The 72,089-nt window shown below is 38.4% G+C and overlaps 1 protein-coding gene across 4 annotated transcripts; it reads right to left on the bottom strand.

The window, feature by feature from the left end:
• Positions 1-22,808: 22,808 nt before the first annotated feature.
• SLC35B3 (solute carrier family 35 member B3) lies at positions 22,809-46,260 on the bottom strand. Of its 4 annotated transcripts, XR_015733277.1 has the most exons (11): positions 46,070-46,250; positions 42,402-42,652; positions 39,428-39,549; positions 37,811-37,965; positions 36,027-36,134; positions 35,034-35,131; positions 32,108-32,200; positions 31,519-31,630; positions 30,993-31,358; positions 25,482-25,551; positions 22,809-23,497 (listed from the first exon to the last, which is right to left on the bottom strand). XR_015733277.1 is itself a non-coding variant. In XM_034429118.2 (10 exons), exons 2-10 carry the CDS (start codon positions 42,600-42,602, stop codon positions 23,347-23,349), a joined length of 1,110 nt encoding a protein of 369 aa, XP_034285009.2. In that variant the 5' UTR covers positions 42,603-42,652; positions 46,070-46,260; the 3' UTR covers positions 22,809-23,346. The 4 variants fall into 4 exon arrangements, 2 of the variants coding, with proteins under 2 accessions (XP_034285009.2, XP_060538094.2); XR_015733276.1 differs by lacking the exon at positions 30,993-31,358 and having other exon boundaries at positions 24,843-25,551; positions 46,070-46,260; XM_034429118.2 differs by lacking the exon at positions 30,993-31,358 and having other exon boundaries at positions 46,070-46,260.
• Between the last annotated feature and the right edge of the window lie 25,829 nt (positions 46,261-72,089).

Genomic DNA, 72,089 nt, shown 5'->3' on the forward strand with positions numbered 1-72,089 from the left:
CCCAACCAGTGGCACAGTGGTTAGAATGTAGTACTGCAGGCTACTTCTGCTGACTGCCAATTGCCAGCAGTTCAGCAGTTTGAATCTCACCAGGCTCAAGGTTGACTTAGCCTTCTATCCTTCCGAGGTGGGTAAAATGAGGACCCAGATTGTTGGGGGCAATATGCTGACTCTGTAAACCGCTAAGAGGGCCGTAAAGCACTGTGAAGCGGTATATAAGTCTAAGTTCTATTGCTATTGCCCATTGCTTTCACTCACAAGGGAGTGGGCAGACTCTGAAGCAAACCCAGAGGAAGTTTGCAGATGGGGCAAGGGCAGGTGCAGGTGTTGGGAGAATGCTGACCTTTGCACACAGCCACTGAAAGAAGTGCTGTTTGGCTCCTTCAGTGTGCTCAGAATGTGAGAATCTGCTACACCAAGGGTGTCAAACTCAAGGCCCGCAGGCTAGATCTGGCCTGCGGGGTGCTTAGATCTGGTCCGTGGGGCTGCCCAGGAAACAGCGAAGGACCGGCCAACAGTGCCTCTGCCAGCAAAAATGGAGCTCCTCCTTCGTTTTTGCTGGCTGAGCGCTTGGGCCATCACAGGCGCCCGCAATATGAGTGACGTCGAACTGGCCACGCCCACCCTGGCGACACCCAGATGGCCCCCGAGATCAAACGCAGCCCTGATGTGACCCTCAATGAAATCTGGTTTGACACCCTGTGCTACACAATGATTCTCAACCTCAGTCACTTTGAGATGTGTGGACCTCAACTCAGAATGCTGTTTGTGCTGCCTCAAAAACATTTATGGATCAATTTGCACACAAAGAGACTGTAACATAAGAACTGTGACAATGTAGAAGTGCTACCACACATATATGAATATATATGGGAGAATATTTTTCTATACAAAGTGACAAAGTGAAATCTATGGAAAAACTCTAAAAGTCAATCAAGTTCAAAATCACTCATTAATCCAAGTGAAGCAAATGAAATCATAGGGGAATTTGTAAAATTCAGTTTCCTTAAGCAGCATATTTTCGTCCTATCCAGCCATCATTAAAATGTATCTTAGGCAGGGGTGAAATGCTCCCACTTTGGACCGGATCAGGCGATCCGGTAGTGATTGTGGCAGGTGGTTCGGGGAACCGGTAGCGATGGAGGCGCTAGGCTCCGCCCACCTGCCCAGGTTTCATTACTTCCTGCTTTTAAAAGGTTAAAAAAAAGGTTCTGACGATCGCACATCACAGCTGTGATCGTCAGAGCCTTTTTTTTTACCTTTTAAAAGCATTTTTTACAACCTATTCGCTAGAATAGGTTGTAAAAAAAATGCTTTAAAAAAAAAAAGTTGGCCATGCCCACCCAGTCACATTACCCCCCCTCCCCCAAAGCCATGCCCACAGAACTGGTAGTAACAAATTTTACATTTCACCACTGATCTTAGGCATTCCAATCTTTTATTGAAGTTCATTGTCCCATTGGATCTCCATAATGATTCACCATGTTAAAAGTCTTCAGGACTCTTCAGAGTATTCATAAATATCCATCTTAAAAGATATACAGTACATGTATATATGTTTAGAAGAGAGGGAAGGGGATGGTGGTTGAAAAAAAAACCAGTGTCAGTTTTAAAAAGTTTTGCAAATTTTCCAGCATTTTTTTTTTGTTAGACAAGTTAAAATGTTTAAAAATCTAGAACGTACAACTAGCAGAAAACTACTTGTATATTCTAGACTGCATGTTCTAGATTGACACATTCTATAGTCAGTGCTGGCCCAAGGCATTTTATGCTTGGAGTAGAACACCATCCACTGCTTTTTGGAGGGGATAACATTTGGAAAAATCCTTGTTGTACTGTTCAGAAATTTGCTTTTGCTTTGCCTATCCTCTCTGCTGCATATCAGGGCAAGCACTGGCTGCATTTGTCATTAAAACATATTCTAGTTCTTCTGCATTATGAGAACAGAAAGAGAGGTTATGTTGAATCTTGGAGTTGTGTGGGTGGGAATCAAATTGAAATTTCTTCCCGTAGATGAGAACTGAGAAGTGCAACAGTAGATAGATGATTATTGCATGTAACAGACCTTCAGTTCTAATTTGTCTGTGATTTTAGGTTTCTTAAATCACAGGGGAAAAAAAACCTCTTATGCCATATGTTCCCTGAAGCAAGGACGAATCATAGTGTAAATTAGTCATTTTTATATAAATATTTTGTATATATTTGACAAGATGCAATTCAAGCTATGTCTCCATTGTAGTCCTTGTGCATCGAGAGAATGAATTTAACATTTGATTAACCAGAGCAGTTTATAATAAGAAAAGAGGACTTTAAATTAGAAATTAATTTAGATAATTTGTCATCTCCTACCACTGTCTTCCCCTGCCTTTCCCTACCAGCAATATGCTAATGCATCCTGTAAAGTAATTGTCAGCCACAATTGCATATCATTCTGCCAATGGAAGCCCAAAATCTAATTAATGCTATGGCAGCAGGAACATCTGGTCTATCTTCTGGATACTGATGAGGAACACCTAGGAAAAGGTGATGACAACCTTGAAATGGCCGTGTTCCTTGAGCGTGAAAAAGAAAAAGATAGAAAGCAGGTACACCAACAAGTACAGGAACATATGCGCAAATGTCATTTATCTACGAAATGAATTGACAGCAAAGCTTATTATGTTGCACTTACGCATTAGTAAATTGTCTCATTTTTGTCCTCCAAAAAACAATGGAATGACAAATCAATTAACTGTCAGTGGATTAAAATATTAGAGATAGATGATAGTTGATAGTTGATAATTGATAGATGATAGATGATAGATGATAGATAGATAGATAGATGATAGATATAGACAGATGATAGATAGATAGATAGATAGATAGATAGATAGATAGATAGATAGATAATAGGTAGGTAGGTAGGTAGGTAGGTAGGTAGGTAGGTAGATAGATAGATGGATGGATGGATGACAGATAGATAGATAGATGTAGAGTTCCATTAATAACAGCAAATATTATAACCCATTTGTTCATTTGTGGCTTAGTATAGTACATGAAAAATTGTGATTTGCAAATCATAGTTTAGCAAAGACAACAATAAATCAACCCAAAATGTTCTCACTTGAGATACAAATGACCAGGCTAAAATTATCATACCATGGACACATTATGCAAAGACCTAGTTCTTTGGAAAGGCTCTACTGGGAAAGATATAAGGAAAAGAGAACAAGAGGACGAGCAGCTGTTATAGTAGCAATGAATGTCCCATTGGAAAAACCAAAGGACCAGGTTAGGAACAGATTATTATGGACCAAAACCTAACAATTTGATTGCTAGGACTGGCACATAATACTTAATCAAATCATGGTTTATGATTTAGCAAATAAACCAGCCAATTATATCTTCTTTAATATCTTATTAAAGCAGCCAACTTTATCATGTTTAAATAAATTATGCCTTATTGACCTATCCATGCATTTTCTGGACTCTCAACTATTTATCACACTTCTGAGTGACTAAATATAAAAGCCATGTTTGCCACAGAAGAATCGAACCTCTGCAAATGAGTTATCTAGAATAGGGCAAAATAATGCTAGAATAAACAGAGCTGAAGAAGCTTCTTGGATGAGAAGCGAAACATCTTCAAAGAAAACAAGGAAGTCCAGCTGCCTCTTGAAAAAGCACCTTTGGGACAACCATGACCTGGATGACTGAGACTCTCCATAGACAGCTAGTATAAACAGAATTAATTTCTCCATAGCTCTATGGACTACTTAATCTATAATCTGTAAAATTATGCAGTAGGAGATGAAATAATTCAAAGCATTATAAATTAACCATTGGACTATAAATAATCAGGAAAAAATGCTAGATATCTTAACTATTCCATACTTCTACATGTTAAGGTTACCTTTTTTGTTTAAATTAAATGAACTTTCTCCATGTTGGGAGTATTTTTGGATCTAAACTAAGTAAATGGTTACTTAATCAAATATGCAAATGGTTTAAAAAGTAATTAAGTAACATTGACTAACGTGCAGAGATCTACATGAAAATCAGGAATAGATCTACCATGAGCCGCAAAGATCTAGTGATCACTCAATGACAGCAGAGAAGGACAAACAACTTTGCAAGTAGGTTTCTTAGGTCGAATATATTTGTTTATTTGTTTGTTTAAGGGGCTTTATTGTTTTATGAATCATCTCTGAGTAGGTGCTTCATGAAAGCAAAGCATCCCTTCAAATATATGCATAGCATATATAGAATGAATGCATAGACTACATATTGAGAGCCAGTTGGTGTAGTGGTTAACGCTACACCAGGCTAGAAGCTCAAAGACCATGAATTCTAATCCTGCCTTGGGCACAAAATCAGCTGGCTAACCTTGGGTTATACACCTATACATGGGGAATATTTAGGAAATTGAAGCTTGGCGACCTGTGGGTGAAGGACCAGGGGTAAAATGCTCCCTGTTCGGACTGGATCGCCCAATCTGGTAGCGATAGCAGGTGGTGGTTCGGAGAACCGGTAGCAAAAATCCCTGCCTCCTCCCCCCCATGCCCAGCTGAGCCACACAATCATCAGAGGCTTTTTTAAAATATACTTTTAAAAGTATTTTTTCTACAACTTCTTCGGCTGAAAAAATGCTTTTAAAAGTAAAAAAAAAAAGCCTCTGATGATCGCGCAGCTCAGCTGGGATTGTCAGAGCCTTTTAGAAAAAATACTTTTAAAAGGCTCTGACGATCCCAGCTGAGTTGCTTGATCGTCTTCGGCCGAAGACGATCGGCTGAACCTCTTCGGCTGAAGAGGTTGTAGAAAAAATGCTTTTAAAAGTTAAAAAAAAAAAAAGTTGGCCACGCCCACCCATTACCCCACCACCACCAAGCCACGCCCACAGAACCGGTAGTAACAAATTTTTCATTTCACCACTATGAAGGACGTTTATGTAGTTGATATCAAGAAGCTAACAAAACACTGTAGAGATTTGGATTAAGCTCTTTTTGATGTGCTAGGGAGATGTAATCCATTTTTAAGCATACCAGAAATAAGTTGCACAAACTTCCAAACAAATAAATAAATTCCACCAAATAAAAGTGAGCAAGACTTCAAATGGGATATATACTTTGTTTCACCATTTTATTTTGTTCTAGAGAAAAACCTGAAACCCTCAGCAGATTCCTTTTACGTTAAGCTTTCCATCAATTCAGTGTGAATGACAAACGGGAATGAGAGAACACAACTCAGCACCCCAAATTGTGTTTAATTGCCTGTTTTTTTATCCTGAATCATCATAACCGTTTAAGAGCCTCCAGGCAACCTAATTATTATGTCACAGGGGATTTCTTATATTAATGTTGCTGCATTTCTTCACTGCCCTGGAAACCGAATGGTGATTTTTGTTACTGTTTATGTGAAGGTGGGGGCTAGCAAAACTTGCAGATGTTCAAGAGGTTGGAAGCTCACAATCACTCACTGATTGCCTGATGCTCATGGATCTTCGTTGATTGAATGTTTAATCTGTTCTGACTTTTTTTCCAGCACCATAACATGCGTGAAGTCACACTTACTTGGCATCAACAGTGTGGCAACTAAATGGTTTGGAATTTGGGAGGGTGCTTAAGGGGAAGCTTGCATTTTATCAACAGAGGGCCAGCTTTGTTTGATTATCAACATTGATTATGTTGATATCAGGAATCTAACTCATCAAAGAAACAAAAAAATGCAGTAAAACATTAAAAAAAAATAACCATGATATAAGCCTAATAATGAATATTAGTGAGCACACATATTATAGATTATTAAATTTACAATCCTTTTTTATTATTATTATTTTGGGAAGGATACTTCACCATATAGAGGGCCATGGTGGTACAGTGGTTTGAATGCAGTATCGCAGGCTAATCCTGTCGACTGCCAGGAGTTCAATACTCACCAGCTCAAGGTTGACTCAGCCTTCTGAGATGGGTAAAATGAGGACCCAGATTGGTGGGGGCAAGATGCTGACTCTGTAAAAACGCTTAGAGACGGCCGGAAAGCGCTATGGAGTGGTATATAAGTTGCAGTGCTATTGCCATTGCTTTATATCCATAATAAATCATGAATTTCAATATACCAGAATTCTCCTCATTTCAGTGGCAGACTTTAAAGCAGATTTTATACAGCTGAACAGCCATTATCAAATACTGCCCCAAAATAACCTACTTTCCCCATTTCCCAGCTTCAGAACTCTGTGTCTCTCGATTATGTTCCACATGGTGACAAGAGATTTACCGCTTCCTTGTTTCCCTATTCCTGATTTAAATTATATTGGATGGTTTTCTGTTGCAAATCACACTCAATAAAAATCTAATCCTGAAAGGCAGTGACGGGAAAAATAAAAATTCCACAATATGTATTTATGAAGTTGATTGAGCATGGCAATCTCAGTTTAATAACCATATATGAATTGGTTTTGAGCTGTAGGGGATTATGTCAGCAGTTAAGTGCAAAGTATCTAAGGTATATTCTGGTTAGGCAGATCAGACTGGCCCACGATACTGATCACAATAGGATACTGGGACTAAATATGGTAGAAGAAAAAAGCCATTAAAAAAATTCCCATGATTGGATCTGCTCCTGAGCCCACCCTGTGAATCTTGTCACATTTTGAATAAAATCTCCTTCATCTGATTTCCTATTAAAATTTTATTTGCTGAAGGATCATGGCCTTTACCATGGAAAAATGACTTCTGACCCACTTTCTTAATCTATATTTAAAATAGTTGAAATCATTCCATAGGGCCTGGGGAAAACTTGAAACAGGATGAGGTGACAGCATTCTGAGGGGGGTAGAATGTACTGAATCCCTTCAAGTTAGTTAATAAAATGCACTACAATACATTTAGTAAAGTGGAGGAAAAAAATAGTTCCACGGTGTTAATATTCCTCAATTAATCAGTGAACACTTGTCCGGTAGAGCACAAAATATCTTGTTGCCACATCAATACATTATACATTTTAATAAATTTTGGAAACAATGGATCATATTTTCCTCCACATAGTTCTGCAAAGAATTGATAATATTTTTGCATTCAAAATAGACTGGGAAAGCCCATATAATGTATGTCACTTGCATCAAACTACCTTATTTGAGTAAAAAAATAAATCCATGCAAAATCACATACATTTACAAAAATGAAATTACATGTATGAATTTAATGCATATGTGGATTTAATATACATAGCCTTCCCTGACATTTTCTGCTAAACTGAAAGTTTCCTTTTAATGCTGAATAAAATCTGTTACTGGTTACCATTATGTTGATCTCAACCGTTGCTGGATCTGCTTTCAAGCTAACAGGGAATTGCTTCTCTGCCTACCCTGACTTGGCATTTTCCCTTTATGAGTCTCTTGCAAATCTCCCTCTTTCTTCTTTGAAAGTATTCTTGAAAAAGCATGCTTAATCATGCTAAAAACAACCACTACTTTTAGCTCAATCAAAGGTATGACACAAAATATTGTCCCGTTTTGAACTTATCCCTGAAAGAAAACTTACACTGTACAGCTCAACAGTGTCATAGAAAGGAAGTGTGACTATCCAAACAGAGTGTAGCAGAGCACTCCAACGAAATTTTCCCCAGATCAGAGGTCTCCAACCTTGGCAACTTTAAGCCTGGAGGACTTCAAGTCCCAGAATTCCCCAGCCAGCTTTACTCCCAGATCATTTAGCAATTAATTGTGGATGAAAAAGTTTTCTCTTCATTTTTTTAGAAGGCTAAAGTGCCTTCTTCAAAATACACATGATCATTGTTTACAGTGTTTTTATATTTCTAATATTTTAAGCTGCCTACAGGCCCATGGACATGGGCAGCCTTCTCAACTGAATGAGCAAAGTCTCATCTGAGTTGTACTTTAAGTGACTGCATGAACATGTTTGTATGCTTTTCCCGGCAATAACAAAAGTTGTTGGCCATTTCTCTCTTCTAGGAAGTGTTTTAAAAATCTTCTTTGTCTACATTTCTGCAGTTTCCTAGTGAATGTCCATCTAAGTATTTACTAGGTATAACCCTGCTTTCTTTTTTTGAATTTAGTCAAGATCTTAAGTCAAGATTCTATGGGGGTCTTTCAGGCCCCCATAGAAATCTATAGGAAATGATTCCTTGATTGCACAACCTTCTAACCTGATAGTTTCAAGTAACTGCGGTTGATTATAACTTTTATCTCTCCAACTGTCATTATAGATCTCTTGTTTTGTACAACTGAGAGTCACCAGGTTAAGAAAAGTTACCTTATACAATGCATGTGTTGTGATCCACCAGTAGCCTGTGGAGCTGGCAGTGGAGTCGGACAGTGAGGAGGCTGGGGAGGACAATGGGACAGTCCTGGAGTCAGGGGAAGGCCTGGATGAGGGCTCTGCATCGGAGGCAGAGATGGGGCAGGGCCATCTGGGAGCGATGCGCAGACTCTGGAGCCTCCAGAGGCGGACAACAGAGAGGCAGAGGAACAGGAGGAGCCTGTTCTTAGTGCATGCATGCGAAGAGCAGCTAGAAGGCAAGAGCAGCTAAAGCAAAAAGGATGACTCAGGAGTAAGGCCAGGAGATGATTGGCCCCTCCCATAAGGCTTAAAAGAGCAGCAACGGCTCTTGGACTCTTTGTAGGAAAGCAATGTTGCTACATTTGTTTCTTGTTGGCGTCTCTTGTTTCTGAACTTCGTGGGGCTTTGCCAAGAAAAACCTTTGGCAGGATGCCAAAGAAGACAAAGGTTTATGATAAAGGACCTTTTATCCTTTATTACAAACTTTTTCTGAAGGACTTTTTGTGAAGGACTTGTTTTGGAATTAATTTGGACTAAGCTGAGAATGAAGTAATTCTCAGCTATTCTAATAAAATATGTTTGTTTAGGACTGATTGTGTCTGATAACTACTTGGGCCTAGGTCACAACAGTATGCAGGAACAATTCTCGCTGCTCAAAATATCTGAACATCATTGCACAGTTAAATGCAGCTTCTTAAGATTATTTGCCGTAAGGTTGACACAATTATAGAATGATATAACAGGGGGTACCATTAATCTTTAACTAATGAGAGCGGACTAGTTAAGATGTGAAGATTCACAGGAGTAGCACCACTGGAAAACTCTGGTGATTTATTCAGAGCACTGCAAGGTACTATAATAATCAGAGTGAGAAATTCTGATGAGTATAAAGCAGGATTTGCATCTTAACAGCGTCATGAAAGAACATTACATGACAGGACATTTTGCCAGTAGCCGCTTCAGCATTACTCATGTTGACATCACTCTGTATTATGACAAAGGAACAAACCAAATCACAGTTCTACTTACTGCTGAAAATTGGGCTGGAGGGGGAGGAGAGAATCAAACAGCTGTCATTATTTATTGGCTGCCTACTTGATAATAGCCACTGCAATTTCAGCCAATTGCGGCTAGAATCAGAATATTGGAATCTTAGGCTGCAATATTGCAAACTATCTCTCTATCGTATAAGCATACCATTATGTATATTCTATTGAATACTACATGGCGGCAAAAGCAGAACTGCAAACATACAGAAATTAAGTATATCACAAAATATCATGTTAGTCAGAAACATAGAATGCAATAGATTTCAGCAATGGCAAACAATTTTCTTGGTATGTCTGGCATATAGTAAGTATATTACTTTCATCTTGATTTATTTTATAGGGATAAAGCAGTTTCAAACATCATCCAAAGCCAAATGATGATTTGTTTGCATTTGCATCATTACAGTCCTAGGTGAATCCTCTGCTGTTATGGTTCTCCAGGAAACCATTGTTAAAGCAAAGGATAGTTTAGTGTGGGTGTTAGCCATATAGGATACTCTGATTTTTGACTCCTTTTCAAATGAGCAATAGATAAAAAAATATGAAGCCCAATTCTGTCCTAAAGCATAAGCCACCATTTGTCAACTCTGAAGTGAACCATTCTTATAACACTAGTCCAGTGATAGGTAGCTCCTGGTCCGGTCCGGTTCTATATAACCGGTAGTAAAACTGGTGGGAGGCTCCGCCCACCTGCCACAACGTCATCATGGGTGATCTGTGCATGTGCAGAAGCTTCTGTGCACTCCCGCTGCGAACTGGTAGTAAAGGTAAGTGGAACCCACCCCTGCACTAGTCATACAGTATTCAAAGTTTGTATGGTGGGCATCCCTTTAGTACACCTGGTAACAGAATAACAGAGTTGGAATGGACCTTGGAGGTCTTCTAGTCCAACCTCCCACTGAAGCAGGAGACCCTATAGTATTTCAGACAAGTGGATGTCCAATCTCTTCTTTAAAAACTTCTGTTGAAGAGGTACAAAACACTAATCTGAAAGCAGGCAAGAGAAAGGGGAAGGAAGGAGTGCAAAAGAGAAAAAGAAACGAGTGTGGTTAATGTTTACTTTCCCTCTTTTTCTTTTGGAAACTATCTGACCTGATAATTTGTTATAGAAATTCAAAGCTATACATGCTGGATTGCGTTTTTCATATTTGCACCAGGCATGCAGAAAATAACTTAAATACAAAATCATCAGGTCCATCTTAAAAAAAATTATTAAATGCCAGTTAAAAAGATATATCCAATTGTCTAAAAATATTTCCAAGAGGGCAACCCATTGGATACAATTTGCCTACAGTGTTGTGCCATGTAAGGCCGTGGTTTTCCCTCTCTGCCAGCTTTAAAAGTAATAGTCCCTTGCTGGTTGGGAAAAAAGAATTATGTGGTTGCCTAGCCAGAGAGAGCTCTGAATGCATCAGACACAATAGTTCCTTGATGGAGGCATTGGGTTCTTCAAATGGCGTTGAGGTGGTTATAGTGCTAGAATCAGAGACTATTCCAGAGAGCTAAATTTTTGCATAATGTATCCAGAATAGGGTCCTGGTCATTTGTGTCTAGAATGATAACTTTGGGTTGATAGACAACTATTGCCGATGTAAAAATACCGTGTTTCTCTGAAAACAAGCCCTAGACTGATTTTCATGCCTGCACCTTATATAAGCCCTTCCCAAAAATAAGACCTAGTTAAGCCCAGCCCACCACCTGGTTGTATGAGGTGGGATGAAGTGCATGCGTAAAAATCAAGCTAGGGCATGAGTGGGGGGTGGAGCTACCCGACCTGCCCTGCACCTGCTTACCTTAGAACTGCTGTAGCCAGGCCTCCCATGCCCCGACACCTGTTGAGCTGCTGCCCAATTTCTGCTGCAGCTGCTAGCAGCAGGATGCCATGAGGCACATTGCACCGGTGCTGCTGCTCATGCCAGGATGTTGCAAGCCTTGTTGTGCTGTGCTGCCACTCGCGGCAGGATGTTGCAATGCTCATTGCACCGCTGCTGCTGCTTGTGCATGCAATGGCACAACATACCACACAGCCTCCTGCCGTGAGTGGTGGCATTAGTGCAACGAGCCATGTGGCGAGCAGCTGCACAAGAAGCCAGGCAGTGGTGCGACAGGTGTCAGGGTGTGGGAGGCCTGGATGTGGTAATCCTAAGGTAAGTGGGTAAGACATCCCCCGAAAATAAGACCTGGTGCTTATTTTGGGCCCCCCCAACAAAAAAATAAGACCAGGTGTTATTTTTGGGGAAACATGGGTAATATGGATTAGTGTCAGATTGCAAAATTGATGCTAATGATATGTCTTTATATCAGTGAAGTTTGTGCCCATTATGGTCAGCAGCATCTACAAATGAGGGCATAACACTTCCAAAAAGTCCTACAAGTTCTTATCATTAGTCATTCTTTAGCATGTGCATATATGGTTGTTGAAGTGGTTTTCATTAATTAAATTTCTATGATTTATCTCTTCCGCATTAATGTTAAAGTTTATGAAAGAGGCCTTGTAATTAGAAAGGGACTTCATCAATGTTGCTGGTTCAATTGCAAGCTGTAAATGTAGTACCATCTTTTTGCTTTTAAATCCACCCTCCCAGATTCTTGTTTTCTTTTCTTTGAGTAATAGTCAAATGCTGCTAGTGCGTTAAATTGCTTTTGGGTGACAAGGAGAAGATAACTTTCTCGTGTTGAAAGCCTCTGTTTGTTTAGGCAGTGAGCATGATCCAAAAACATATATGCTTTTAGTGTGTGTTTTCAATTAAAGGAAGACTCGGTCCATAAAGGAAGGATTACAGAATTTTATTTCTGGAAATCAGGGTTGCCTAAGGCTGAAACAAGAGTGATAGATTTTTGTTTTAAATCTGGATTTGTATTCAACACAGTTTGTATGTCTTAGTATGTCCAGGCACAATTTTAAGTATCAAATACATATGTGTATGTGCCCATACAGGCACACATACAGAAGGGGAAAATATTCAAATTCCCTTCTCCTTGTAATGTATCTGTTTTGAACTGATAACATCTCTAAAAAGATTTCAAAATGGTTTCCACATAGTAAAGAGAAATACAGTAGAACCTCTGGTCATGAACGCTTCTGACCACGACCAAATCGGGTTCTGACCAAAAAATTCACAAAATATTTGAATCTGGTCAGAAACACATACTCGGGTGGTGATCAAATACGGCTGTGGCTGATTTCCCCTTCGGTGCCATTTTTTTTCTAAGTGCCAAATTTTTGTAAGCGGGAAATTAGGTGCAGGCAGTGGTGGGATTCAGCCAGTTCGCACCATTTCGGGAGAACCGGTTGTTAACTTTCTGAGCAGTTTGGCAAACTGGTTGTTGGAAGAAATCATTAGGGCAGAGAACCAGTTGTTAAATTATTTGAATCCCACCACTGGGTGCAGGTCACAACCAAATCGTTATGGAACAAATTATGGTCGTAATCATAGGTTCTACTGTACATTGCACTGGAAATACAGTACATTTGAGCATCATTGTTTCCTATCCCAGTAGGGAGTGTAAGATTCATCTCCAGACCTAGGTTCATGTAAAGCAGGGATGTCCAACCTTGGCAACTTTAAGACCTGTGGACTTCAACTCCCAGAAGTTGAACTCCCATGCTGGCTGGGGAATTCTGGGAGTTGAAGTCCACAAGTCTTAAAGTTGCCAAAGTTGGACAGGAAAGAACAGATTTTTTCCTCAGATTCTTGCTGTTCCCTGGAGAAGAATTTAAGAAATTCCTCTTTTCCTACTCTGAGAAGTCAAAATTTGGGAATGGATTTTGGATATCACAATATTATAAAAATAATACTGTCAGACTTAAGGCACAAAATTTCAGGGAACTGCTAGCGGGCAGTTAAAAATTAGCTCTCTTTTCTACTATCTAGTGTGTCTCCAAAGGTTTGCAGCCTGGAACTGGTAGTGATTTCCTATTTGCAATCTTTTGTCACAGAAAGAAGTATTGTACTACAGTATTAAAGTAAAAAGAATAATAACTCAAGAATTTATAATTTTTTCCTCTATGTGCTCAGCTAGATGTACTCTAGAAAAGATGCTGTGGCTAACACTATCAACCCTGGAAGTTTGTGGATCAACTCCAGGATCCAGCATCATTTGTCATTTTCTGATTAGTTGACACTATGGAAGGTCTAGATTACATGTAATTATTACTACCCACTGACAAGCATATTTTAAATTTCATTTGCATTTTGCTCATACTTCATTCTTCATTTTATATATAACAGCTGAAAAAGACCTGACTTAGTAGAGTTGCAGATAAGGGCTGTTTTCAGATAATTCTTTATAGGCTTTTATATTAAAGGTTTTTAGACATATAGTAACACACAAATATCCTCCTGCCTAGGGCTGATGTCATCTCACCCTGTCATATGTACCGTACAAATGTGAACTCATTCTTATTATAACCACGTGCTATTAAAGATCAATGAATTATTGGCAACTTAATTCAAACCTTACAGCATTTCCGTATGCACACTCCTAAATTTTACTTGATGACTTCAGAGGAGGAGAGAATAAAATAAAATAATAGATTCTCTTCTTCCTGTTTGTTCAGTTTAACTGAGATATTCTTGAACAGTCTTCAATGGCAGCATTACTTGCAGCAACATTAAGATAGTGTTCACATTATTATATTAAAAACCCTCTCTTTTGGTTGTGTATTCTGTTGGGAATGCTTCTTTTTCCTTATCAAGCTGTTTGTAAGTATTGCTTGGAAGTGAAGACCAAAATTAAAAAGATAAGGATCACGTTCCAAGAAATACCATGCCACCTTTGAACAAATAACTATCCTTTATAGATTCTTTATAGAATAACAGAGTTGGAAGGATCATCGGAGGACTTCTAGACCAAACCTCTGCTCAAGCAGGAGACTCTAGACCATTCCAGACAAGTGGAGCACCTACAACTTCTGAAGGCAAGCGGTTCCACTGGTTAAAGGAATGGCTTGCCTTCAGAAGTTGTGGGTGCTCCATCACTGGAGGCTTTTAAGAAGAGACTGGATATCCTTCATTAACTGGTACCAATGATAAGATGAATTCATCTACATTTTCTTTTAACTCTATCCCTTGTGCCAGTATTAATCTAATATTTCAATCTATGACTTTTGCATTGGCATTTTCCTTCTCATTAAATGCTATCCAAATTCTATATTACTTCTGAGAACAAAAGGTGTGGATTTTGTTATTAACATGCAAAAGAGTTCTGCTCTAATAAAAACAAGTGTGATCTGCTCCTTTGTATGTTAATACAGCCTCTCCCCCCAAAAATCTTGAATGCTGCCCTAGCCTAGGGCGCAAGAAGTGTGGGTGTGTCTAGGTCTGTAGAATTTCTGAGGATTTACAATAAGAGTTTACTTGGTAATATATTTTCTCTGAAATCTTCTGCTTAACCAATTCTACATTCCATAAAAGAGATGGGAGGATTTTGCTTGTTGAAAATGGCAACTGGAAATCAGGTTCACTGCTCTTTGACTAATATTGCTTTCTTTGTACTAACAGCATCTTAAAGGGGTCAGTGCTTTGGCTATAACAGTGCATCGTGGAATTGCCTTGCCTCCGTAGCCCAATGCTGTTTAGATGGTTTAGGGATCCACTTGAAGTATAATGAACGGGGGAAAATAAACAAATTATCTTCCAAATGTTTAAGTGGGGACAAATGGATTTCAGTGAACTTAGGGCATGAGAAATGTGCTGTACAATTTGTGTTTAGAAACGACATAAAGTTATGCTGTCAATTATTTTGACAGATCTTGCTTGAAATATCCAAATTTTCCCTTTCTCTCTATTGCTATTGACATAGCATCTTAGAATTTCAGCTGACAGTCTCCAAATACCAAAATACTTTGGCATATTCTACTGTATTATAGATGCAGAAAGAGGCAAATGAAAGAAAAAACAAAACCAACAAAAAAACAACCAGGTATTTTCTCCACCAGGGAACTGAAGTCCAGCTTGCTTTGATACTAGAGTCTAAATTAAGTCAGATTCTTAAAACTGTAAGATGAAGGACAAAGAGCGAAGAGTGCCACAACAGCTTAAAGACATACAAAGTTATTATCACATAGGGTTTTTTTTGTAGATCCTGAGCTATTTCATTGAGTACATGGACTATAGTCCTGAGGAAAAGGTTCACACATAGTGAAATAGTGAATGAAACATGCAAATTAGAAAGAAAATATTTAATAAAACAATCACTAAGTGTGACCTACACAGTCTTGCATTGCTGAGTTGCACAAGGGAGACTTCCCATCCTTTCTTCTTCTCATCTACTTTTCCAGAACCATCACACCCCATTGGAGTTGCCTGGGTATAACAAATTTAAATCAATCACTCACTCAGTCATTCACTCACTCACTCCCTCACTCAATCAATCAGTATTGGCATAGCCTGTGGGCAGACCTCTGAATGCTTCTCTCTGCTCCTTCAGGAATAGATCTTAAATCATAAGTACTCCTGAAAACAAATGAGCACAATTTTGTATACTGGTTTTATGGAAGACATACTGGTGGAGTGGAGGAATGAGAAACATACCTGAATATAATAGCTAGCGTTGTGAGAACAATAAGAAACTAAGATTAAGAACAGGAATAAAATCAGCCACGATAGATAACTGTCATAGTGAACCAGGAGTGTCTGAAGTCTATGGTAAGGGAAAGAAAAAATTCACCCACTCTTCCTTTTCTCCAGCTACCAGTGAAAATATAAGAGATTTCCCCCTTCTGTTGAATATATGAGTGTATGTATGATACAAAAAAAAAAAAAAAGCTACCTGAAGCCAAGTTCAAAAAAAGGTAAATCTTGTTTCTGGACTTTCAAATTGTTACTGTACGTATTCATTTTTGCAGAAATACAAATGCCCTTTTACATTATTTAAATGGCATGTAATTAAGTAGCAAGGTTCTCGGTTGCTACAGAGGGAAATCCGGCATGCGCTAGGATTCCAAGCCCAGAGGGCTACAGAGAAGCACACTAAGACGAAGGGAAAGGGGAGGGGAAAAAATGAGGGTGGGTGGGTGGAGGAGTGAGGAGAGAGAGAACGGAGTGTTTAACATTCAGAATTTGTCCACAGCCGATAATTTATTGGAACTCATCTGTAACAAGGCCTGGCACTGATTTATAAGTTGATTTGAAAAATAAATAAAAGTGATAGAAACCTGCATTCGGTTTTAATGATAGACTGTTGCAGCGTGAAAAGTAAGGATATGAGACATTGCAAGGAAATTAGATATTATGCCCTCAAGACAACTGCAGCTACCAGCCCATTAATTGTTAGATATTTATTATTAAAAATTTCTTTTCATGACTGACTGCAGAATATTCGTGCTGTTAAAGTTGTTGAGGACTGACATGAATGGAGTGCATGGAAGTCGTTCTCTCTTTCTCCCCTCCTCCTCCTCCTCCTTTTGTCTGCGTGCTTGACAAGGAGACGGACCTGAAAGAGATGGCGAATCTCTACTGTGCAAGCATGAAAAATAGCCCGGGTCGCTTTCCAGGCCACTTGCTAATCCATGAAATCTAAGGGCACAAGCCACCTAGAAATTATTTTGTGTAGTTTCAATTTATTCTCACTGAGGTGGTTTGATTAATGTCTAAAGCGTGTACATACCACTTGGAAGCATGTTTTAGTAAATACCCACATTTAAAATCTAGTCCCTTTTGTAGTTGACAGGAAAATGTGACACTGGTTTTTCGGTCAAAATGTCTTGATGATTCCAGTTTCAGCTATTCAACTGGACACGCCTTTGTGAACTAAAAAAAACAACAACCCCAACCCTCTCTCCCTTTTTCTGTCCCTGTATTTAATTTGGGGTAGAGTTGGGGTGACTGGATAGAGCTAAGCATTTATGTGCCGGATACCCTTCCTGATGCCTATGCGGAGTTCACAGCAGATATTTTTTTCTTTGTGCCCTTGGAGAGAAACATCTGTTGCTACCTAGCATTGAATTCTCAAACTTCTGAGTGGAAGGCGAGTGTTTTCACGGATAGGCTACCACACTGCTCATGTTCCTGCCTTTTTATGAAAATAGGAGAGATGGAGAATTTTATAACAGCATTTCTAAAAATTGCCTGGGTTTGTGGTTGAAATGTATAAAATTCACATTTTGCTTTATTTGCTTGAAATATCGTAGGAAAGCCATCATAGTCTAGGTTGGCCAAAAATTAGAAGGAATATGGTAGCACCTCTTTTTTTGGGCTAATGAATTTTATTAAACTCATTATTAAAGGCATAAGGCACTCTGCACATCTGGTGAAGTGATCTTCAGCTCACAAAGGTTATGCTGCTATTTAGTTGCCTGAATATTTTTAATTGGGCATTTTTGCATTTCCTTGTTTTAGAATCTGTTTAGTACAACAGTGGCTGTAATGTTGAGGCATCTAGCAGAGCCTTAGGTTGGCAAAAGCCACCTGGAACTCATGTTTCATTGCCACGTATATACATTCAGTCAGTTCTGATTTTTGCTAGAAGGTAAATGATATCAGTATTATGCTATGTTTCTTCATGTCTAATATCTTCCACCCCTCAAAATGGAAGCTATATCTATTTTCTGTTGATTTATTTGTAATGTGATGCAAATTAACAGATTCATTATATAGAACTATATGATACAACACTGCAGGTAAGGATGATGTGTATGTTTTGAATTTGCTTTGAATTAAAAAAAATATATGGTCAGATTTTTTATTTCTGAGCTCTCTTCATGTTGTTCAACTCCCTACACCAGTGGTGGGTTTCTCCCGGTTTGGCCCGGTTCCGCCGAGCTGGTAGTGGTCATGATATGATGTCACCGAACCGGTTCTGCCCCCCTGCCCCCCGCGTTATTCTTACCTTTTATTTGGCCCCATCCCCAATCTATTGCTGCCTCCTGAGTCCCAGCTGATGGCTAGAGGGAAAAAAACTGTTTAAACTCTTGCCACGGGGCTTCAAAGGGCCGCTGTACAGCTGATCAGTGTTAAAAGAAAACAAATGAGTAGACCAGTGCCTGCAAAAATACATGAGTAGATCAGTGGCTGCAAAAATAGATGAGTAGACCGGTGCCTGCAAAAATAAATGGGTAGATCGGTACAGCTCTGCAAGCAGTTAAAAGCCTGGTAGACCAGTACCTCCACTAAATCCTAAATAATTGTCACATGACCATCAAGCCATGCCCACAAAATAAGCCACGCCCATAGAACCGGTAGTAAAAAAAATTTAGAACCCACCCCTGCCCTACACATGCCTGTAGAGATTCTCGGTCATCCAGGTCATGGTTGTCCCAAAGGTGCTTTTTCAGGAGGCAACTGGACTTTCTTGTTTTTTCTTTTGAAGATGTTTCGCTTCTCATCCAAGAAGCTTGAAGATGGTGGAGAATGGAAGGATTTATATTCCTTGCAGATAGCTGGTCATTTGCACCCTTTTAGAGGGTCATTGAAGCATTTGGAGCAGTGGTGAAATCTAAAATTTGTTACTACCGGTTCTGTGGGCGTGGCTTGGTGGGGGGGTAATGTGACTGGGTGTGGCCAATTTTTTTTTTTTACTTTTAAAAGCATTTTTTCTGATGATTGTGCGGCTCAGCTGAGCATGGGGCGGGGCGGCAGGGATTTTTGCTACCGGTTCTCCGAACCACCCGCCTCCATCGCTACCGGATCGGGCAATCATTTCACCCCTCATTTGGGGGTTTATCTGTGTCCTCAGGGTCATCTGAGTAGTCCTCCTGGTTCCTGTAGTCTGCAATTTTTTCTCTGGAAAACCATTCCTACTCCCACACAATTCAAAGGGTATTCCTCCCAAATTGTATAGCTAAAGGTCTATACCTTTAGCTATACAAGATTCTCAGTCAACCAGGTCATGGTTGTCCCAAAGGTGATTTTTCAGGAGGCAACTGGACTTTGAGGTTTTTGTGTTTCGCTTCTCATCCAAGAAGCATCTTCAAAGAAAAAACAAGAAAGCCCAGTTGCCTCCTGAAAAAGCATCTTTGGAATGCCTACACATGCCTTCTTCAGTCTGGCCTTGGTCTACAACTCTCTTGGTTGTGAACAATAATCTAATAACTATCTAGGGAGACTATGCTGAGAAAAAGTGGTCTTGATAAGAACGTTCAGCCTTTTGTTACGACAGAGCAATTGTCTCAAGTAGCAATTCTACACAAATTGGAACTTGGGAAGGATTCTGAAGTTTGGGAAAATTACAGAAGTATTCATAGACTGCTAATAATCCACCAATGAAAATAGTGATATGTGGTATGGTAATACATGCATTGTAACACATGGATTGTGTTTCACATGGCTAAATTATAACAATGTATTATTTATGATTTTAATAATGTTTCAAAATCATTTTAGCTATAATAAAAATTGTAACATTTGCTCTTTGGGCTCAGCAATTACAAGAGTGATGGATGTAAAGTGAAGAAGAATAGAATAGAAGAAGCTTAGACAACTTAGAACTTTGCCGCCTTCGGTCCAACCTAAGCGTAGTACATAAAATTATCTGATACAATGTCCTACCTGTCAATGACTACTTCAGCTTCAATCACAACAATACACGAGCACACAATAGATACAAACTTAAGGTAAACTGCTCCAAACTTGATTGCAGAAAATACGACTTCCGCAACAGAGTGGTCAATGCCTGGAATGCACTGACTCTGTGGTTTCTTCCCCTAACCCCCAAAACTTTAACCTTAGACTGTCTACTGTCAACCTCACCCCATTCCTAAGAGGTTTCTAAGGGGAGTGCATAAGCGCACTAGCATACCTACTGTCCCTGGCCTAATGTACCCTTTTATTTGTATTCATTTCATGTATTCATAATCGTGTTTATACTTATATCTGTTATCTAATACATACCTGATGAAATAAATAAATAAAATAAAATAAACATGCATAAATAGACACGTGGATAGATATGTGTGATAGATATTCATATCTATGCAGATAAAATACCTTGAGATCAATGGGGACAGCGGGATGAAACCTGAAAGATTTACTGTTCACGTGGAGATACTTAAAATTATTTTGTAAGATACCCTAAACGAACAGTTAACAGAAGAACAAATCAAGACAAATATTTAGAGAGGACAAAGAGCAAAGAGGAGGAACAGTTGGAACATATTTCGAAAGGAGAACAGAAACATTGGTCTTGTCCTTTTGTTTTGCTCTGGAGGGAATTCATATATTTGGAAGGTGTAATAGCAAGGAAATCATAGGAAGATCTCTTTGACTCTAACCCTTTTCTTTTTACAGGATTTCTCATTATATAGGACTTAAACTTGTGGTCCTGGCTGCCATTGTCTAATTGGCCTTTTGTGAAAATAGAACAATGCAACACCTGCATTTTTGACTGGTATATTCTAGACTTGGGGAATAGGGATGGGGAAGGCGGACATCTGGGAATGGATGCTGTCCCTGGAACAAGCATATATAGTGGCAAATTATGGGCTATGTGTTACATAGGTACACAAGTCTGTTTTGCTCCTTGGAGGGAAAAAGCCTTATAAAATACAAGCAAGACTAAGGCTTTGTCAAGGATCTCTGCCTTAGCAGCCTGCTTTACAATAGCCAAGGACAAATAGGGAAGGGTTGTGTTGGAGTAATGGATGTAATAGATGAGCTGCCAACTATTCCTGCTGTGGCAATTTTGAGAGGATGATGGTTCCGCACCACCCTATTTGCAGTTGTGATGAGCTTTAGACATCTCCCATTATTTATTGCACAAGGCTCAGGAAATAGCAGAGGCCAGCCAAACCAGATGAACTGGGCAAAGGGAGTGTGAGGCACAAAATACCCTATGCTTAAAGAAGAAGAAGAAAAAAAGATTATAAAGAACAGGAAAAAAATGTTTTTTAATTAATCCTTTTTGACGCAGTGTTCTTTCTAATCTCTTCTTCAGCTTTTGAGAGTAGGACAGCTGGGAAGTTTAAATAAACCAGTGCTGTGCTATAGATTTCATTTGCCCAAAGTGAGCTCTTTTCTCACGATTTCAGCCAAGAAACTGGGAAATTAAGTTTGATGCCAATACTGGTTATCTTTTTTTAATGAGAGTAGAAAATGTAAGTTGCTTTCATTCTGCTTTTGAAATGTAAAATGTATGCTGAGCTCATGCTGCCAACCAAAAATTAACAAATGTTCGTTACTTATGAAATGCATAAGAACTAGGTTAGCCAAAGAAAAAATTTCAACTGATTTTTTTTTTAATCTCTGTGTAAAATAAAACAATCCTTTTACAAATTATGATAAAATGCTACAAACTACCTATCTGTGGTGGCGTAGTCATTAGAATACAATATTGCAGGCTAATTCTACTAACTGCCAGGAGTTCGATCCTGACCGGCTCAAGGTTGACTCAGCCTTCTACTCTACCAAAGTTGGTAAAATGAGGACCCAGATTCTTGGTGGCAATATGCTGATTCTGTAAACCGCTTAGAGAGGGCTGTAAAGCACTGTGAAGCAGTATGTAAGTCTAAGTGCTATTGCTATCTCCTACAAAACCTAAGAACAATTGATAGGGAGTACAATATTATATTCTTCAAAATGTACGCTTCATTCCCTAAATGGAATATTCAGCTGCTTAGGATAGAAGATTTTGCTTGAGATCTTCTGACCATCTCTGCACAAAATGTCTTGGATCTTCATGATTTACAAAAACATAATAATAATGTATGTAAGATATGCAAAGTATCACTCATGTGCATAATTTATTTAGCTATAAAATTAGTGTGGCATAGTATTTTAGCATTTGCTTTAAAAAAATACACACTACAGAAAACTCCACAGAATGATCGAATTTATAACTTAATTACAATATCAAAAAATGTACAAAATAATTCATCTGCTACTCTCTAGCTATTTTCCCAACTTTCTTTTCTTTCATTTCAATATGCAGAAGTAGCAAGAAACAGTATCTTGTGGAATGATGTAAATTGGCTGGCTAATCAAACTTTTCTGAATACTTGTTCATAAGTGGGGATATGAATAAAATGAGGAATGTATTTTTTTTTCCAAGCTCAGAACCAAATGATCCTCCTTAAAAAATTGCATTGTAATGTTCAATCAGAACAAAAGTGAAATATTTAAATTTTGCTTTAAGCTCAGAATACTCTATATTGTCTAATTTGAAGTCAGGACAATTTGTTATAAGGTTGCAATGGTTTGTTCAAGGTTACATTTTATGATCAGAATATTCATCATATGACAATTCAAAGTAGCCAAGTTGTTTTTTTTAAGCCTGGACCAATTTTGCATTGTCTTAATCTTGAAAGAGACATCTCAGCATGCTTCAGTTTTATTTCAAGCTTGGAACACTTAAATGGCCATTCTCAGCTCAGAACATTTGTGCAGCCCTACTTGTTAACATTAGTTGAAAGATAATTTCATAAAAGAACCAGTTATGTGATAGGAAATGCATAGATAGAAAATTGCTCTCTTCTTTAAAAGCCCTTATGAGGAGTTCTAGTTTTTCTCAGAAGAAATCCACAGTGCTAAAACAATGAGAACAAAGGTTTTAAAAACAATCTGGGATAGATTTTATTATTTAAAAAGAAAAAAAAAACTGGCATAATGATCTCAACCTTGGAGGTTTAAATTTTCACTTTTATCGATCAAGTTTTGATTCGTATCGATTAAGACATTACATTTAAATAAACACATTCCAACAATAAAACAAGGTCCACTGATTTCAGCCACTGCCAAAGCACCTTTTATACAATTAAAATGCCCAAATTAATCACATAACTCACTCTCCCAAGTGTTCCGTTCAGAGACACAATTTCAATAGCAGCTTTCCCAAGAATTATTATTTTCCCATGTTCCTTGTCCAATGACATCATTCAACCAATCCCTTCCAAGAAGGGAATCCAAGTGCTCAAACAAAGTTTTGCAGACAAGCTGACTTCAGTCCTCTGGTAGTAGACAAAAGCGCCTTCAATGCCTTTGGTATTTTTTAACATCCTTCCCTTTGGAAAAGGATTCGCCTGCAGACTATTGCAAGGAAAGAACAGAAGCAAACAGTCTAATGCCAACACATGGCACAAGCCAGTTCTATACTGTTTGGGATAACGTCCTTGTCTTTCTATCTTCCAGAGATTTATTCCAGAGACGGCGCAGTGAAGGCAATCTGATTTTATCCATATTCTTGCTGTAAACATTGAGAAATATGCCAAGGATAACTAATAAACCTGACCACACGTACCTAGAAGGGGTGGGTGAAAGAAAAAGAATCACATTAGCAACTGCACGTGTAATAGTCCAATATGTTAAGATTCATATGGAAAGCAAAACAGCCGCTGTAGAAGTGAAATGAGGTATAGAATATATAGACAATTCTCGATTTACAACAATTCATTTAGTAACCGTTCAAAGTTACAGCACTGAAAAACAGTGACTTACGGCCATTTTTCAAAGTTGCATCCCCGAGGTCACGTGATCAAAATTCAGACACTCGGCAAACTGACTCATATTTATGATGGTTGCAGTGTTCCTGGGTCACATGATCCCCTTTTGTGACCTTCTGACGAGCAAAGTCAAGGAGGAAGCCAGATTCACTTAACAACTGTGTCACTAACTTAACAACTTCAATGATTCACTTAACAACTGTGGCAGGAAATGTAAACTGGAGTAAAATTCACTTAATGTCTCACTTAACAACATAAATGTTGGGCTCAATTGTGATCATAAGTCGAGGACTACCTGTATTTATTTTATATATTATAAAATAGCTTATATACTTTCATTTATTTTTCCTTCATTTCTTTATAACAAAAATAATTTCTACTGTTTCAAGTAAGATAATTTTTATAATGAAACCAAGGTTTCTCAAACTTACTTTCCCCCCCAATTTACAAGTGAGAGTACATTTGATTCTGATATTTATTTTTAGGGGAATGGGAAAACTTTGTTATCTCAATAGCTCAATTGCTATCCTTATGCATGAGTTTCACCAGAAGGAGGGCGGTGTAGAGTGGTCTCTGCTCCAACTTGACCCTCACTGATCTTTATATCACCTATCTGTTCGTATGACCCATAATTGGTGTTGTGGTCTAAAATATCTTGATAAATCCAGGTTACCAAAGCTGAGATTCTCATAAAAACAGATAACCTTTTAAGACTAGTTGTTCTACATCTCTACATTCAGACTGTAGACTGATCTTGGAACTTAACCAGATGATGATGTAGGACAGAATTATTTCCTGCTCACTGAGACTGATTAAAGAAGCAGGTCTGATGATAATAATGAAGATGTAGTATTAGATACTTGTTCTTGGCTGTTGTTTGAGAATGATCATCATAAGATCTAACTAAACCTTATCTGTATTGTTCTGTTAAATAATTCTAACATCACCATCATAAAGGCCTCGAGTGTAATAATGTATATTTACCAATGGATGAACTTACAAGTGCATCCGCATGTAAAGAAAAGAGAGACATATGGCATTCACCTCAAGGAAGACAACCCCGCATTGGATGTTGAGTTATTCCAACCACAAGATAAAAACAGACAGGAAAAAAAGCAGAAAAACACAAACCACCTTCCTCACCTGAGCTACTATGGTTTACCAATTCTAGCCTAAATCAATCTTGAAGATTCCTTTCACCTAATAAATGCATGACTCAATGTAGAGTCATGCGTTTCAATGTAGAAAAAGGAAAAAACAAACAAACACAAAAATAAATCAGCATTAACTGAATCAATAAATACTGATTTAAATTAAAAAGTTAATTAATCCTTAATCTGCATCTATCAAATATTCCTTCTCTCACACAAACACAAAACCCATCCTAAAAGGAGAAACAAGCTGGGGATGGAAGTGGGAGAAGATGAATAAGGAAAAAAAAAAAAGAGAAGTCTTATTTAGGTGTTCTAAAAAATGGTTAATGTTCATTAGACAAGGAGCCCCTTCCAGGCTACTCTTTCATTAAACTAATCTTCACGTCTGTGCTTTTCAGCAGAAATGTCTACAGCCATTTGCTCAGTTGCCTGTCTGTTTTTCAGTACTTTCTATTTCTGCTCAATTTCTTAGCAAATGTATGAAAACAGGTAAACATCTGTGGGTGCATATGTTCAGGATGATCTAGTGCAAATCTCTCATTATGTTATTTAACTGTATGGTTTTTATGAATGTGTTTGAATAAAACATTAAATTTTCACAAAAATATGATAGAAGAGAAATACTTACTGGAATGTGAATGGCTTTGCAAAAAACAAAAAAGAAAGGACAATTGTCATTGCTTTTCTTCCAGTTGTAACTGAAGGAAAGAAAAACCACAGAAGGACGTTATACATTCATTCCAATCCAACTAAAATACAACTTCTTAAAGAACAGTATAGAAAATATAAATATGAAGCTTCTTAAATCTTGTATTGCTTGATTTCAATTGCCATATGCACTAACCGGTCTGTCCAACAAACATTCTTACTGATAATTGCTCTAGTGTTCAAGCTTGATACAGTTAGAAGGCACTAGATCAAGTAATGGGAATGTAAAGTAATCAATAATACTGAAACACAGTGTCTTGAAAGTAAATGATTATAACTGGTTATTAAAGTGAAAGCTTTCATCTCAGAATGAAACTTATTTAAGGCGACAAGCAATTATATTAATTGGTAGAAGATAGGTGATTAAGGCTATCTAACACATACTGTGGTATACTAGTTGGTTATTAACTTGTAGCAACCTCTTTAGGCAATAGAATAGTCAAATATCACAGTGGAATTCCCCTGTAGGCACAATATCAGCAAATTGCTAAGAAAGCTTTTCAGTTGTGTGATTCAGTACAAGATTTTGTAGTTGTAGGACTTCTTATCAGTCTTTCACCATTTTGTGATCTTATTCTGCCACAATGCCTTCCTATGAAGGCCTTCCTTCTATACTATGAAACAGAAACAGAACTTTCTGTCCCCCACCCCCCACCTCAAAGGACTTATGGTCATTTTAAGATTGAAAAATGGAGATACAAGGAGAGAAAAGTGATTTGTCCCAGGTCATCCAGCTGCTGGTGCCAGAAAAGAAACTGGAATATAAATATAGCATATGCTCGTTCCATCTTACAACTATTGAAAAATGAGAAAACTAGAAATATATATATATATTTAATATGTTTGAGCTGAAAGCTATATGGCTGAAAGCTGAATGACTATGTCTAAATTAATGCAATGTTACTCAAAATATCATTCTTAATCCTTTATGTGTTCTAAGGAAGACTGATAAAAACCACTGATCCACTTTTCCTGAAAAAAAATATTCATGGGCCAATCAAATATCAAATGTAATTTCAATATGTTGAAAGTAGTTCAGGATCTATCTGACAGATATATCCAAACTCCTTCTAAAGTTTTCTGTTCTTGTCTTTTGAATTTTAATGACTATGTTTGGTTTTTTTTTTACCTGAATTATTTTACAATTGATTGAGAATATTTTTTGTGGTGAATATCACCTGTTTTAATCCCATCAGAAGATTTCTTGATCATTTATCATTGTTAACATTGCAGTTTGGCAGTTTACAGGCTCAAGATTGACTCAACCTTCTATCCTTCTGAGGTCGGTAAAATGAGAACCCAAAATGTTGGGGACAATATGCTGACGCTGTAAACCTCTTAGAGAGGGCTGTAAGGCACTGTGAAGCGATATATAAGTCTAAGTGCTATTGCTATTGCTAATTCTATTAAATATTTTTTTTTAAAAAAAGTCAGATAAAAAGATATTTCTAACCAGGTAAATGTATAATTTTTAAAATATATTGATTATTCTTTTCCATAGCTCATTATGGAATTTCATGAATCTCTTATATGAATGTGAAGTTACATTGGTTTTTCCCCAATAGCATCTATATCAAAATGAAAACATTACATGCTTTTAATCTACAGTCTCACCACTTGAATTAAAAAAAAAATCCAGAATAAAGGAATAGACATCAGGGCAAATGTACAGCACTTTGTATCTGTAGTAGACGACCTTTAACAACCTACTTTAAACATCTAGAAATTACATAGTTTAAAGATTTCATCCAAACATGGAGTCTGATCAGTGGTGGGATTCAATTTTTTAAGCAAATGGTTCTGTGGGTGTGGCTTATTTGGGTGGGCGTGGCTTGGTCATGTGACTGGGTGGGCGTGGCTGTGTGTATAGGGACTACTCAGAGGGCTGAAAAAGTCATTTCTGACAGTTCCTCACACTATGACTGGTCATCATTTATGCCCATTACACCATTCTTAACAACTGTGTCACTCATTTCACAACTGCTTCTCTTCACCACGGTGACAAGATAGGGCGCAAAATATAAAATGTGAGGACAGTTCTAAGTGCGAGGACCGGTCAAAAATAACTTTTTCAGCCCTCTGAGTAGTCCATATGCACAAAAGGACTACCCAGAGGGCTGAAAAAAGTGATTTCTGACAGGTCCTTGCACTTTTGACCGGTCCTTGCACTTATGACTGGTCATCATTTATGCCTGTTGCAGCATTCTTAACAACTGTGTCACTCATTTCACAACTGCGGTGCTTCATGTGACCTGGTGGCCGTGGCCAGGTGGTCATGTGGCATCGCTTCTTTGCCCTAATGACAGTTTGCTGCAATGGTCATAAGTGTGAAAAACAGTCATAAGTAACTTTTTCCAGTGCCATTGTAACTGTTGTAAATCAAGGATTACCTGTACAAAAATACAAAAAGCTTTTTTGCTTGCAAAAAGCTGCCCTAAATACCAATCATTAGATTAGAAATACCTGCAAACTGGAATTGCAAATCAGGGAGGGTGCCAGAGCACCTTGAGGAATTAAAATAGTTAAAATGCAGTGATACTATCAGCAGCCAACTCTTGCTCATAAAGTGAAACCCTTTAGCAGAGAGGTCATTTAAGCTCTCCAGAATGAAGCAAAGCAGCAAACAGAGTATCTGTTGCTTTTTAAACCAATTACCAGAACAAATAGACACAGAACTAGTCAGATTTCCAAAGCTGCTTAAAAATTAACATTTTTCCTTCCAAATAAAGCTGAATAGGGAAAATTATCTCATCTGCCATCTATCGGTGAAACGTCTGAGGTGGCTCGGGAGTTCATGGCTTCCATGACAGCCATGGACCTGACTCAGTTAATTCATGGCCCTACTCACTCAGGTGGGCACACTCTGGACTTAGTTTTTATCTCTGGTCAGTGGTCGAGTGGTCTTGATACAGGGGATATAGTCATCGAACCCTTGTCATGGTCTGACCACTCGCTCCTTCGACTTGACTTTCTAACCGCTGCACCCCGCCGCAGGGAGGCGGGACCGACTAGGTGGTTCCGCCCCAAGCGCCTGATGGATCCTGACAGGTCCCAGATGGAGCTTGGGACAATTCCTGAGACTCTGGCTCATGACTCGGCTGAAGTCCTGGTGGCCGTCTGGGACAGTGCGGCCGCCGGGGCTTTGGACCGCGTCGTGCCTTTGCGGCCTCTGACCCGGCGCCGAACTCACCTAGCTCCTTGGTTCTCCGACGAACTGAGGGAGATGAAGCACCGGAAAAGACGCCTGGAGAGCGGTTGGAGGACCAGCAGTTCCGAATCCGACCGAACGCTGGTGAGGTCTCATATTAAGACCTACCTAGTGGCAATAAAAGCGGCAAAATATAGCTATTTTGCCGCCCTTATTGCATCATCAGATAATCGCCCAGCCACCCTGTTTAGGGTGACCCGCTCCCTCCTCCATCAGGGAGTGCAGGATGATCCCTTGCAGGGTCGAGCTGAGGATTTTGTGCAGTATCTGCATGACAAGATCGCTCTTATTCAGGAAGGCCTGGCCTCTGACTGGGTAAGTCCAGACGGGATGACTGAGGCAGGTCTTGAGAGTGTTATCTGGGAGGAGTTCGATCCTGTGGCTCCTGAGGACGTGGACAGGATTCTGGGATGGCTGAACATGACCACATGTTTATTGGACCCGTGTCCCTCCTGGTTGGTGCTGGCTTCCCGGGAGGTTACATGAGGCTGGCTCTAGAGGATTATTAACGCTTCCTTAAGCGAGGGTGTCTGCCGGCTGCCTTGAAAGAGGCGGTAGTAAGGCCCCTCCTGAAGCCCTCTCTGGATCCGGCTGTTTTGGCTAATTATCGTCCAGTCTCCAACCTTCATTTTATTGCGAAGGTTGTTGAGAGTGTGGTGGCGCGGCAGCTTCCACAGTACCTGGATGAAGCTGTCTATCTAGATCCACTCCAGTCCGGTTTCAGGCCTGGGCACAGCACGGAAACGGCATTGGTCGCGTTGGTGGATGATCTCTGGAGGACTCGGGATAGGGGTTGCTCCTCTATCCTGGTCCTGTTAGATCTCTCAGCGGCTTTTGATACCATCGACCATGGTATCATGTTGCACCCGTTGGAGGGTTTGGGAGTGGGGGGCACCGTTTTGCGGTGGTTCTCCTCCTATCTCTGACCGGTCGCAATCTGTGTTGGCAGGGGGGCAGAGGTCGATCTCGAGGCGTCTTGTCTGCAGGGTGCCGCAAGGGTCGGTCCTCTCGCCCCTTCTATTCAACATTTATGTGAAGCCGCTGGGTGAGATCATCCGTGGCTTTGGGGTGGAGTTCCATCAGTACGCTGATGATACTCAGCTGTACATCTCCACCCCAGGCCACCCCAACAATGCCCTTGAAGTGATGTCCCGGTGCCTGGAGTCCGTGCGGGCCTGGATGGGGAGAAACAGGCTCCGACTCAACCCTTCCAAGACCGAGTGGCTGTGGCTTCCGGCGTCCCGATATAGCCAGCTGGTGCCATCGCTGGTTATTGGGGGCAAATCATTGGCCCCCACGGAAAGGGTTCGCAACTTGGGTGTCCTCCTGGATACACGGCTGTCTTTAGAAGAGCATATGACGGCCGTGGCCAGGGGGGCTTTTTATCAGGTCCGCCTGATACGCCAGTTGCGTCCCTTTCTAGATTGGGACTCCCTACGCACGGTCACTCAAGCACTTGTCACTTCCCGTCTGGACTACTGCAATGCTCTCTACATGGGGCTCCCCTTGGGGTGCACCCGGAGGCTCCAGTTGGTCCAGAATGCAGCTGCGCGGGGGATTATGGGAGCGACGGGGCGCTCCCATGTGACACCTCTCCTGTGCGAGCTGCACTGGCTTCCTGTGGTCTTCAGGGTGCGCTTCAAGGTGTTGGTGACCACCTTTAAAGCGCTCCATGGCTTAGGGCCGGGGTATTTACGAGACCACCTTCTGCCGCCAATAGCCTCCCACCGGCCAGTACGCTCCCATAGAGAGGGACTCCTCAGGGTGCCATCGGCCAGACAATGTCGGCTGGTGACCCCCAGGGGGAGAGCCTTCTCTGTGGCGGCACCTGCCCTCTGGAACGACCTGCCCCCAGAGATACACACGATACCAGACCTCCGGACTTTTCGTCGGGCCCTGAAAACACATCTTTTTCACCTAGCCGGGCTGGCTTGATCCCATCCCTTCGATTTTAATTTGTAATTGGTTTTAACCCAGGTTGTTTTAATTGGATAGCCAAATTATTTAATATTTTTAAATTGCTTTTAAATTTTATATGTTATGTTTTACCATGGCTGTTCACCGCCCTGAGTCCTGTTGGAGAAGGGCGGTATACAAATAAAATAAAATAAATAAATAAATAAATAAATCTCTAAACACAGGATTAAAGATCACCAAGCACAGAACTAAACTTCACCAAAAACCAGTTTTAGACCAAAAGTCAGAAAGGGTATGTAAACTCACGTTTGAATGTCAATCTTTCTAGCTAGGCAATAAGCCTTGCTGAATGTCACTCATCTTGGTTCCTTGTCATTAAAAGCTTCTGCTTCGTTATTCAATTATTTCTTCAAAGTGCTGATCATTGCACCCTGGCTGGAAGAACTCCAACAGGGGAGTATTTCCTCCCAACAGCGGTGTAAAAAGCTTAAAACAACCCTTCCCCTTTAAGAAAGTCAAGCAAAAAAAAAAAAAAAAACCTCAGAGAACCTCCGGAACCGGAAGCAACAGTAAATCTAGGCATACTGCCGGAGAGGCAGTTTCTGTAGGCAGGGCAATAAAGATTAGGCTAGGAAACAAGACCGAATGTTGTAATTCCTTACAGGATTAACTCTGTAAAGTGGAAAAAAACAAAAGGAGATTTCTTTTAACAACCGGTTCTCCGAACTGCTTAACTACTTAACGACCGGTTCTACCAAACCGGTGCGAACCGGTAGAATCCCACCACTGAGTCTGATTCAATTCTCCTGTAAATGTATAAACTCAGTAATACCTGTTACAGCTAAAAGAGCTCCGAAGATTTTAATCAAAGCCAAGACAAAAGAGATTCCAAAATAGCCAGTCAAGGAGAATAAGAATGCATAGCCGTATGTTTGAACTGGGCGCTGCAAAAACAATAATAACATTATTAGTAAAATGCTAAACAAACCCTGAGGTATTGCAAAATGAAACAAATGTCTTTAATATGCTGCCTGAACTAAAGTAAAAGTGCTTAAAGCTTTCAAAGTTTGTATTTAATTTTTGATGAATAATGGATAAAGCAATAATTAAATTATAAACATTCCTTGACATTTCAAAGAATATAAAGTAATTCTGATGAGGGTGATTACAGAGTTTTCAAGCTTTGTTGTATTACTGTACAATGCTAAATGTGTCTACTGAGAAATAATTCCCAGTTCAGTTGAAGGGAATTATCTTTCAGCCTTAATGAATAATACAATTTATTTTTCTTATTTTATATATATAAACAGCACAAATGGAAAAAATATTAAACGGTTCGTCCAATAAGTACTCCAACAACACATAAATGCAAAGTTTACATTTACCAATAATGAAAATTGTAATAGAATCAACACATTTACCTTTGAACAAAATGTTACTGCAGGAGTTAGGCCAGCAGTACATGTCAGTCCCAATAAAATGTACAGGAAACCTATTGAATAGGAATACAAAACCTGGAATAATTACAAAAACAAATTATTTAAACTTCTGTTGTTTTAAATATGCCACAAATTTGCTCTGTGGATCTGCAAACATTCACTTTAGGTAGTACAATTTTTTTTACCCATTTTCAAACTGGATGAAAGCAAATTCTGGCACAATTAGGCTGGATGTTTCTGAATAATTTAAACTTGACTAACAATCAGCACACAATATTTTAAGTGATCTGCATTTCACATAACTAAGATTTTGGCACTCAGCAAATGAGATAAATAAGATCAGCCCTGGGAAAATTATCCAATGGGTGTCATGCATTGCCCTAAAGAGCCAGTTTGGTTTAGGAACCTTAGGCACCAGGCTAGAAACCAGGAGATTGTGAGTTATAGTCCTGTTTTAGGCGTGAAAGCCAGATGGCTGACTTTCAGCTACTCACTTTCTCTCAGCCCACAAAAACAGGCTTTGGTGACAAGCATGTCAGTAAATCCCTGTAGCAACTAATGGATCAATATTTAGTTGATCTGAAAAAAGTGGTCCCTGCACTTGTGGGAAAAATGTTAGGAAGAAAAAAATAGATATGTATTATATTAAGTTTCAAAAATTGAAATGTTTTGGTACTAGAGAAAATTTTCCAGTTTGGTTCTGAAAAATATTGAACCATTATTTTCAAAGGACTTACATTTTATCCCAACATTTTAACTACAGCAGAAGACTTGCTATATCCCAAGATGCTAAATGCAAAAATCCTTTACTGGTATTATATTATATTATATTCAGGTGCATTGGCTGCCATTTTTCTCATTTGTGAACATGTGTTATCTGAATCAGGCAAGAAGTCTAGGAGCAAAAGTTTGAACTATGGACATTCCGTGAATAATACAATTTGGCTTTCACTACAGTATACTGGTGAAGAACTGTGATCTGTAATCCTTGCTATACACAGTAACATTATGGGAAATCAAAGTTAGATATGTTTAAGATCCATTGATTTCAGTGAAACACATTCTTAAATCTCCATCAAAATCAATGGGTGATTGCATCTTTACTATTACCTTAATCAATGCTTACTGTTTTTGGTAGTACAGTAATAAAATGCATTTTTCTCTCCTATTCAAATTTATCTCTTAGAAAATATGCCATTTTACATAATTTTTGTAAAAAAAAAAAAAAAGGAAGTATATCACTATAGCCACAATATTAAAGGGCATGTTGTTTTCACTCCAGAGACAGAAATCAGAAAACTGATAGGTGCCCCTGACTAAACACATTAAAAAAAATCTGACATTACTGAATATCTAATATATATTAAAATATTAAGTACAAACATTTTATGTGGAAGATTAATGTTAATGTGAACTTAGTTGGAAGACATAAATGATTGAGAAACTGAATTAGAATTTTGTACAAAAATTATTTTTAATTAGCCTGACCATATTTTGAACAGATCTAGTTCCATAATTTGGATTTATCAGGGATCAAAATGTCCAATAAAAGGTACTGAAACTGAGCTGTGCTAATGTGACCACTGGACCTTATGCTTCAATACTATTTACAAATGTAACATTTAATACTACAATCTGGCTAATTATAATTATAAGTGACCGTAGTCAATGATCAAACATCTTGAGACATCTTGAATGTTTAAAACAAGTTCTTCCTTTTTTCTGTTCACCAGATTTAAAAATAAAGAAAACAGATTTAAAAACTGCACTCCAATATATCAATCTATGTCAGCTATTGAGAACTATTGCTACATTTAACATAGTAAATGTTAAAACAACTCTGTAGTGGCAGCCTTCTTTCTAACTGAAGGATAATAAAAACAGGCTAATGAATGCATAACATACTATCAATATACATAATCCATCTGGAACAACTGAATGTTTGAAAAGCTCTTTGATCAATTTTAAGAAAAAGATTTTAAAATCTTCTAAGAAAAGATTGTTTTATCATTCTTTTAGATCAGAGCAACAGAATATAAACCAGTGATGGCTAATCTTTTTGCCATCGCATGCCAGGAGAGGGGGGGCAGGGGAGGATCACGCGCGCACGTGCCCACATGCATGCGCGCGCAACCCCTCCCCCCACTCCTGGCACATGATGGCCTGGTAGGCCCGTTTTTCTTTCTTACCTGGTTCCAGATCCTCTCTATTTATCTGGGAAGGGCAAAAACAGCCTTTCTCACTCTCTCGGAGGCCCTCCAAAGGCCTGAAACGGCCCATTTCCCAACTCCCAGAGGGACAGGAAGTGACATTTTTTGCTGTCCCCAGCCTCCAGAGCCTCTCTTGGAGTCTCTAGGAGCCTCTCTTGGAGTCTCTAGGAGCCTCTCTTGGAGTCTCTAGGAGCCTCTTGGGGAGTCTCTGGAGGCTGGGGACAGCAAAAAACGTCACTTCCTGTCCCACCGGGAGTCGGGAAATGGGCCCTTTCAGCCTCCATAGGGCCTCCAAGGGAGTGGGAAAGGCTGTTTTTGCCCTTCCCAGATAAATAGAGAGGATCTGGTGCCAAGTAAGAAAGAAAAACGGGCCTTCCCCCCCCCCCCAGGCCCTCCAGAGGCAGGAAACAGCCTGTTTCCCTACTTCTGGTGGGCCCAGAAGGCCTGAAAATCAGCTGGCTGGCATGCGCATGTGCCCCAGAGCTGAGCTGGCATGCCCACTAATATGGTTCTGTGTGCCACCTGTAGCACATGTATCATAGGATCGCCATCATGGATATAAACCATATAACCAGTAATATCTCGCCTAATATTTTTCACCTGAATTTTTAAGAACATGATTTCAAACAAAAAACCTACAGTTCAACCCTGTATTTCTCAATCAATTAAATGACATTATAAAAAAAATGAAGACTTACCATTTCGGAATTAGAACCGCTGTGCAATTTCATTGCTTTTTCTTGCACGTTTCCTATAACTGCATCTGCGCAGAGGGCAAGAGATATAAGGACCACTCCTTCAAATAATCAGGAAAATAAAAAAGGGTATAATGAGAATATATTTAAAGAATAGACATACATAGCCAACAATTACAATTTTAAAAGATATACATATTTATGAAAATGTATAGAATATAAAAACTTTGTAATAATAAGCAAATCTGACAGTTCAACCACAGAGATTAATATTCACTTGTCAGAAATATATAGCATTTATACTCTTTGTTCTCAGTTGTGTGGGGGGGGAGGGAGAAGAAAATTAAGCTAATACTTAAAGATTTCAAAGTAGTTGGTTATAAATTGGTTGGAGACCTCGCAAAGAATTCAAGGAAAAATAGGAAATTAGTTTTATCTCTTTAGCGTGAAATAATGATATTTCAGTTTTTTTCTTTGTAATAAATTTATAGACATTTCTAAAATTCTGTTTTCACTTTGTCATTATGGGTACTGAGTGTAGATTAATGATAATTTTTCCCCCCACAACTGTAGAATCAGGCTGCAGCAAAATTGACAAAAGTGAAGGGGGTCCAAATAGTTTCTGAATGCACTGTAAATGTTTAAATTCAAATCCCAAGTTAATGAAACAGGATATGATATCCAAAATTTAATATTTAAATTGTGTGCTTTCCAACTATGCCCTCAATTTTAAGGTGACACTGTCCTGTAATGCAGGGTGTGCTTGTGTGTGTGTGCTAGCTACCTAGAATATTTCCTGGGTCAATATCAAGATAATTAGACCTCAATAACTAAGAGTCTCTATTTTATGTTACTTTCCATGTTCCTACAGGAATTCAAACAGAAGGTCCGAATTCAATCAGTCAATAGTTTCACTTTATCTATATGTTCACTTATGTTAAACAACGTGTATTTCCAAATTTAAAAAAGAATAAAATTCCAAAACATGAAAGTTACCTGTCAAGTTGAAATTTGGTGCAATTGTGCTATCAGCTAGAGTAAACCATATTAAGCCCAAGCTCATACATACTGCAGCAGAAACATCTACAATATTGTAACGTTTCCCTGTATTGTTAAAAAAAAAAAAGGGCGGGAGGAGAAGAAGCAATGTTGATACTATCTCAGTCAGACTACTTTTAGCTCATTCATGTCAATATTCTTCTTTTCATGTGGGCTATTTCCACACTGCACAATATTCTCTCTCTCCCCCCTTCTACACACACACACACACACACAAACAAACAGTGCAGTAGTTATCAGTGAGATAGCCATATATTATACGTACAGTAAAAAGAACAGTGAATTTTGTGGCATTTAAAAACTCATTCATTTATTATCATATACATTTTCAAAATCTTTTGCAGTAATGTGTTATATTTATATATAATGACAAGAATAGGTGAAACACTTTTTTTTTTTTTGCAAATTGGTACAGCTCTCTTCTGGCAGCTTACTGTTACTTTTTCTTTCCACACTGTTTTGTTATCACATATATTTACCTATACTGATGTGAGAAGGAACTAAGTTGAAACACTCACTATGCCATTAAATTAACACATGAAGCAGTCCTTTTATGTCAACATCCTGACACAATTTCACAACAGAGAGCTTATGTGCATTCTCTGCCTGGCTTATACTGCCATTTGCACGCCATCTAAACCCTTCTATCATAAGTGGGTTCAAATGGTATACTTCATCTCATTTTGGGCTGTTTTAGGTATCTGAAAAAGACATTAAGTCTGAAATTTGCAATTTAAGTAGGAAAGAGGATTTCAGCCTTGAAATCATTTTAACATTTGACTTCAAATTTAATTGTTATCACTTAATCCACCTATTACTGTTCCATGGTTAATCCAGCTAAATAACTACTGCAAATTTCAGAAGCAGAACCTGCTGCTTAAAAACATTCTAAGAATGAAGTTCAAAGGAAGTTTTTGCAGTTTTCTACAGATAATAATTTTCACAAAAATACACCAGCTTTCTCTCTATAGGTTATTATAGTGAAAGCAAAAAGGGGGGAAAAAAACACTAGACTTGATGGATTTTATCAATAAGGGATATTATTCTTTTGTGCTTGTCTTCCCTGTGCAAGAGTTCTCATATGATTCATAAGCATTCTACTTTGTCCTCCTCATAGTTATAATCAGTCAATTAACTATTTAGTATCACTGAAGTGGCTCATAAGTGGCATGATCAACAAGCACACAAAAGGGCTAGGAACATAGTGATGTGCTCTGAGATTACTGAAGAAGAGAAAGAGCATTCTTTTCTTGTATTTCACAACATACTTTGGATGTTCATATATTATAGGAGTGATGGGATTTTAAATTAATCCAAAGCACTTAACAAATTATTTGTACTTTACGCATATTCTCTCTACATTTTAGGCAGGCTAAATCAAAAGCAGGTAAAATATTCTTATAACAAGGCAGTTTCAAATACTTTACCAATCATATCTTAAATTTATGTCAGCAGCCTAAGATAGCAGAAAATAGTTTGCAATTCTCGCTAGTAACAGTGTGCAAGGTATATAAATGTTCCTTGGAGAGCATAATTGGATTTGAGGCCTTGTTTCTCATTTTGTTTTCATGCACATTTCCTATTGACCTAAATTTAAGTCCTCTAGACTTTTTATGGAGGATGGGGGGGAGGGGGCGGGCGGGCAGGAGAAACCAATACTGGGTCTTTACAAGGTTATTTTTCTGAAATGAATAGCAATCAATAGCAAGAATAAGCCATACCTTGTATAAAGACTCCTCCTATCATAACTGGGATCAGTTTACAGCACTTGAAGATTACTTGTGTAGGATAATTCAGATATCCTAAGGAGGTATTTGATAAACCCATAGTCCCCACTGTTAGAAAAGCTATTATCATGTAGGTTTTGCCTGGGATCCTGGAAAATATAAATGAAGCTCTAATGTTGGGAACAAATGGCAACACTATAGAGAGGTTTAATTATTTTGGTAAGTAAAAATTATTATTATTGAAGTTGGTGGCTTTTTCTGCAAAGCATGGCATATATAAATGCTGAAATCTGAATTTTATTAAACGTAAATCAGAATATGTTTAACTACTCAAGGTAAAGCCTCTGTTTTACTATTACAATTTCCATCATTTTTTCTTTTTGTAAAAGAACTTGTATAGCCTTTATGCTTTGTCCCACACTAACAGTGAAAGAAAAGAATGTGGTCTCAATAGCAATGATTGTCTCATTTCTACATTAATCAATAGGATAATTCTTAAACAGCTGTGCTGACAATTTCACCCTTTGATTTCCCATAAAAATGCCCGATATAAAATCTGTCCCATGAATTTTGCAGCTGCTTTGAGTGCATTTCATTGGTAGAAATATGGAATAAAAGTTCAATGGCTGAACAGACATGTTTTTTCTTGCAGTTCTTTCACATTCACATATAGAATGAATACAGGTAGTCCTTGACTTGTAGCCACAGAATTATAGTCGTAAATTGTAACAGTCATAAACTGAGACATATACATGATCGGAAATAATATTCTGGCCTTTTTTGTGGCAGTCATTAAGTGACCATCACTATTGTTAAGCAAATGATGTAGTTAAGTAAAACCATAAGTAAAAGCAATCAATTGAATGGGCATTTTTTGCTAAAAACCGGCAAAAAACCATCGTGAATTGCAATCACGTGACTGCAGAACATGTGATGGGTTGTAAAGCTTATTACATGGGGGGAGGGGGGCGGCACCATTTATAATAGCCAGGGTGTTGAACAATTGTAAAATGATTGTTTAGCGAGGATTACCTGTACGCTACAATCTAGAAAAGTGGTTGCTTTACTAGTCTACTTTATGCATGGAAGCCACACAGATCACTGGGTTCCAGATTTTAAGAAGCATTTCACTGTATGTTAAGCCAATTAAAAAAAAAATCTTTTGAAAGTTTTAAATAACTCTTATTTCATATGTTTTATGTGTAGAAAAGCTCTCTATAAACTCACAAAATATAGGTTTCCTTTTAATTGTAAATTAAATGTGAAAGTTATGCATGCTGCTGAAAAATATTTTATTAATTGTATTTCTGCACTAATTAACATGGGGATCCAAAATTACATTTATATATAAGTATTTTCCATTTTAAAATGGAGTGGGGGAAAGAGGAAAATGTATATTTAAAAGTCACTCATGTTCTGAAAACTCATTAGTTCCAGACAGTTTCATAAGTTAACATGTAGTTTGCTGAAGAATATTACTTGTCCCTATAGTTTTCTTTATTTTACAAACCGGAGCTAAATTTTTGTATAAATTTTGTCCACTTAGTAAAACTACATATAAGAATCAAGCTTCGAAGAATTGAATTTTAAGACTATAAAAAAAAATCATACCTTCTCCTCTTGTCTTGAATAAGCTGTAGTTCTATAAGTCCAAAAATGGAATAAAACCCAAATTGTACTAATGTAAGATACCAGCCAAAGGATTTAAAGCCTTCTACTGAAAATATCAGCTCCTAGAAAGGAGACAGAAACAAATTGCAAAATAGGTATATAAAAATATTATATGAGTTGTAGTATCAGCTTTCAATTTAATTTTGGATGAGAAATTTTTATATTGTTTGTTGTCTTTATCAGGTATAATCAATGACATTATTATATCAATAGCTACATAGAACTGATTAACTTTCAAATGAATTTGGGATTAATTAATGTACTTAATAGCTGAACATCACCAATATGTATAACACAAGTATCAATATTAGTATAAATAGAAGAAATACATAAAAAAGACAACCCCCCCCATATGTCCCATTTAATTATTATATATCAACCAATTACCTTTTGAAACCATATGCCTTCTCACATTATAATGAAGTGGTTTGTTTATCTCTGATTTAGGATGATGCGCAAATGAATCAGTGAATGAACCATAGTTTATTTTAGAGAAAAAAAACTCATGTTTTGTCAGTTACTGATTGCACATCATGCTCAATCCCAGTTGCAGTTAGTAGTTACTTGACTTGCTTCCCATACAAGCCCTGAGCCAGCTACAAGTGCAAGGCACTAACAATCCGAAAGCAAGGAAAACATGGGAATATTGCTTACATGAAAGGTTGATTGTAGCCGAGTTTGTACACTGTTATTTTTGTTCAGTACGATACACAAACTCCCCCATTATGATTTAGCATAGCATAGAAAGCAAGCCATTGTGGCATATCCAAAACAACAAAAAAAGAACCCTGCTTTAGTATTATTCAGAACAGCTGCATTTTATTGCTATTTTATTTTCAAACTTTTGCATAATATTTGCTAATTTTACTCCAGCTGCACATTCATTTCCTGTTTTCACTGAGCTGCTCACATCCAGTTCAAACTTCATCAATGACTATGTGAAACTGGTATAAAATGCGCCAATGTGTACTATATAACTTTCACAAAAGGCTCAATATGCATTTTGTTGCTGGTTCACCCAAATACAAAGTCATTTCTATTGAAATTTAAATTCCAATTGATGCTATTTTTTTTAGTGCAGAAGATGGAAATTAATCCACAGATTGGAGATTGAAGGCCTTCTCTTGCATCTATGTTGTTGCTGGCAATATGGAATTTAGTCATTGTCACTTTCATCAGGACTGAAACCTTAAAATTATGTGTGTCTTCTTTGAGAAATATGATTCTGAGTAAGAAAAATCAAATGCCTATATACAATATTGGGATACTTGGCTTAGATGCAGTATATGCAGGAAGGATCTGGAGGCCTAACTGGTAACTAACAGATGTTAATTACCAGTGCAAAGGATTACTTTGTATGAGTAGGCATGGTTCTGCAGCAGCTAAACACATCAAAGAAATCTTGGGTTATACCACAAAAACCTTGTATTCAGATAACAGGAAATAAAATTCCATTGTATTCTGCAATAGTTGGAGAGCACTTGGAAAATTGCCTCCAGTTCTAGATAAAGACATGGTGAGTCTGGATTATATTCAAAGGAAAGCTACCAGAACAAAAGTCCAGAAACCAAGCCTTACAAAGAATGGTTAAAGATTTGGGGCATATTTTAGTTTACAAAAGTTAAGGCTGAAATAGACATGACATCTCTAAAATGCACAAGAATGGGCAGAAAACGAAGGCAGGACGAGGACTAATGGTTGAAATGAAAAGCAATTTAGACTGAAGCTGAGAAGGAACTTCCTGACAGGAATATGTGGTAACATAATAATGGAACAGTATTCTCAGAATAGTGGTAGACTCCTTAGTGGTGGTTTTCAAATGGGAATTGTATGTGTGATCAGTCAGGGATCATTTAGTCACTCAGTAGAGTTCTTGAATCATATAGTATTTCATTAGTCTCTTTATAGAGTATTTCACTGATCCTTACGAAATTCCCTGGAAAAAACCACAACTTATATTTGTTGCTTCTCCTATCTGTTCATTATTCAGATATATTTTTCTGGTTTGCCCTATTTTGCACTTATACAAGGACAATCTGTCTTTTCTCTTATGTGAAAAATTGTATGAATGGGACTAGATAACCCAAAAATATCATTCAAAACATACATTATGACTGTTTACCTTATGAAGTGAATATACACGATGATTGTATGTTCACTTCAAATTGACACTTCTGATTCAAGATGACAACTCCCTTGAATACTATTACATAAAAAAAAAAACCCAGCAGCTAGGTACTAGCAAAGTAGGGAGAAAATTTATAAGCTCTTTTTTCTTGACATCTAGTTTTGTTTTTGTAAGAAATCTTTCTCACAGCATGTTTATAAGACCCATAAACTGCATTGCCCAAAGTTTACCTTGGAACAAATAATGCTTAAAACCGCTTTTACTAAATCTAAATGTTTGCTTTATGATAACTATTAGCTATTTTACTTATGGTGTTCTCAACAATTTTCAAGGTGCCAGATGGATTATATAATAAATTACATTTCAGAAAATAATACAACTAATGAAAAGTCATATTTGCAAAACATGTATTTTTCAGGTTTATATTTTAGATATTCAAGTATATTATTAAAGATGTAATAATTCTTTAATCACTACAAAAATTTAAATTCTTGCTAATTCCCAAATTTATAATTTACCTTAATGCTCAGTTGAATAAAACTTTCTAATACTAATGTCTACCTGAACTTTTTCAATGGATTCTGAACATTGCAAAACTTTTAAAAAAGTTTTAATGAGTGGGCATTCCCACTTTTCTTCAAATGTGCAAATGTCCGTTTATCTTGATAAGAATAGAATTTCCTTTTATTTTAAAAAGCTTACAGCTGCATCAAAATTGCTATAAGCCATAAAAATTGTTTTCTGGCAATTTTTTTACAATCACACACAAAGAATGATAGTGCATACCTGCAGATATCCATAAATAAGATAAAACAGGAAGACTCCCAAAACACAAATAAAAAACTGTGTAGGTTTGTTAAATTTGCTGAGATTAATTCCGAGGACAATTATATCATCTACTGATTTGATATGTGGCGACATAGCTTGGGATTTTGATGGTATGCTGATAGAAACGTATTTCCGAGAAGAATTGAATTTCATATCCATAATTCCTAATCTTCTGCATTCGGTAGTTAAAAGTCCTGTTTGGTTGCAAGCTGAAACAAATAAGGTTAAATTTAATCATAGCAACAGTTAAGAGAGCACCTTATGTATTTATTATGACATTTAGTTGTAATTTGTTTCACTCACTCCCTAAGGCGATTTAAAAAATTTCAGTAGTTATGTAAATCATTTTTTGTGTAAATTTTATTAAAAATTTTACAGAGAAAATAAAAACTAAGACAAACTAATACAGAATGAAGAAAAAAATAAAAAAGACAAAAGGAAAACTACAAAAGTGCACAAAGATTAAAAATAAATAGAAAGAAGAAACTTCCAATTAGGTTAGATTTTATGGTTTTTATGGCAGAGTTTGAAATAAAATGATCTTACTAATGATGATCATGGTATTGCTAAAACATGTAAAATTCTGTTAATATACGAGACAGAAGAACAAAAATAAAAGAATGTATGATTAAAATGGGGTGAAATTTTAGCCACTGTTGTGATTCCTCTCTTATACTATGAAGTGTACTTCACATTTATGAAGTGAGCTTTTTCTGAACAATTTTATGTAAAATAGAATTGTTTCTTTGGGCCATAACATTAAAAGACACATGAAAATCCTAGATTAGTCTATTTTACTCTTATTTCCCATCTTTCACCTACAAAAACTTACAGCAACCAAAACTAAAATGCAAACTAAATTGGAAATTTAAATGAAAACAAGTGAATATATATTATATTTAAATTTCTTGGAATATTTATATGTTATCAATTTACAGGTTGTTTTTGAAGAGAATATAGCAATAGCAATAGCACTTAGACTTATATACCGCTTCATAGTACTTTTCCAGCCCTCTCTAAGCAGTTTACAGAGTCAGCATATTGCCCCCAACAACTGGGTCCTCATTTTACCCACCTCAGAAGGATGGAAGGCTGAGTCAACCTTGAGCCTGGTGAGATTTGAACTGCTGAACTGCAGCTAGCAGTCAGCTGAAGTAGCCTGCAATACTGCACTCTAACCACTGTGCCACATCGGCGCTAAACATATGTTGTTTATTACTGTCCTAAAAGTTTACCAATATAGAAAAGGCAAACGTTTGATAGATGAGATTGCCTTTAAAATTTGTTGTGTGTCAAATATGAATGCAACAGGGAGGCTGATGATGAGAATGGAACATTTTTTTGAAGATTAAGCACCTACAAAAAGAACTGCACTAAAATGGAAATACAATTCTGTTACTGTTTATTTTTTCATTTAGTTTATTAACAATATTGCTCTTCTAATTCTAACTTATTTTGTACACTGTCTAGAGTTTATGGAGTAAGGCTGTTTATAATCTTATAAATTTTATAAATAAATAAAGAATATGTTAAGTCTGTTTTAGGATCTTCCTTACAATCTCTGAATGTTTCCCATCTCAAAATGCGAAGAAATCTCTAAGGTTCGTGCTGTTTTGAGAGTTCCTAAAAGGAGAAGGGAGATGTGTCCGTCCTCCTATGAAAAACTAGCTGTGAAAAACTGAAATAGGAAAATATGAATGGAGCACAAACAGTAACGTTTAATCACAGCTTCTGAAAGGTCATGTCTTATGTCAGTACATATAGCACCAAATACTCATGAGCACATCAGGGCTGTTATGCCTGTTCACTGACAGAGGGCGAGGCACTCATTCAGTTCTGTTTACTTGGAGGTAATTTTGGAGGAGTGGCTCATGCCACTTTCCTCTCCAACTAACATCTATCTTGACTTTCCCACTTTACTAGTTACAGGTAGTCCTTGATTTACAACAGTTCATTTAGTGACTGTTGAAAGTTACAATGGCACTGAAAAAAGTGACTGATGACCGTTGCAGCATCCCCATGGTCAGGTGATTTACATTTGGATGCTTGTGAAAATATTTACAGATCCCTTGCATACTGGACAAAAATGGTTTCAACTCCTACCTTCAAAACAATGCTATAGAGAGCTGCAACTAGACACAAAAACAGTTTTTTCCTGAACGCCATCACTCTGCTAAACAAATAATTCCCTCAACACTGTCAAACTATTCACTAAGTCTGCATTACTATTAATCTTCTCATCGTTCCTATCATCCATCTCCTCCCACTTATGACTGTAACTCCTTACGATTTATGTTGTTTCCTAGTATGATTTTTTTTTTTATTTGATTTATATGCCGCCCTTCTCCGAAGACTCAGGGCGGCTTACAATGCGTTAAGCAATAGCCTTCATACTTTTGTATATTTATACAAAGTCAGCTTATTGCCCCCACAATCTGGGTCCTCATTTTACCTACCTTAGAAAGGATGGAAGGCTGAGTCAACCTTGAGCCTGGTGAGATTTGAACTTGCAATAATTGCAGGCAGCTGATGTTAATAACAGTGATTGCTTATTTGTACCCTATGATTATCATTAAGTGTTGTACCTTATGATTCTTGGCGAATGTATCTTTTCTTTTTATGTACACTGAGAGCATATGCACCAAAGACAAATTCCTTGTGTGTCCAATCACACTTGGCCAATAAAGAATTCTATTCTATTCTATTCTATTCTATTCTATTGACAATTGGTTCATATTTATGAAGGATGCAGCGTACCGGGGTCATGTGATTCCCTTTTGCAACCTTCTGACAAACTAAGTCAATGGGGAAGCTGGATTCACTTAACAACCCATGTTACTAACTTAACAACCTCAGTGATTCACTTAACAAATGTGACAAGAAAAGTCGTTAAAATGGGGCAACAATATAAATATTGGGCTCAATTGTGATCGTAAGTCGAGGACAGCTGTATTTTAGGAGTTCAGTTGTAAGAGCTGCCAATAAGCAACCCTTAGCACTGTCTGCCCCACCATCCAACCTGCCACAGCCCTTATTAAAGCAGCCCTTAACCCATAGCAGTCTTCTGCCTTCCCTTGCTTTCCAGATGCAGCAATTTGGGGGGGGGGGCTCTTTGACCTCCCCCACTTGGTAAAAGCAACATCAGTTATGAAAAGCTGGGCACCGGGTTGCATTCTTACTAAATGTGAAGTTGCATTTGATGCCCCCTTCCAACCCTCAGAAAAACCCACTGTCCTTTGAAATGATGGGACCACTTTCACAACGGTGTAGACAGGGGTCTCCCTGTCTAGGGCGGGTGGGTGGGTTGGACTGGATGACCTTACAGCGTCCCTTCCAACTCTTCCGTTATTCTGAAATGGGTTGCTGCAATGGGACTGCTGCGCGGGATTTGGAATGCATCAACCCAGAGAGAGAAAACCAGAAGGAAAATGAAGAGTGAATACGCTTCGCTCAGCTTGAACGAGCAAAGCCGGAAGGAAAGGAGAAGAAAAATGCACCACGGTCAAGGGAAGGACCTGTCATCCCGGACCGGGTTAGGGGGACCAAGTGGCAAGAAGCCCCTCTTGCCGGGCGTCGTCCAGCCTCGCCCTACTCTATCCCTCCCTAGGATCAAGCAGCGTTAATACCTGAGTCCGGAGAGACGGTTTGGCCACAATCAGGAAAGGGGGAGGAGGAAGAGGAGGAGGAGGAGGAGGAAGAAGAGGAGGAGGAAGAGGAGGAAGAGGAGACAGCCGGGCCGAGGTGGAGCGCTCCGGCCGCCGCCACCGCGTCGCTCCCCCCTCAAGCGCCCAAAATGGCGGGGAGCGCAGAGCTCATCGAACTACCCACCTCCGACATCTGTGACTCGGCGCTTGCTCGGCTTGGCCTGGAAGCTCGGAGACGGCGCTGCGCCTTTCGCTGCTTCGCTGCCTTCTTCTGGGCGACCGAAGGGGATCGATCTTGCGGTTGCCGCGAACCGCGATCTTATCTTTCGGGAGGTGGGGAAAGAAATGGTAGCGGCTGCAGCCGGCGCTGCGAGCTTCCACTGATTCTCCCATTCATTCATCATGCTTGTGTAACTTTTCTTCAGTATCTGTATTGATTATAGATAATATCTGTGGAGTTCACCGGATGTACTGCCTTGATCTTCGCTTATAGATGTCAGATAGGAAATTCAAAATAGGTTCGATACGCTTCTGTTTATCTTTATACATATCTTTATGTATCATATGTATCTTTTCTTTTATGTACACTGAGAGCATAGGCATCAAGACAAATTCCTTGTGTGTCCAATCACACTTGGCCAATAAAAAATTCTATTCTATTCTATTCTATTCTATTCTATTCTATTCTATTCTATTCTATTCTATTCTATTCTATTCTATTCTATTCTATTCTATTCTATTCTATTCTATATAACATCTATCATTTGTATAACGAAGAGGAGTCAGCTTTTCAAGTTGTAATGTTTGTAAACCTAGCCATTTGTAGTGGACAAATTGGATTAATCCAGTGTTTTTGCCTCCTTGCATAAGGGGATCTTTCCCCCTTGTTGCATAGTCATGTATTGTCTCTAATCTTTAAATAGAATTAATTTCTTTTTTCTGTATCCATGCCAACAACAACAAAAAAAAAATGGCAGATCTGGCCAAGCTTATTTAAAAGTTTTATATAGCTGCCCAATTTATAGAATTACGACTCCAAAATTATAAATATGGGAAATTAAACAGAAAACTATGATTACATTTAAAAAAAAAACATAAAATCAAATGAAATGAAATCCATAACTTCAGCTAAGTAGTTTTTGACTTGGACAGTATATGGATGAGAGATAATGAGGAAATCCCATAGATTAGAGCAGGTAAATTGGGAAGGGGGGAAAAAAACTCACCAAGAGTGTAAACTGACTCATGGGAAACAATAATTAATGTTGTTTTAATCATTTGATTGACTTAACTGTACATGATCAATTGGCTAAGATTTAATTGGGCATCCCTAGTTATTCATAACATTTCCATGATGTCTTCATGGTACAATAGAGACTTCATCTATCTCATTTATTTTCATTCTTTCATCCATAGATTGTCAGCTTGAATATTTTTAATTTCCTAATTTTTAACAGTTTATGCACTAAGGCTGCCAACTTATTTCTTTGGTTGCCGAATGAGAGGGAAAAAAGGGTTTCATAGGTTAAATATATAGAAGCCATAGCAGGTAGCAAACACTAAAAAATTAACATTGCCCTTTTAGTAAAACTTGTAATATTATAATATCTCTTCTTTCAAAATGGTATATGGTGTAATGAACTAATAAATGAAGGCCAAAGAGACGAATTTTTCTCATTTCAAACTCCAAAACTTTGAGATATACATTTGGGGATATATCAAGTCAAATATTTTTGTTTGCATTTATTCAAACATTTATTCTAGCATTTGTTCTTAGAAATTCCCAGAATGTTGTGAAAAATAAAAACAGAACATCATTATACAGAAAACAATTAATTAAAACTAAAAACAACCATCCCTCTAGAGATAACAGTAACAAAAGGAGCAATGTACAATAATCCAATATGTTAGTTCTAAAGCAAATTATAGAAGCCTGGAATAAAATTATAATTTCATTCATATCTTTTCCTAAAAGTATTATTTATAAGAATTGTATGCCTCCAACTCGAGGCGGTAAGATTCCAGTATTGGTTCTGTGTTCAGAGTGATACAGATTATCACATCATGCCTCAGTGGTGCAGCTAACTAAAGTGCTGTTAAGTGCTAGCACTTAGGTGCCAGCTGCCTGCAATTAGTGCAAGTTCGAATCTCACCAGGCTCAAGGTTGACTCAGCCTTCCATCCTTTCGAGGTAGGTAAATTGAGGACCTGGATTGTGGGGGCAATAAGCCAACTTTGTATAGAACAACACCGCTTAGGGGGGACCGAAAGCCCTAATAAGCAGGTATATACAAAAAAGTATGCAGGCTATTGCTATAATGCATTGTAAGCCGCCCTGAGTCTATGGAGAAGGGTGGCATATAAATTGGATTAATAAATAATAAATAAATAAATTGCGCTATCCCACTGAAAATAAATCCCTCCACACATGCTAGTAAGCACCTGTTGCTCTAGAGCTTTCAAATGGTGGCAGTTTTCCAATAACTATCAAAATATAATACTACTTGCATAAAATAACATAGTAGGGAATACAGGGAGAAGATTATTATGTTTTTTGCTGCAAACTTTTAACATTCCGACTCCAGTTCAAAAAAAAAACAAAACACTACTGTACAGCTACTTTTTTAAAAAGCTGATTCAGAGAGCAAAACTGTTTCTTTCTAATGGAAGGTTTCTTGCATCATCTTTCCAAAAGTTAAATTTGAAAAGCTTAAATTTCCAAATTTTCTCTTTAACAAATTAGGGACAGAGGTGGTCCTTAACCTACGATCATTCATTCAGTGAGGATTCAATGTTATGACACTATTAAATGAAAGTAGTCCTTGGAATTCCACCCGTCCCACCACCCCTGTGGTAACATGATCATGATCTGGGCCTTTCACACTTACGACCGATTATACTTCCTGTGATCACATGATTACTCTTTGCAACCTTCCTTGCTAGCTTCCCCAGAAAATTAGTGGGGAAACCAGCAGGAAAGGTGGCAAGTTGCTGGGATAAGTCTCCCCCATCTGTGCAACCTGACTCTCTGCCTGTACCAGCCACCTGTGCATATTTTCTGATCTGGGTGAGACTTTTTGTGCACCCTTCCTGAACCCATGCCTTTATTGCACCCTCATGCACTCCCTCAATCCTCCTTGACCCATGCCTCTCACAACTCCCTTGAATCCTCACACACCCTTCCCTCTGTCCCCTTGATCTCTGTCCCACCTGGCAACAGTTACTTACCTGCCTGCCAAGCCGAGACGTGCAACTTCCTTCCAGCTTCCCCACTGATTGGGTAGGTTCAAATTGCGGTTGTAATTTGAAGACTTTCTGTAGAAGAAAATAGGAAATTCTTATTTGGAAACAGAAAAGGCAATACCATATAGTACATTGGCAAAGAAGAATAAATAAGCAAGATCCCTATCTTGGTTTGTGAAAAGTTTTTTTTTAGTTTGTGTAAAGATGATGTTACAATTGCATATAAAGGATATGATTTCTAGATTTTTAAAACTCACCTCCCTCCTTTATTTTGTCTTAAAGAAATGATGTTGTTTTTACATTTCAGTGGTTCCTTCTTGCTGAATTAGTCAATATTTTGGGTCAATGCATTCTATTCACCTCTCTTAATGTTGGAAAACAGGTTTTACTGGTGGGAATTAAGTCATTCAAAAGCAGTGCATTATATTTATGACCAAACAAGCAAAAATAATATCTTAATTTGTACAGTATGTGTTTAGTTTAGAAGAAATATAGCATATTAAATAAGCTTTTATAAACTTGCTAATATTTTGTGACAGAAAAACCTGTTTTAAAACTAATAAAATATAGAGAGTATTGACTCTTTGTGATTACATGGCCACATCTATGCAGTTTCCTTGGCAAATATATAATTGAAGTTGCTACTTCCTTCTGGATTTTTTTTTTTTAAAAAAACCTTTCTTTAGCTTACAATCATAGAATTCTCCAATAGATTTCTATCCAAATATTAATCAACTCTGTTTCGGTATAGCGGTTAAGGTCAGCCATATACTACTTAACCATACCATAGTGTCTTCCTCACATGACACATGTTTATTTTTACTAGTATTCACTCCCATCACCTCTCCAACCACCTAAGTCCGCCCCATACCTTCATTTTTCTGTTAATTTGAATACACAAGGACACTTTAAGGCCAGCAATTACTGGTTCTACAAAGCAGGAGTGTCCACGAGGGATCAAAAAAGCCAAGATGGTAGCAATCACTTGTTGTGGGTTCTATTTTTGAACTGTCAATAACCAGATTGACTCAGACTCAATAGACACAAAGCCCTGGAAAGCTGGGCAGTTGTTGTTTTTTTTAAAAAATCTATCTTAGTGACTTGCAGGGAAGAGTGCAGGAGACGTGACTTTACAAAAGGAAAGCCTGCATATAAAAAAGCAATTGTAAATTACAAATGCCTTCAACTAATGCAGAAATTACTTTTAATGAAACTTTTGTACTTAATTGACTTTTTTGTAAGTTCATTATGCTGTATTCTTCAAAGTCCAGTTTCACTGTATTTTCATTTTTTAAAATTCTATAACATACATATTGCTTTCGTATAAATTTTTGCTGGAAATGTAACACCTTTTTCTACAAGTTTGATCTGTCCTTTTATCTTTTTAAAAGTTTTTGCTCATCTTTTTTCGTTGTTTGTTCCTTGTTGAACTTCTTGATTCTTCTCTTCTAAATCTTTGGTTTATTTCAGGAAAGTGGCTTGAAGAACTTTTTTCCTGATACCAGGTCTGAGGGTAGGAAATAAATGCTCTGTTTCTTCTGGTGGCCTGTCTATCTTTTACTTTGCCTCTTTATTTGACTCCTGGGCTTTGGCCTCTTTATTCAGCCTCTCCATTATAAAGCCTATGGGGGCAGAGATCCCAGGCAGCCATCTTGTCTCTCCTCCTCCTCAGCCATCTTGTCTCTTCTCCTCCTCCCTATCTGCCCAATGCTACTCTTTGATTGGCAGAATGAATGGATTGATTGACTTTCTTTACCCCCCCCCCCCAATTGCTTGATTACTACATCAAAATAGGGACTGGCATCCAAAATTGATTTGTATAATTAGAGAAAGCAGTAAACAGCTTCTGCATGTTCGTATACACAAATGTTAGGGTCCAAGAAAAAGTGTAGATAGAAACAAAGGGATGATATGTAGGTACATGAAAATTTAGATTGATTCTTAAGAAAATAGGTATGAAAGGAGCTGAGCAAGAATTTCAGCATATCTAGAATAAAACAACATATTCAGTCTTAGTTCTCCGCTTATCTGTAAATGATTAATTCTTTGTGGAGTCTTGGAAAATTCACATTGCACACTTCTTTTGAATCCACTAACAAGATTTGGGGGTGGTGGTAGGAGAGAATGCTATTTACTCAGGAATTTAGATAAATGTCATTTCCTGGCATTCTTAATAGAAGTAGAAGATTTCAGATTACATAGTAATCTCATTTTGTGCATTTTGATTCAACAGAACTAGATGTGCTCAAAAAAATGGTGAAAGTTTCGACCTCTGTATTGAGACAGGACCCTATACAACAGGAGTATCAAAATCAAGGCCTGCAGGACAGATTCCTTGAGAAGGTTCTGGCAGGTGCAGCCTTGATGCCCATGCCCACATGCACATCAGAGCTTAAGTACTGTACATTTTTAACTTCCACACCTACTGAATGTCATGTGATAACATCAAGGTCCTTTGGGGATTCTGTGACCTGGTCCTGTGTGGGCTGTTCTAGAAATAGTCTTTTCTGATTCAGCAACAGGGCCTGGGGTGAAAATTTTAAAAAGGGAGGGTTATTTCTCTTTTAAAAATTTCTTTAGGATAGCATGAAAAAAGGCCCGAATAGCTGTATGTTTCTGTTTTTCTGTACAGTAGGCTGTTTACAAAGCTTTCTGAGGAGAAAATATGCACAGTTCCACAGAAATCAGTGTAAGGCTTTTGAATTATGCTGTCTTAAATTCATTATATCTGGCTGGGTATATTTTAAAATTTGTACTGAATTTTATCTTTTTTTGGGACAGAATGGGTGATAATTGGTTTGGGAATATGGCATAAAGAAGAGGATAAACGTCTTGGTCTTTCTCCCATTCTCCACTGCAAAATATGAGCCGTGAAAATGATGGATATTTCTTTTTGTCTTGTTTAATTAGACCAGGTTCTATAGTAAAGCTAAATGTTTAAGGCAGGGGAGCTGTGTGACTCAGAAAACATAATAACACAACGGTTGAGATGGCATGACAATGAAGCAAAGCCACGTGGAACAAATGAATTTTTAATAATAATAATAACAAAGGATAACAAAGGTTTGAACAATCCACTGATTGATCCATAGTCGTAAAGTGTGTGTGTGTCTGTATGTAGAGAGAGAAAAAGTGCTTTATTGATTGATAGTACAAAAACATGGAAAACAGCAACAATATGAGGCAATACTACTAAACAAACATACAAAGGATTATTCTGATTTAGACTATATCCCAAAGGAAATTAATGGATTAATTTTTATTATTTATTTATTTATAAATAATATTTATTTATAAATATTTATTTAAAAATAATATTTATTATTTGTTTATGTAATGTACATTATAGTTGTTGTAATGTAATGTAATGACTTCATTACAGTTGTTATACAGAAGCACCCAGATGAAAGCAACTTTATGAGGTTGAGGATGAACATCTATTGCATCGTTCCAACTCTTACATGCAAATTTATCAAAGTAATTGTAACCACGTCCCTTTAGGTGTTATGGGCACTATTGCACATGAATCGGAGATGATAAACAATGAAGACCAGAGCATTAGTTTAAGATTGTGGTGTGAGATCCTAATGAATTCACCATTTGGGGTTGGCGGCAGCACATAATTCTTTCATTCATCATTGAAAATTAATTGCCATGCATAGAATGCCTCCTACAGTCTTTCATGGGCTTTGAAGACAAACCGCTTGTGGAAATTAATCTGTGATTGGTGTACAACAGCAGGATCCCCTAAGCATTTTATAAAGCATGAATGAATGGAAGCCAATTGTCCCCTGATGTAGGTAATGGTTTTATGGTACTTGGAGGACTGGATCTCTTCTCTGACAGCCTGCAGACATTAGAAGCCCCTCATGACCAGCTTGCAGTGTCGATGTTATGGAGTGATTTTTACTTTACTGCCTTTTCCATCAGATCATCCCCCTTTCTTTCCACACACAAGGTTAATTCACTTCTTGATCACATTATTTCTTCGCTGCTCTTTGACAATATAAAAATTCTGAGTGGACAGCTCAATCCCTCTTCCATCTCAGATTTGATTGTTATGGTATTGCTGGGCATCCCTCTGAGGCCTCCAGCAGCCTTTGCTGCACTTTATGACACTTAAATGGCTGGGCTACAATTTCTCCATCTATTCACAAAATGCTGTTAATAACTCATTTCCAAAAAGGCCCTTCTTTATGTCGTGGCATTAAAGGATTTTTTATTAGGTGCCAGGGTAGGTGACACACAGCCCCAGTAACCAAAGAGTTAATTAATCTGTTGGAATTTATAGCCTTTTATACTGCACTCAGTGTGACAGTCCCTAAGAGAAACAGATACTATATTTACAACCCAGCTGAAATATTCAGTAATATAGTCTGCATACTGGCCCACTCCATCAGCGTATGCCTGTTGCTAAAGGAACCATTAATCAACCAAGATGGATTTGTGTAATCTGTCTTCTTTCTTATTCTGGGATTCCAATAAATATTGAAATAATAATTTATTGATTACCCTGCAATATAAATGTGTAGTAAAGGGACTCAAGATATTTGCATGGTAATGCGTTTTTTGAAAGCTCTTGGCATTCTGTAAGTAGGAGAAGGGAGCAATGTGATACTTAAGAGAGCAAAAGAGTATTTCGCAGGATGTTCCGGTCATTGTTCTCAGTTATGGAAGCATTTTGGAGATAGTTTTGGATAGAGTGATGTAAATAAACTTTTTATCAGGAGTCGTGCTACCCTCACTTGAAGTGGAATGTTAGCAATAAAGTTAAATAGTATAGTTGGCCAGTCATTGTTCTACTCTACAAAATCAGAAAAGTAGAATTCAGTTCAGGAGCTGCTACTATGTGCTGCTCCCTTCAAACATTGTAAATGCACTAGGTTTACTGGAATGCTTGGTGATTATGCTATTTTGGAATCCATCTTTTCATAATTTTCATTTTATGTCTTCTGCCTTCACATGCTCTGATGCTCAGTTGGGTGTCTATAAAAATATAGTCTATATTCTAGGCTTCCTATATTCTAGGAAGGGAAGCAATCCATCTTATTGAAAATTTTGCCCAAAACTGTGTTTTCCAGCAAAAGGTAGAGCTGTCCTTGAGCCTGGAATGACTTGAAGAAATGATGACAGTTCTTTGCTGCAACTCATAAGTATGGTGGTGCAATGTGCTTTGACCAATTGGTGGTTTCTCATTCAGATTTTCATAGCATATTTGTGCCTATCACAATCAATAATAATCTTATCTAAAATAATTGCGTATAGCTGTTACCCCCAATGCATAAAAACAATGCACAATTAAAAAACAAAAAACAATAATGCAAGTAAAAGGCAAAATCAAATCATCTTTCAAAACTACCTTGAGCAACATTTAAATTCCTTGAAGATCAGCATTCAATAAAAGCACCAGTGGGAAGGTGGGAACCTAAATAGCAACAAGTCAATTTAAAATGACTCAACTATTAATTTTTTTTTCTGTGAGCTAACCCTACAATATGAAATATTTCTGCAATTTGCACAGTTCATTAATCTCAGCCAATTTTTACATTGTCTTGATATTTTTGTGGTCAGTATTATGCAGATGAAGAAATGATGGGTTTGTAGAGTCCTTAAGATTACAAATTATGCTTAGTGATCCAAACTGAAATAAGTCTTCAGAGCAATGTATGAAGCTACTTGGATAAGCAGCAAAACATTTTGAACCAACAAGAAAAGAAGTCCAGTTGCCATGACTTCCAGGCTATGATTTATGGCTTTCCTATAACCTTACTAGCTTGCTATCTCTTGATTGGCTACATGAAGACCACTGATTGCCTTTCGGATTTCTTGATCTTTAAATTAGATTTGCACTAAACTTTCCTTTAAGTTGAGGACATCAATGAGTATCCTTGGAAAAATAATTTAGATAAGTAAATATTCAATTGACAATGGCCTACTGTGGAATAGGACATACTGTATAGTCACATATATGGCACAAAGATTCTAAGGAATCTTGAATGTTGACTTCTTTACTGTATATAATTTCAGAATACTGCTTCCGTCTGTTTGATTTTCTTTGAATCAATCACTAGCTGTTCATTGACATCTTTTAGCACATCTGGAATTTTGGCTGGAATACCTTCTGAGGACAAAGATCTTTTGGAAGACTTTTCTTGTTTTGTCATGTCTGTTTCCATCTTTGATGTTTTTACAGATATAATGCTGCTCAGGTTTTTTTAACGATTTCTCCAGATGATTCTTTTATGAAGCAAACTGGTGATAAATCATAACAGAAAAAAATGACTAAATCTATAGCACCATTAATGCCAACTAAAGCATAAATCTGATCTGATAGCACATTTTTAAGTATGATGTTTGGGTTATCTTGAGTAATATTTGCACTGGACAAGTATATATAGAAGTGTAACTTTATTGTTACAATGACATGGCATATATTTGTGTGTCATTTTTTCACTTTTTTAGTTATAGCACTTTTATTCTCTTTAACGATGTACATATCACTATCACTTTTTGTGTTTTGCCTTTTTCTTTGTTATTAATTAAAAAGCAATATAAATAAATAAATAGTTTATTGTTTGGTACTGCACCAATAGTATCAAAGTTACAACTACATTGAGGCATATGAGCTTGCTTAGGCTTGAGGTCCTATCTTGTGGTGAAAATAGATTATTCAGTATACTGTAAACCTAGACTTATTTGTGATCAACGCCGTTTGTGCATTCTATTGGCTGGATAAAAAAAGGAATCCATGAATTCTGCAAAAGGGACTTTTCCCCCCTTGATTAATATTGAACATTATTTGCAGAAGAGGGCAGATATATATGCTTCTACACTTTGAACTTACTTATGAAACAGCTTGTAAGATGTATCCTGTTTAGAAGAAATTCCTTTCTACGTTTTCCTTAGTTTCCTACTCTGTTTGACACCCTGAAAGGTGGTGAAAATGGGCAAATAGGATTCTGCAAAAGTTGGATGACTTTTTAAAAAAATACCTGTGCTTTGGCCTCAGTTCCCACTAGCCTCTGCGAATATGTGATTATTTCCATACTGAAAACTAAACCTGCTGGATTTATGCTTGGTTTTTAATTTGTCTTCGCCTTAAGCCTTTCTTAGTTTTGTCCAGAAGAGGGAAGCATCTTCACTTTATCTCTACAGCTTCACAGCTGTAAACACCTGCATGACACTTCAGTTGAATACATAGAAACTAAAACAGTGAAACGGGAATTGTAGTGTGGTTAGATATAACACTGGGTTTAAAAGTATAATTCCCACAAAGATCTGCATTATCTTTAGGTACCATGTGACTTTATGTACCTTACTCTGTATTCATTCCAAAGAACTGCGTGGACCAATTTTTTTTAAAAAAAGTTGTTGAACTATTCAGATTCCAGTTCCTTTGACTGCCCACAATCTGTAATGGCACTGGTAGTCCTTGACTAATGACCATAATGGGGCATGCCCATTACATAGCAAGTGGTGACAGAGCTATGACCGATTTGAGTTTACAGGCTTTTTTGGCAGCAGTCATTAAACAAATCACCATGGTGAATCTGCAATTGTTAAGCAAACACCATGGTTCTGTTAAGCAAACCAATTGTTCACTCTAGTGCATTTTTGATGAAAATCAGTTTCTGGTTTTCAGAAAAAAAAATGTCATAAATGGTGGTCAGGTGACTGCAAGATGCTGCAAATAGCTATAAATGCAGACTGGTTGCCAAGCGCCCAAAATGAAGTCATTGGGATTTAGCTGTCAAAATTTTGAAGTCAGGTTATAAGTACCTTTTAGGGGAGTCCATTGCAGGGGTGAAATGCTCCCTGTTTGGACCGGATTGCCTGATCCGGTAGCGATGGTGCCCCTCTTTTCTTCACCAGCCCACCAGGGTGGCTTTAGCTCCTTTTGGAGCCCTCCAATGGGGAGAACTCGATGCAGGAGCACAGAGACCCATTCCTCGCGTCTGATCTTGTAGCAACGTCAGCCAGAAGTCAAGATAATGCTATCTCTTGAGTTCCTCATGAGCCTGAGGAACTCATGGTCTCTTCCAGCTCTATTCTGATGCAAAATCTCAATGAACATTCAATTTGCCAAACCCTTTTTCAGGATATTTATGATCAGTTTCTGGACAGGTAGGTGAGATGCTATCTGGAATATCTAATTCAACTAAAATCAAAATGTGCCTTGTGAGCCCTGACTTTTGCAGAACACTTTTGATATTTTATTGGACCAAGTCTATGTTCTTATTTAGTTCCTGCCTTGTATTTTGGGAACCTGAAACAATCTAGCCAAACCTACAAAACAATACAAAAACCCTTCAATAAAAATCAAACTCCTGTGACATAAATCCATTAAAAATGGAAATGCAAAATTAAAATTAATTTATTTAAAAAGTAGTCTGATCCTAAAGCATTTTTACCCTGCAAACTCCTGAGGGAAGGAGCATTTTTTTCTATTGCTATCCAAAGCAAGACACTAATTGTATGTGCACAAGGGGAAATTGGACCCTACTTCTAGCTAACACATTGTGAGCCAGAACCATCAGTGGCACTACTAGATGATCTCCTCCAGAAGTGGGATGGTATAAGAAGAGGCAGTCTTTTAAATACTTGGGGAATGGTGGGAATACTGTGGGATCCCCAACTATCATTTTTTAAAAAGGAATATCTGTGGCCAAACGTAAGAGCATCTGTGTCTGAGCAAAATGTAACCTTTGTGAATATACTCAATGATTATCTACTAAATGATTAATGGTCAGCTTAATGACCCATGCCAACTCATGCTACAATGATCCATTCATTTGTAGACAACACTAATGAAAGAAGTTATGCCAGAATGAACAGAAAGGCATTTCATTCCCCACTTACATTATTGTATCAAAGATTGGCATAGAATGACTGAAAGTACCTGAGAAATGAGAAAACAAATTCAGTGACTGATAACCAAATTGATTATTCTGATGGATGAAGTTGTGGCAGACTAGTATCTGAAAATAATGTGCCTGAGAATAGAAAAAAAAAAAACTCTTTTAACATCTCCCTTCCAACCAGGGAACTAAACTGTAATAATGTCCAAATCTTAATTAATTGGAAATTACTTGTCAGACTCTACCATATTGTTTTACCAAAAAACTAAGAGAAAATGAAGGAGAAAGGACTAGCTAGGTCAGCTCTTCATTAGTTTTTCATTCAACTTTCTCTCCAAGAATATACCTAAGATCCTAATATCTTTCCATTAGCTTTCAATTCAGTGAGTGGGGAGGTGGCTTACCATTAATTTTTTTGTACATTCACACCTCACCTAGGAATAAGTTACCTCACAGACTTTGCAAAGATGTTTGCAGAGATGTTGAGACTTTGGAAAAAGTGCAAAGAAGAGCAACTAAGATTATTAAGGGCAAAAACATGAAGAACTATTGCAGGAATTGGATATAGCCAGTCTAGAGAAAAGAAGGACTAGGGGTGACATGATAGCAGTATTCCGGTATTTGAGGGTCTGCCACAAAGAAGAGGCAGGCCAACCTATTTTCCAAAGCACCAGAAGGCAAGGCAAGAAATGGATGGAAACTATTCAAGGAGAGAAGCAACCTGGATGACAGGCCTGGAGTCATCTTTTGCATTGGGCCTTCAGGCCTGCCAAATTTACTGCTGTGGGAAACTGGGAGGGGGGATTGTATGGAGCAGGGGTGATATATATAGTCATAATAACATTCCTTTCTCAGAGAGTCAGGGACATCTTGCCCTGCACTTGGAGGGGTGTGACTGGGAGGCATCCCCAGTTGGGATGGAGCTTTGATTGGATCACGTGATGAACATGTGGGTGCTGGGCAGGGACTTGGACTTTACTTTGGGTGGAGAAAACCTGGAAATTTTCAGATTCGAGTTTTCCCAGATGTGCCAATATGACATCTCTAATTTCATTTCATTTCATTTTTTCATTTCATTTATTGGATTTATATACCGCCCTACTCCCGAAGGACTCAGGGCGGTGAACAGCCACAGAATAAAACACATAAATACAAAATTTAAAAACAGAATAAAACCGAATTAAACAATTTGGCCGAGACAAATTTAAAACACCCAATAATTTTAAAAACAAATTAACATTTACATTTTAAAGGGGAAAGATTTAGGCCAGGCCAGCTTGATGGAATAAAAAAGTCTTGAGAGCGCGCAGATCCGGGATCCTCCGTATCTCTGGGGGGAGCTCATTCCAGATAGTAGGTGCCCCCACAGAGAAGGCTCTCCCCCTGGGGGCCGCCAGTCAACATTGTTTGGCCGCCAGCACCCGGAGGAGCCCCTCTCTATGAGAGCGTACCAGCCGGTGGGAGGCTATTGGTGGTAGCAGGCGGTCTCGTAAATAACCAGATCCTAAGCCATGGAGCGCTCTAAAGGTGATAACCAAAACCTTGAAGCGCACCCAGAAGACCACCGGGAGCCAGTGCAGCCCGCACTAATAAAATGGAACTTTGAGGAACTTCAAGCCTCGGAGTCTTCTTTCGTTGGGGGTGATACTTGGAACCCTGACACTGGAATTAAGGAGGAACTTGCTAACAGTGGGGACAATTAACCTGTGGAACAGCTTGCCTTCAGAGGTTGTAGGTGCTTCATCACTGGAGGTTTTTAAGAAAAGACTCATGGTAGAGGGTCTCCTGCTTGAGCAGGGGGGGTTGGATTAGAAGACTTCCAAGGTCCCTTCCAACTCTATTCTGATTGAACTGATTGACTTTTGATTTTCTGCTAAGGTAACCCTTCTCAAGGAGGAACAATTATGAAAGATATTTCAGTTTGATTTTTTTCCCTTATGGATGTAACTGTGTAAAACTGTAAATGAACAGTCACTAAATAAATAAACTGTTATAAGATGTGTTTTGCTGGTGTGAAGTATGCATATCATACATAAGCGAAAGCTGGAAAAGAATGTGGAAATCTTATAAAGGTGAATTAGCCAGAGATATTTATAATATGTGAACATTAGGATTCCAGCTGAATTGAACAGAATAAACTGGGATGCAGGAGAGACAGACATGCTTCACAAGAGGATATTTTGCAGTTCTGCTCAGATACCAATGGTGGTTTGTCCACCATGACTTTTTACTGCAGGGACCCATAGTAAAAAAGTAGTATTGTGATGCAAACTATGTTCACTCAAGCACTAGAGAAGAAGGGATATTGCAGAAACGAGTGCACAAATAGATAAAAACTGATGAAGGAGATAATTCTGCTCCATTTGTAATTCTAAGTTGACTATTCTTTTCATCTCCTCCCACGATACCCTACATTAACTTGAGAACATAACTTTGGTAAAACAGAAGGTTTATAGGATTCTTTCAACTGAAGCTAGTGGCTTTGAGTAGGATCATATTTATTTCATGAGGAAGCAATGTGCTGCTCATTTTTATTTATTTATTTATTTATTTATTTATTTATTGGTTCGATTTATATGCCGCCCTTTTCCGGAGACTCAGGGCAGCTTACAATGCGTTAAGCAATAGCCTTCATACTTTTTGTATATACCTGCTTAGTATTTATTTATTTATTTATTTATTTATTTATTTATTTATTTATTTATTTATTTATTTATTTAAATTTTTATACCGCCCTTCTCCTGCTGGACTCAGGGCGGTGCACAGCCTAGAATAAAAACACCCCAATACAAAATTTTAAATTTTAAAAGAAACAAATTTTGGCCCAAAATTTAAAACCTCCTGACTAAAATCCATTTACAATTAAAAATATCTAAGGGGGAGGGGGAGGTTACGCCAGCCCAACTTAATGAAATAAAAAAGTTTTGAGGGCATGGCGAAAAGCACGGAGATCTGGTATCCTACGTATCTCCGGGGGCAGGTCGTTCCAGAGGGCAGGTGCTACCACAGAGAAGGCCCTCCCCCTGGGGGTTGCCAGCAGACATTGCCTGAGGAGTCCCTCTCTGTGGGAGCGAACTGGCCGGTGGGAGGCTATCGGCAGCAGAAGGCGGTCCTGTAAGTACCCAGGCCCTATGCCATGGAGCGCTTTAAAGGTGGTAACCAACACCTTGAAACGCACCCGGAGGACCACTGGAAGCCAATGCAGCTCGCGCAGGAGGGGTGTCACATGGGAGCGCTCCATCGCTCCCATAATCCCCCACATGGCCTCATTCTGCACCAGGTGGAGCCTCCGGATGCTCCTCAAGGGGAGCCCCATGTAGAGAGCATTGCAGTAGTCCAGGCTGGAAGTGACGAGTGCCTGAGTGACTGTGTGTAAGGAGTCACGATCCAGAAAGGGACGCAACTAGCGAATCAGGCGAACCTGATGAAAAGCCCCCCTGGCCACGGCCGTCATATGCTCTTCTAAAGACAGCCATGCATCCAGGAGGACGCCCAAGTTGTGAGCCCTCTCTGTGGGGGCCAGTAACTCACCCCCAATGGCCAGCAATGGCACCAGCTGGCTAGATCGGGACACCAGAAGCCACAGCCACTTGGTCTTGGAAGGGTTGAGTCGAAGCCTGTTTCTCCCCATCCAGACCCACACGGCCTCTAGTAGGGCTTTCGCCCCCCCCCAGCGGTGTTCTTTTTTATACAAAGTCAGCTTATTGCCCCCACAAACCGGGTCCTCATTTTACCTACCTCGAAAGGATGGAAGGCTGAGTCAACCTTGAGCCTGGTGAGATTTGAACTTGCAGTAATTGCAGGCAGCTGGTGTTACTTAACAGTGCTTTAGTCTGCTGCGCCACCAAGGCTCATTGATATGTCAGGCAGTTTTTGCTGGACCCGAGAGGCAAATAGCATGGAGATATAAATCAGGGGTGTCAAACTGGTGGTCCACGAGTTGGATGTGTCATGTGCAAGCCATGCTCGCCCCAGCTCTGCAAATGGGAAAAACATCACGAAACGTCACGTGATGCCACGAGTTTGCCATCCATGCTCTAAATACATAAGCCTTCAACAAACTGTTGCTGAAATATATCCTGTTGATTTCTATGGGTTGGCATGCCAACTGGAGGCAAAGGGGCCTCAAGGACTCTCAGAGAGCTAATTACCCACCTTCAAAATGCTAACAACCAGATGATTGCAAGATATATAAATATTTCCATTTTCCAGCATTCAGTCAGAACTGAGGATGCTTCTTGGACAGGAAGCAAAACATTTTAAAGAAAAAACAAAGTCCAGTTGCCTTTTGAAAAAGCACCTTTGGGACAACCATGATCTGGATGACTGAGAATCTTCATAGACAGCCAGAATGAAATGTACATTTTCTGGACATTGCAATCTTGGGAGCTAAAGCTATATCCAGAATTATCTCCAAACAAATAGTGATAAGAGAAACTAATTTCACTACTACTCTACCATGGTCTGTTGTTGATTCAGTCATCTTATCTAGACTTACAAAAAAGGAAAATCCACATATACGGTCAGGGCCGGATTTAGATGAAAAGAGGCCCTAGGCTATTCCACTTATGAGGCCCTTTCACCTATAGTGAAAGTGTAATTTTAATTTTGCTAATAATTTGAATGTAGGCTCCTCTTGATCTTGAGGCCCCCTCTTGATCTTGAGGCCCTAGGCTGAAGCCTAGTTAGCCTATAGGAAAATCCGGCCCTGGATACAGTTATACCAGGTCAAGCAAACAAAATCCTTTTAGGTGACGGCCAAAGATAACAATAGAAAGAACTTCAGGACCTTTCTAAGATTTTCAGTTGGGGGCCTGATGAGTCCCAGCTGACTTTCCATTCTGAAGGTTTGATGCCAAAAGTATCTTTTTCTACTAGTGATTTCCTACATGAGAAAGGAGTAAAGTTCCTTTGCTCATTTCCTTTGCCTTTGTAGATTCCAAAATCTTGTAGAACTAGGGTATATGGACTGAAGCATGAAGGAGGAATATGCAAAAAAGAAAGAAAGAAAGAAAGAAAATCACTTTTTCCACAGTACAAGTGAAATGCGATATTACTTTTTACAAATCTCTCCATACTAAGCGATGAATATTTTCTCAAGTGCATGAGATTGTTAAATGTGAGCAATCTATCAGAGAATACAGTGTGAAATGAATGTGGCACATGAAGTACTGTAATTTTGGCGTGATGCCCTGCAGGTTTATGAGATATACAATAATAGAAATCCTCATTGCACTCCTTGTGTATATATGGGGGTGGGCTTTAATATATTACTTTTCCAAACTTTGGGGTTCCCCATGAACATAGATATTCTTAATTTTAGTGACATCTTGGTTCCCATTCTGTCAGCAATCACAACCCAGGTTTGAGAGAGAAGGTAACAAATAACATGTCAATATGCATGTCTAACTGCTGTACTTCTTTATTATCATTCATCGGAGTTGCTCAGGAGTACATTGTGCATCTGATGGTGCAGCTTCAACAGGGATTGTACAAGGCTTGGAAAAACAAAGCACATGTTGATGTTATGTAGGATGCACCCTTTCATGTGATGCTCATTTCTTCCGTGCCTCTACCAAAAATAAAATAAATAGTTCATGTGTAAAAGTCGATTAGCAAACTAAATAAATAAATAACATGCTTCAGACATAATTCCAGAGGTGGGATTTAGCCAATTCGGATCAGTTCGGGTGAACTGGTTGTTAAATTTTTGTGCAGTTCGGAGAACCGGCTAATCGTACCACTGGCTGTCCCCACCCACCCCACCCCTCCTAGTCACTCCTTATCTCACCTCACCCGCCTGGCTGAGACATAGCAGCTGCTGTCCTCTGGCTCCCTCACTTGCTAGCTTGCTTGCATTGACCATATGACCCCTGCAGCCCAGTCCACTTGCCTGCCTTCACCCAGGTGGCCCAACTACCTGCTTGCCTGGTGAGCCTTCCTTCACCTCTTTGCCAGTGCGAACGACCTGCCACTGCTGCCTCTTTGCCAGCGTGAATGGCCTGTTACAGAGCCTCCCTAGGGCTCCCTCGGCCTGTTACAGGGCCTCCCTAGGGCTCCCTCAGCCTGTTACAGGCCGAAATGGAGGGTCCCTGGACCCGATTCAGTCCTCTGCAACCCATTTCCCATGGCTTTACTGTACTTACTTTTCAAAGAGCTGCAGGAGAGGCTGACCCACATGGCAAAGAAGCCAAAGTGTTTTATTCAGAAGCCGGTGAAGCTGTAAGAACATAAGATGTAAATAAAACAGCTTTCCCCATCTGAATAAGACTTCGGCTTCTTTGCCATGAGGGCCTGCAGGCTTAGTTTGGACCCAGTCTGATCAGCCTTAGTTTGGGCCCAGTCTGCTTGCTGCTGACTGGTTAGTTTGAATGAACAACTTCAGGGATTGGGCAGCCAATCAACATCAATATAAAATGAAGTGGGGAATTATGCAGTGGTGGGATTCAAATAATTTAACAACAATGAACAATGAACTGAATTTTACAGTTCATCCCAATGAGACAAAGGAAGCAAGCTACTCGTTGATTGGCTGCTGTTGCTACCTCAATCCCTGAAGGTGGCCCCAAGTGAAAGTCTTTTACTCAAAAGCTGGTAAAAATGTTTTTCTTAGATTTCACGTTCTTACAGCTTTGCTATCATCTGAATAAAACACTTTGGCTTCTCTGCCAGTGGGTCAGCCTCTTCTGGACCTCTGGAGATCTTCAAAAAGTAAGTAATTCATGGGAAATGGGGTGGGGAAGAGTAAGTGGAATCTGAGATGCTAGCAAAGCAGGCCCACTCTGTGGAGACCCAGTGGGGCAGGGTGGGGTGGGGAAGCAATTGTGGGGACCCCAGGGGAGCTTGAGGTATCTCTGTGGATTGGGGGAGTCCTTGGATGGTCTGCTCCAGCACTAGGCCCCACATGCTGTTCCCCAGCCTGAGATACCTCATGTGCATTTAAAGACCTGCACATCTGATTAACAAATGCATTGGGGAAAGCAGGGAGTGATCATGTTCATTTAACGTGATTCAATCAAACGAATCCCTAGGTTACAAATGTAATTGGCAGGTTCTATTACATTTGTAATTGGAGGATTACTTGTATAATGAGAATGAGGGAGATCCTGCCTTAGCACCACACAAGTCCTGTGTCATGCTCACCCAGTCACATGCCCACCCAGCCAGTCATTAGGGCAGAGAACCGGTTGTTAAATTATTTGAATCCCACCACTGCATAATTCCCCACTTCATTTTATATTGATGTCCAACACACCTTTTATCCGAGGTGCCTTAAAAAAATATTCCAACACTTTTAGAATTGTTCTCAATCCATATTTATCCACACTGTGACAACAGTCTGAATTGCCTTCTTTCTGTATATAACTAGACAGCTAAAGGCCTGTCCACATTTAAGACTCCAATGTTCAGAGAACATTTTTATCTTTTTAATAAGACTTTTGCAGTTGTGGAAAATAAACAGGATGATAACAGGTAGAAAAGACATTATCTGAATTTCCCATAAAACTATCAGTGGGAGGAGTGTAACTAAGTAAAAAAAACATCCTGATATTATTGGCAATTTGCAGTGGTTATAACAACACCAAGAAGGATGCAAAGGAAGAAAGGTTGTAATATACATTTCTTGTGATGTAACTCATATAAGATTTATTGATACTTTCTTTCAAGCAAAGATACATAGAATTAACCCATCAAGAGCATATTTTGTGAGTTATAAAAAGAGAGAGAAATGTATGAAGTATCTAATAGTGCCCTCAATCAAAAGCCAATGAACAGTATGTGTTATTGGATTCCATGGTGAGCACATTCTTCTGCATTAATTGGACACTGAGCTGGGAGAACATTTGCAACTACTGCCTACCCAACACTGAAATTTTTTAGCTGACCCTGGTTTCATCATGAGTGGAACAGCATTAACCAATCAGTTATTCATGCTGCCTTTTGACTCTTGCTCAGTTGAGATTGGATTCTGATCAGTTGAGGTTGGATTCTCAGTTGAGGTTGGATGCTTTTGGATGTTAGAGAACATTGATTCCATTTATTTTGCTTAAAAGCAAAATAAATGATGATGAGAGGGAGAAAATAAAACAGCTTTTGGACTTGCAAGGAATAACTGAGAAACAAAATTAGTTAAATTCAATCAGATTGGTAACGAAGAGTTTCATGTGATCTTGTTGGAAGCTTTGACCATGTTAGACCACAGCAAAAAGTTTGCAATCATAAATAACTTCTTTTCCCTATTTTTCCCTTTTCCTTTCTGTTACTCAGACGCTATTATGTTGAATGTGTGGCTCATTTTATTATTGCAAATGCTGTGGCAGTAATCTTTTACTGCTTCCAGTATAGGCCTACAGCATTAAGTTAGTATAAAATTACATATAGTTTAATATATCTGTACAACACCTTTAAACAAGCTTCTCTAGGCAGGAAGGTTATCCGTCTTATAAATCTATTATTCCATTGTACATCTTGATAGCCTAGCATTGCTCCTAGCCATGTTTAAGCATTAAATAGTGCATTATTATTTCACATAAATCAACCAGAGATGTGTGAATTCATAAATTTTGCATTTGCACAGACAGTATTTTAAACGTTTTACAGCTTCGTGGGAACTTGGAGTGGGAGCCTATATACAAATCAGTGCTGTAGAAATTTAAATAAAATTTAATGTCACTATTATTTCTTTTCGAAGTCATTGCTTACATCATTTCAAACTGTTTTAACTGTGACTAAAATGATAATTAAAAACCAAAACATCAGCGAGGGTTTGTGCATTGGCATGGGAAATCAAATTTTTGTGAGGAGGAGTCATAAGATCTAATTTCTTTTGAGTTGATAGCTGCAGCTGATAGCTGATAGCCTGGCTATTTAAAATATCAATGTTGTGTTGTTGTTAATCCCATAATAGATTTTTATAAGCACAACAGCTGTAGCTACCTGTCAATAGGGGAGAAAACAGGCTGAGCTCAGTATGAACAGGCCACCTATTTATTCATGGAAGAGAAAATGGATTTGCAGTTAGAGAACTATAGTTAAAAAAATGTGCCCTATATATGCTTCAAGGCACTCTGATTTACTGTTACTTTTTGTATTTCTGGGCTCAGCTTTGGATATGCAACTAGATTTCTGATCTGAGCATGTAGTTTATGAACTAAGTTCAGTTCAAATTAAGCCCTGTTGATATAAAAATTAAGTTGTTATAAATATCTTTTAGTACAGTACTGCCCTGTTCATCTAAAATAGGAGTAAGTGGCAAGGACAGCATTGTTTATAGTCCACTCCTGTAATGAGAAGGCCAAAGCCAGCAGTGAATGAATTTAGAACGAAACTGAGTTATTCAATCCCCCTTTTTCCATTTCTTCTGCTGATTTTTCTCTTTGTGCTCCCAAAATATCTGGCTTCCAGGAAAAGGGCAAAAGTCCAAAGATCTGACCTAAGAACACTTTAAATTGGTTCTTAAAAGTAGCCTGCTTATGTATGAAATTAGTTCACAAGGACCACAGTTCCTTCCTTTCGGTTATTTTGGATGAGTTTGATGATGTAAAATAAAATAAAAAATATCTGGAAGACACCAAGTTTCAAAAGTGCACACATTAAATTTACCTCACAATGGCTAATTTTAATGGTTCCATGTGGCTGCTGTGATCATAATTTGAGTCATGCTTACATAGTGACTCTCTATGAGGACTTGGTCATTTCTTGAAGCCACATCTAATGGCAATGAGATAGAACTGGAGTGACCTGGAATCTGCTGCAAACCCAAGAAATGTCACAGTAAAATGGGGCAAAAGTCACTTAACAAATATCTCACTTAACAACAGAAATTTTGGGCTCAATTGTGGTCATAAATCAAGGACTACCTCTATTATCTAATTCAAGCTAAAATGTATGGAGTACTTTCAGCTGTCTCAATTTCTTCTTTTTCTATCAGCTGAACCCAGTGAAACAAAAAAGAGCCAGAGAAATTGAAATCATGATGTTCAGTTGTGTCACAACTTCTGGGGCAAAGATGGCAAGGAAGAGAGGGAAAGTTCCCCAGCAGCTGTGGATCCACCATCTGCTAGTTTAGTAAATTGATGATGAGATCTTGATGACTTGTTGTTTGGGGTGCCAATGATCATTTAGCAGCAAATGAACATACCACGACATCAAGCGATGAAGTTATAAAACCCCGTATAACTATCGTATTGCATGCAGGATCCCCCGAATACAGACAGATAAAAGGATGCATGCTTATTCTCCACATATTATGAGTGTCAACTCTGAAGCGAACCTGGCTGAAGCCATCTTCTCCTGCCTCACAGTTGCCATAAAACTGTAAGAAGGGGACATGTTCTTAGAGGAATCTACCTGCCTCAGACTTCTGCTTTCAATGGGTGCATTACTTGGAATGCTGACAATGAGTTTGTTGTGTATGTGCCTCAACTGAATCTTCTTCATGCTGTGGAACAATCTTACTAAGTGTTGCTTTTGTGTTTGTTTCTACCCCAATTGCTAACCTTCATTGAATAGCTGTTATGTAATCATGCCCTTTTCCAAATACTTTGCCGGGACATCCTAAAGCATCAAGTATCTAAATCATTCATCACTGGGGTACCCCTTAATCCCCATCTCCTATTCTATTGGGCAGACTTTTTGTAATCTCATGATTACTATGCTAAGACAACAAACAAGTCCAAGACCAAGATTAATGGTATTCAGAGACCATTGTCTAAAGATTAATCTTTTTAAAATGATGATATAAGGGCTAAGATATATGAGGCTTTCAGCAGCCTAAAGCTAAAAAGAATAATAATAAACATTAGCATTATACAAGGGGAGTCTAAGGATTACAAACAGAAGCATGTCTCGTTATCATCAATAAAATCTAATGGCTGTTTTGATTTTGTTCTCCCTCCCATTATTTTGGCTACTGATAAACACACAAAATTGTTGGAAACTTCATTTTTAAAGACACAATTGTCTGCCTTCTCTGTATGCTGGACTATAAAGCATCCACTTGTTTAGGCTCTATATTCTGCTTGCAACAATGAGAGCCTGGTGGTTAAGGCACTAGGCTAAAGGTAAAGCTAAAGGTAAAGGTTCCCCTCACACATATGTGCTAGTCGTTCCTGACTCTAAGGGGCAGTGCTCATCTCCATTTCAAAGTGGAAGAGCCAGCGCTGCCCAAAGACGTCTCCGTGGTCATGTGGCCAGCATGACTAAATGCCAAAGGCGCACAGAACGCTGTTACTTTCCCACCAAAGGTGGTTCCTATTTTTCTACTTGCATTTTTTATGTGCTTTCGAACTGCTAGGTTGGCAGAAGCTGGGACAAGTAACAGGAGCTCACCCCATTATGTGGCAGTAGGGATTTGAACCGCTGAACTGCCGACTTTCGATTGACAAGCTCAGCGTCTTAGCCACTGAACCACCGCGTCCCTATGCACCAGGCTAGAAATCAGGTGAGTTCTAGACCTTCCTTAGGCATGAAAGCTGGATGGGTGACTTTTGGCCAATCACTTTCTCTCAGTCCATGATGTCAGGCTCAATCAGTCAATTCTTGCCCCAACCAATGGATCAACACTCAATTGATCTGAAAAAAGTAGACCCTGCATTTGTGGGAAAATGCTAAGGGGAAAAAAGGTCTTTGCAATGCTATGGCCACTGTCCCAGTTTCTTTTGCAAAACTTTTGCAAAATTGCTTTGGTTGAAGGTAGTACAGTACAACCATGCACTATAGAAATTACATTTTCCCTGTTAGGCCAGAAGGCATTCTGTTCTCTTCAGTCCTTGTGTAAAAGCCTTGCTGTATAAACACACACAAACACACACACACACACACACACACACACATCCATGTGTTCTGTACATTTCAGAAGATGTATATTTATGCCACATATGTAGCCAGGACCCTCTTTACAATAAATGTGTTCTTTTTCAAAGGATGAATATCACTCCTCAATGGCACAGAAAAGGTATGAATAAACAACTTACATAAATAGGCTTCACTTCTAGTTAGCTCTGTTTATACATCATTCTGGGTAGAGAACAATATTGTTTAGAAGGTAAACATAATCATACTGAGAAGTTGTTTAGTGAAAAAACTGATCTGGCATGACAGAAGATAGAGATGGAAATAGACCAGAGATACATACAGATCACGTGTGGGTTCTTTTGGTAAGTTTTTTCCATGTACTGTGTTTCCCTGAAAATATGACCTACTCAGAAAGTAAGTCCTAGCTTGATTTTTACATGTGCACCCAATATAAGCCCTACCCCAAAATAAGCCCTAATTAAGGCCCCACCCACTCCAGAGTGCACAGGTAAAAATTAAGCTAGGGTGGGGATGGGGTGGTGGTGGAGCTGCCCTACTACTTACTTTCGGACAGTTGTAGCCAGGCCTTGCACACCTCAGCCCATTTCTGTTGCTGCAGCCAGCTAGGCTTTCCTGAAGGCCTCTCTAGCCAATAACAGAGCTCCAGATCAATATGCAGCTCTGTTATCAGCTACAGAGGACTTCAGGAAAGCTTTGCTGGCCTTGCTAGATGAAGAAGTTCCTGAAGGCCTCTGATATGAAAAAGAGGCCAGGGGTGATGTGCGCAAGTGAGGTGAGTCAGTGGACAACATCCCCCCCCCAAAAATAAGACCTGGTACCTTTTTTGATGGGGAAAAAAAATAAGATAGGGTCTTATTTTTGGGGAAACATGGGTACATATTTTTGTATATGTTTCCTTTTGGTCAGAGAATACATTGCCACATTCTTAGAACTATTACAACAAAAGTGTATTTTGAATCAGTAATTCATTTGGGACCTGTGAATTTGACTCATATTGATTTGGAAAGTATGAATTTGAGCATATCGAAATGTAAACAAATTGTAAATTTGTGAAACTTATCAAAATGTGAACATAATGGAATTCTTTCCCCATCACTATCTACTTCTTGCTTAATCTTCCAAATTAGAGTGAAGATATTGGAATAATATTTTAAAAGACAATGGGGTTGAGCTTCTCAATCATAAAGTCAGCAATATTAATAAAATGGCCGTAAGAATGAAATGTTCATTGATTTGATTTCTTCAACATCCAATTAAAAAGGTTAAATCTAGTAACCAGCCCAACCAGCTGATCATTTGCTAGAGACATTTTATGGAGTATCCTCTTTCCCCTTCTTCAAATACTTGTTGAATCAACTGAAACGAACATTTGTCAGAGAAAAGTGTTAAGCAGTTCTTTAAGAAAGAGTTGCTAAATAATTAAAATGACTGTGATAAAGTTGTCTTTGTTTAAAATAGACCACTTTTATCAGAGTGTTTAATGAATTGTGCTTTTATGGGATGAAATAAATCCAAGTGCTTATCCTAGAAATACTGCTCTCAGTGGGATGTTTTTATAGGATACAGTAAGGTGGGAAGGAAGGAAGCAAAACTACAGGCATATTTCATTCCGCTCTACTTATACCTCTGAAAACAGGATGGACTTTATGTGAGAAATTTGAAAAAGCATTTAAAGCAAGGCTGTTGATAGCTGCAATCCAGGTTTCTTTTTGTGGAAGGGGTCTGTCCAGAAAAAGATTCAAGATCAGCTTATAGTGGAACACAGGATTTTGAAAGACCAGCAACCATTTTATGAGTAGGCAAACCCCAATAATAGCCATTTTGAGAAAGCTGACTATGTTCTCAATATTCTATAGACACCAGAGCCTATGCTCAACCTTTCTAGGCTACTGGGCTTTGTCTGTTGGGGCACCTGCCCTCTGGAAGAGATCCATGTAGCTCCCATCCTGTTCTGTAAGTTTCTAAACATTTGGCTGATCTCACAGGCCTTAGTATGGCTGATGAAGTCCCACTTGGCAGTTTGCTACAGTATATGGCATGTGGTTGGCCAGATGATGTGGTGGAATCTTATGCTGGTTTGCAGGA

The sequence above is a fragment of the Pantherophis guttatus genome, chromosome 3, assembly GCF_059756535.1.
Source record: "Pantherophis guttatus breed Tessera chromosome 3, ASM5975653v1, whole genome shotgun sequence".
NCBI lineage: Eukaryota > Metazoa > Chordata > Lepidosauria > Squamata > Colubridae > Pantherophis > Pantherophis guttatus.

What these genes read in the sequence shown, in the direction of transcription:
- SLC35B3 (XM_034429118.2), bottom strand. Translation starts at nt 42,602, where the DNA reads ATGGATATGAAATTCAATTCTTCTCGGAAATACGTTTCTATCAGCATA. An exon ending in TTATTTATGGATATCTGCAG is followed by an intron (nt 39,550 to 42,401) that starts GTATGCACTATC and finishes TCTCCTTTCTAG; the next exon opens with GAGCTGATATTTTCAGTAGA. An exon ending in AGGAGGAGTCTTTATACAAG is followed by an intron (nt 36,135 to 37,810) that starts GTATGGCTTATT and finishes TTAACAATACAG; the next exon opens with GGAAACGTTACAATATTGTA.